The sequence below is a fragment of the Diceros bicornis genome, chromosome X, assembly GCF_020826845.1.
Source record: "Diceros bicornis minor isolate mBicDic1 chromosome X, mDicBic1.mat.cur, whole genome shotgun sequence".
In the NCBI taxonomy this organism is placed as follows: Eukaryota; Metazoa; Chordata; class Mammalia; order Perissodactyla; family Rhinocerotidae; genus Diceros; species Diceros bicornis.
In genome coordinates this window covers 5,788,967-5,861,055 of record NC_080781.1, presented here as the reverse complement: position 1 = coordinate 5,861,055, position 72,089 = coordinate 5,788,967, and the positions used below count along the sequence as shown (strand labels likewise).

The window sequence follows — 72,089 nt, the reverse complement described above, 5'->3', positions numbered from 1 at the left end:
GTTCTGCATAGCAAAGAGTTTCTTAAAAAATGCACCCAAGCATGTGCCTAAGCGCACTCTACAAATTCCTCATATTTGAATTTGACACAATAAAACTTGAGTATGACCAACTCAATTATACAATTCCTTGACATTCAAATATTTGGAGGTTTAATCCTTATTAGCCAGTTTTAGGTAGAAAATGATACCAATAATGTGTTTTAAAAACAGCAGAGTAATCTGAAAAAAGGATCATGGCATAGTTTAATAAAAGTTTCCATTTATGGTGCTAACCTATGTAACACTGAATATTTCTGTTCTAGAAATATAGGAACCCTTCAAATATTGTTTAAGGGTTTAACCATTACAGGGGAAAACCATGACACCCAGTGGCCAAAGACTTTCAATGCTGCATAAATTCCTCTGTGTCCCCTGTTCTGGAACACAGTCATAAATTTTATTTATGTATTTATGTATCTATTCATTGAATGAAATGCATAAAATTGAAATAGGCGACACATCCATGAATGATTTCGTATTTTCACGTGCACGCATGAAAATTATCCTTTTAATTTGAAAAATCGCAGATGCTAATGTCGTTCTAGTTTGTGCCGATATATGGTACCTGCATCCACATAACTATGTGAGTAAATCTCTTAAATCCGTATACCCATTTACAAAGGAATCTCCTGATCTCCATTCGCGATTAGAACTCATCCTAGGCCAGCCCACTTTTGAAAAAACCCTCAGAGAAAAGTGAAGGGAATTATTTCACTCAGTGAACCAATAACAGAGGTGGGCCTGAATTATATATTAAGCAGAGCATTACATGATAAAAAACGAAGCTTTTACCACGCGTGAATTTATTCATACATTTTTTCCTTCTCTTTCCTTGGCCAATCTCATTTAGTATTTTTCCTCCCTGATTTCATTACTTTTGTAAACGGGGGAAGGTATATAGTAGTGGTTAAGAAAAAGTTCCAGTCAGATGCCAATCTCTTCATGTAACCCATTCGTAACTTTGAGCAAGTTCCTTAAGCCCCGAAACTTTAGTGTCTTTATTTGAAATATGAGATTATACTTTATTTTTTTATTTGAAATATGGGAAAATAATTCCCATGTCTCCCCTCTGTTGCAAGGATTACCTAATACACGGATACATATCTATATATTCAGTTAGCACAGAGATCACAGTTTGGTTTTGATTCAGTATTTGTAGTTACTATTACTATTCAAATTAATTTCTATTTAGTGGATAGAATCTCTACCCATTGAATAAAATGAGGCGAACTTGGAAGAATCATTTTCCTCGTGTACTTTTTGTTTCTTTCCTCTCTTTCAATTTCAGTATGGTTTTCCAAAGGAGATGTAGCTGAAGTGGAGGCTCTCTTGGTGTCTTGAGAAAGTATATTCAAATATGTTTATTAACCTCATTCTTTAATTTACCTGAGCATGTTAATACTGAAGATGAACAATAGTCCCCAGAAAGCTGTCAGGCGATCTTCTAGGCCTGAAAAACTGCCTTTCATGACCCAGTCAACTTTAGTTTCAGAATTGTTCTCCGAGTTTCTTTATGGCCCAGGAGGCCATCAAGCAAATATAAATTATTTTCTTCTAGAACATTTTTATTTTGAGATCCATCAATTCTCTTCTTTGGTTTCTCCTTCGAGAGTTGAATGGGCAAAGCAGATCATGGTCCAATTATCGTATGCTTTCCTCCTGCACTGTTTTGTGACTGCTTTACAAAATGAGATGTTCACGACATCGAAGATGGAGATACTCCAAATTTTCCTGATTGAACTCTGTCTCTTCTTGGAGGGCATGCAAAACAGAATGGCCATATAAACTGCAAGTGAAGCCAAACCCTCATTGATGCTCAAAGAAATTAGACCAAATGGATTTCATGAAGGGTGGCAGCCAATGACTCTCGTATATTCCATGTAGAAGGGCTGATCCATATGGAACAACCCTTGAGTAGAAGTCATCTGTAACACCACATTGACTGCTCCTTCTCCACCAGAAGTTGCTTTAGGGGCTCTTGAAGCATACTTGGAGTTCAGGAATGTAAGTATTGCCTAAGAACTGGAAATAACTTCCACTTTCAAATTTCTGTCTATTGTGCAGCGCCACATTTAAATAGAACCAAGTATGGAGTTAGTATTCTGAAATATCAACTGCCTTTTCATATACAATGCACATTCAGTATCCATTTGGGAGAAATAAGCATTAGGTACTTTGTGAGAGAGCGCTGAAGTAAGAACAGTTAATTAAGTAGCCAAGGACAGATCAATCAAGAAGAGACTCTACAACGTATCATGATTCTTCATGAACAGCCTTAAAAACAGCTGGTTTGTGGCAGTTATGTTGTGATTTATAACAAGAAATATATATTTGGTCTTCATCCACAGTTCCTGGCACATCGCTCCTAAAACCCTTGTAATTTCCTATATAAGAACCATAGGGGCAGTTTTTCTTACTATATTTACAGATCTTTCTCTGTAATCATCTTTTTATGATGGAGTTATGTCCCAATAAATTCATCCTTAGTTGAAAATATTGTAAGTTGAAAATGCATTTAATACACCTAACCTACTGAACATCATAGCTCAGCCTAGCCTTTAAACGTGCTCAGAACACTTACATTAGCCTACAGTTGGGCCAAATCATCCAACATAAAGCCTACTTTATATAAAGTGTTGAATATCTCACATAATTGATTGAATACTGTACTTGTAACCATGGGACCAGGAACAGAATTTGCCAGCCCAAAATATGTCTCTTTGGCATGAGGGATATTTTGAGCTGATGATTACTAAAAAAAAGCAGACACAGGGAAAGCTCTGAAAACATAGTAGAAATTACCCTTTGTAAGGGAAATTTACATTTATAAGAGAAATCTCCAATTGTAAGGGTGCCTCCCTCTCTGTGCCAGGAAGGGGAGGAGGGCTTTAAATCTCTAGAAACTCTTATCAGTAGAGAAGGCAATGACTTAAATCTGTATAACAACTTTACCCTTGTTTACTGTACTTTTCCTGGTAACTTCTCATAACTGACCCCATCTTAACAACAGGATGTTAAAGCTATTTTTCAGGAGCAGCAAGCCAGCCAGGAGCACATGCAGAAGAGAAAATTTTGATCTGCCAATCGAAACTCATCCTGCCAGCGCTTCCGCATACCAGCCTGCCCTCCCTGATCCCTTAAACTTTACCCCATACGGTGGATCAGGGAGTCAGAGTCGAGAGCCTGTTCTCCTGTTTCCTCGCCAATTAATTGTGCAATCAAGCATTCTTTCAAAGACCGGTGAGCCACGGTGTTGGCTTCTGTGTGCACTAGGTGGCGAGCCTTTGCTCGGTAACATACCGAAAGTGAAAAACAGAATGGTTGTATGGGTACAGAATGGTTGTAAGCATATGGGTCGTTTACCCTTGTGATCGTGTGGCTGACCGGGAGCTGTGGCTTGCTGCCACTGCCCTGCATCATGAGAGAGGATCATACTTCACATTGCTAGCCCAGGAAAGGATCACAATTCAAAATTCGAAGTATGATTTCTACTGAATGTGCACCACTTTTGCACCACTGTCAAGTCAAAAAATCGTTAAGTTGAACCGTGGTAAGTTGGACCATATGTAGTTTTGTTCCCAGTTCCTGAGATAGCTCCAGAGCCATAAAGCAGAAATGCGTGTCTTTTGTTATTCATAACAAGTCGCTTTCAACAACACCTGAGTTGATGTTGATGAGGTGACTTTTGGAAAGCTCTGAAGGATGGAAATTGGTTGCCAGAGGAACCAATGATGTAATCAGAGGACTGGAACTTTTAGTCCCACCCCCTGACTTCCAGGGAGGGGAGAAGGGCTAGAGATGGACTTGAACACTAATGGCCAATGATTTAATCAATCATGCCTACGTAGTAAAGCCTCCATAAAAATCCTTGAATTATGGGTTTGGAAGCCTCTGAGTGGTGAACACTAGCTGGCACTGGGAGAGCATGGAAGCTCCGAGACCCTTCCCACATACCTAGTCCTATGTATCTATTCTATCTGCTGTTTCTGAGTTATATGCTTTTACAATAAGTAAGTAATTTAGTAAGTAAACTGTTTTCCTGAGTTCTGGAGCTGCTCTAGCAAATTAATCAAAACCGAGGAGGGGGTCATAGGAACCTCTGATTTATAGCCAGATGGTCAGAAGCACAGGTGATACCTGGACTTGTGACTGACATCTGAAAGGGGGGTGGTGGATAGTCTTGTAAGACTGAGCCCTTAACCTGTGGGATCTGACCTTATCTCCAGGTAGATAGTGTCAGAATTGAGTTGAATTGTGGGACATTCAGCTGGTGTTGCAGAATTGCCTGGTGTGGGGAAACCCACATACATTTAGAGTACAGAGTATCCTGCGAGTAGTAAGAGTACAGAAAAATGGAAGAGTGGAAAATTTCCTTTACAGTGGAAAATTCATTTTTGTGATTTTTTATTTCATAATTTATATAATATGTAAATATATAATTATATACATATAAAGTACACAAATATATACTTATACAATTTATTTTATAAATTAACTCATGTCATAGTTCATTTTTATATTTTTTATTTTCACCACAGTAAATATTTTAGCAATTTTTTCCTAATCAAGACTATTAGTCTCTTTGTAATAAGTGAAAAAAAAGTTTATGAGGACAATATTATATTTGTTTGCATTTATAAAATGACTTATTATTTCACACAAGAAAGACTCTATTCCCCCGCATTAATTATAATTAAGTTTGATTATGTTTTCACTTTCACCTCTTCCTCTCCCTCAGTGACCGTAGCTTTCCCAGTCCATACCATCTTTGGATAGTCTAGTGACAAGGTCAGCTGGGTACGTCCACAACTGTTTGAGTGGTCAACAGATTCATTTTTTGTGTTCTACAGAAATCTCTGTCACGCTGTCTCCCATCATAATTTAACGCTGGTATAATTATTGCAGAGATTTCTCAGTGTCTCTCTAGGGGAAATTTCTCTTAGCTATTGGCTTTTAGGTATTTCATGATTCTGCTACTTAAATTCTGCTATTTAAAGGGGTCTTATATTCCAATCACACGCTGAGAACATGCCTGTTTAATCCTGTTTCTATGGTGATTGATCTGTCTACACTACACTGTACTAGGCTGGAGGAGTTTTAAGGTTGAATCTTGCTTTTTAGGGTGCAGGAAGCTACTAAATGTGTAAGGAAGATAAAATGCTACCTTAAAAAGTTTATCCAAATGTACCAAAAAATATTTACTATATCTAGTAAATGGATCATATTCTTTGGGTCATAAGTTCCTTTGAAAATGAAAGCTATGCACTCTCTTAATAAATAATAGTAATACATATAGGTACTCACGTGCACACATATGCCTGCACACGTGCGCGTGCGTACACATACGTACGAAGCATCCTCCACTCAGAGATGCATCATCAGTTGAAGAAATCCAGCTTTATGTGGCCAATCTATGGGTCACATCATCAAACTTAGCCCCCAGAGTTTCGGCCCCTCAGTAGTTCTGTGCCCATTTTGTGTGGTCTTTATGTTTTTCTGGAGAAGTGTCAGGTTATTCATTCACTTTAAATGTCTATATATTTCAAAAAATATTTATGTTAACATTTCTAGAATATCCACTCAAAGAATAAAATCAGACTTTGTAAATTCTAACCCAATAAAGGAGAAAATGGAAAAGGAACACTCAATCAAACTAAAATAAACAAACAAAAAACATTAGAGGACCAAAACAAGATACAAAGAAATGATACAAAAAGAAAGTACAATATAAGGTGATAGAAATGAATCAGTAAATACAATCAATATAAAGAGATTCAACTCTATAGTTAAAAGACAAAGACATAAAAGGTTGGAAAGGAAAAAGATGGAAAACTAAACACCAAATATATGTAACCCAAGGAAAAGAGGCTTAGTTGTACCAATATCAGAAGAATTAAAGGTTAAAGCAAAAGTCATTCCTACAAGTAAAATAGTCATCCATGTTGGAAAATATGTTCTCAGGTAGATATAACAATTCAAATTCTATAGACATCTAATCTAATGGGCTCAATAGATGTAGAAGATAACAAAAGTAGAAATGAATAAATCCACCTTCATATTGGGAGAATTCACACACTTCACACAATCTGCGAGAATGCTCTATGATTGGCATAAAGACCAAAAATAATACGAATACAAAAGATTTTAATAGTAATTAATGAACTCAGTACAATGGACATACATAGAACACTATGCCAAATAACTGGTAAACACACATTCTTTTCACTAGTTCCAGAAAAATTTCTAAAACTTGGTCACACACTTGAGATAAAGTATGTCTTGCCAAATTTCAAAGAATCTGAAATTTTCTGAATGTAATACAAAAAACTTTTTAAAAATCTAAAGAAAACTTTACAATGCCCTGCATATTTAAAAATTTAAAAAGACACACACTTCTAGGCTCCCCCCGAATCAAAAGAAAAATCATAACGAAACTAAAATGATATCTAGAAGATCTTGATAATAAAAATATTGCTTATCTTACTTTGACTAAACACATATTTAAAAGGAAATTTATACCATTAATTGTAATATTACTATGCTTGGATCTTATCTGGACTTTAAGTCAAGGAAATAAACTTATGTATATATATATACAAGTTTCTCTCTCTCTAGATACATAGCCATTTAAAGACTGCCTGAATATTTATTTAAGGAATTATTTTTATTTTTAAATGCAATAATGATATTTTACTTGTAATCTAAAATTTATATATACAATTATACGATGTCTGAGATTTGCTTCAAAATCATCTACTCTAGGAAATGCCTAGAAATTGTGATGAAATCAAATTGGCTGTGAATTGATTACTGTAGAAGCTTGGAATTGGAACCTAGGAGCTTAATTTATCGTCTCCCTTGAATCCTTCCCCTCCATGAATCCAGTCCCCAATCCCCTACACCAACACCATACACTGAGATAAATACTTTTGTCAGCTTCTTATAGATCCTTTGAAATTACTTCATGAATTTACAAGAAATAACAGATGCATATTTGTATTTCCCCTTATTTACATAATAAATAGCATAACATACACATGGGTTTACAACTTACTTTTTCTCACTTAACACCATATCTTGGAAAATTTTCCTTATCCTCACATTGTAGGGGCATTCCCATCATCTGGGCATACCATATTTAATTTAACCCTTCTTCCACTGAAGGATATTTGGGTTGCTGGGAATCCTATGCTATTAATATGTCAGATATAAATAAAATTGCACATATGCCATATCACACACATGCAAGTGTATCCGTAAGAGAAATTCTCAAAAATGGAATAGCTGGGTCAAGTATTGCTGTCAAAGAATCAATATATTTTTAATATTGACAGATAATGCCAAATATTTCTCCTCAGGGGTTGTACCAATTTATACTTGGACCAGGAATGTGCACGAGTCATTTGCAATATTTTAATACCTTAATGCCTTTGCTAGACTTCCTCTGTTCAGAAGTCATGTGTCATCTAACCACACGTTATCCTCTAGGGATTGATTTACATGTTACCTGACAAAGGAATCCCTCCCCCAATATTGTCTCCTGGCCCGGGCTAGGGGGCCACTCAGGCGCCGCTGTGGAGTCCAGGATGTGTGTTTTTCCTCACACTTCCCACATCGCATTGCCGTTGTGGGGGTTCCTCATTGTCCAGTCCCAGAATAGGAGTTCTGTCTTATTGGCTTTCTCTCACCTGTACTTTACACCATGCCTAGGCCATAGGAGGCTATCAGAGTCTTTGATACACGAAGAGTTCAAGCATAACTGAGGTCTCTAAGGATCATATCATGTATAAATCAGTTTTAAAATACCAAAAAACTGGCAAGCAAGAAATAAAAAACATATACTAAGTATAGCACAGTTGAATTCAGAAAAAAATAAGAAGAACATGGTTAAAAATGATCCAAAAAAACCAACTTTCAAATTTTGGATGCAATAGGAATGGTATTAATTTCTTTCTTGGGTTTTAGTGCCTGTGGAAACTTCATTATAACCAATCAGGCTTTTATAGTAATTTTGTTAAAAAAAAAAAAACAACAACATATAATGTAAAATGGACACACTAACCAAGGGGAAACATATATATATATATATATATATATATATATATATATATATATATATATATATATATATAGTATAAATAAATATATACATGTTTTCACATAAGAACATGGACAATTTTCCACCATTTTGGAGCAGTTACATGGAGCTGCTTTGTTAAAGCACATTTTAATTAATGTTCCTGAGAAGAGAATTTCTCCTAAATTCAGCCACTGCCTCATTAGTTGATTCTTCCATTAATCCATTCATTCACTCAATATCTCAGCAAAAATTTACAGTGGTTTTCTTCTTAGTAAAAGACAATGCTAGTGCTATAACATATTTGCCTTTTATCAATAAATTATATAATTGCACTTAAAATCTTTCCTATTAGCTTTAATTTTAAGAAATAGAAGGGATGGGGTTGGCTCGGTGGCGTAGTGGTTAAGTTCGCACATTCTGCTTCGGCAGCCCTGGGTTCGCTGGTTTAGATCCTGGGTGCGCACCTACTCATCGCTCATCAAGCCATGCTGAGGCGGCATCCCACACAGAAGAACTAAGAAAAGGACCTACAACTAGGATATACAACTATGTACTGGGGCTTTGGGGAGAAAAAAAGGAAAAAAAAAGAGAAGCTAGGCCTGGTCATGTCATTCGAGCCCTGGATAGAAGGCTATTCTGTCACAGGAGCCACATTCCCTTAAAAGAAAAGAAAGAAATGGAAGGGAATAGAAAATAGTTTACCTTTACCATATATTGTATATATACATATGCACATATTTATACTATATCATTAAAATTTACACATGGTATATTATTAAATTGTGTTTATGGATTTAGTAAAAAGGGAATTATATATATTGAGAACACTTTCTTGTACTAAAAAATTTCTGGAAACCACGAATGTGACCTGTCTACATGTGTTTCTGTGTTTGGCAAAACAGTATTAATGCCCAAAGGGGAATGACCAGGGAGAGACTTGGCCAGATTGCTGTGGCTGGGAAAGCAAGAGATTCTATCAAATTCCATTCCAAAAGCTTTTCAACGAATAACTTGAAACCACTCTGAGTCACCTAGATTTTGCTTCCTGGACCTTTGTGGCAGCTGATGAGGCTTAGACATAAGCACGTTTATCTAGACTGAAAGAGAAATTGACTACGGCACCCATTCAAAACATTGTGCAGAATAAACAGCTGAGAGAAACGATTTACCAGAACATTCTTAACTGTAAATTGCAAATGACATGTACTAAAACATAGGGCTGCAACAGGAAAGTATTGTAAAATGAGTCACGTGAAGTTGTATACCCAACTAAATCTTTGACTGATACATTTTCTAAGTTCAAATTGCTGGATACCAACCATCTATGTGATCAGGAACACCTATAATAGCGAATAGTTCGTGTCAACACAGCTTCAAATGCTTGATTTCTCAAATGATCCAAGGCGCCTACTTATTAGCTATATGGCAGGGGCAATGATGGACATGAAGCTCTCCTATGCTTAGGGGAGATGATAAAATTCATTTATTGCAATGCAAGAATTACAACATGCAATAAATGTTCTAAAATAAGTAATAAGATCTGAGGTAACATGTTGCTTATTATGTATTAGTAATGAATCCAAATGCAATATTAACATTCTAAAGTGAACGTATATCTTTCTTAAATTAATTTTATCATAAGCATCTCCTTTTCTGTTTACACATAAAACCTTACAAGTTCAAATAATGAAAAATCATGGTTTCAATTTGCCCACAGGAATAGACATATTTTGAATTAAAGAGAACCTTTTTCTTTTAATATAGATTAATATTAATATGTGGATAAATGTTTTCAAATCAACTCACAGAAAACAAGCCCAGCTGATCTAAAATTAGTAAGAGAGGTTTTAGAGTAGGGAGTCAGCAAACTATAGCCCACTGACCAAACCCAGCTACCTTTTTTAATAAATAATTTTTTCTGGAACACAGCCACACCCATTCGACTATATATTGACTATGGCCATTTTCAGTCTAAAACCGCAGAGTTGACTGGTTGAGATGGAGACGATATTACTGGCAAAGCCAATAATATCTACAATCTGGCCCTGCATAGAAAAAGTTTGCTGACCTCTGCTTTGGAGCTGTGCATCTCAAACTTGGACTTGTATCAGAATCCCTGGAGATTTGGAGATTGCTGGGCCCCACTAGTAGAGGTTCTGATTCAGTAGGTTTGGTCTGGGGCCTAAGAACTTGTACTTCTAACCACTTCCCAAGTAACGCCGATGCTGCTGGTCTAAAGACCACACTTTGAGACCCCCTAGTGAAGACAAAAACATTATTCGCCTTAGCTATCTCCATTTCCTCTGCTTAAATAGTGATACGATAAAATGGCTAAATATATGTTGCTGAATTAGTAACTTCCATTGCACCTTTAATCCAAGCATTATCCACCACGACTTATTCTTATCAATAGCTCTGATGCAGAGGCAATCATTACCCACCTCCCTCACTTGACTGATGAACAGCGTCTGTCATAACAGAGGCTGAAAGTCTTCTCCTGAAATAGACCCACAAGTCAATAGTAGCAGATGACGGAAAGCCCAGTTTCTTCAGTAATCACTGGGGTCTCCAGGTCACATGGTGTTTTTATAGAAATTCTAGAATCGCATGATGGAAAAAAGGAACCAGAGGTCAGCTTGTCAGTTGACTTGTCTCTAAGCCCCCGGCAGACGTAGAATTTCCCAGCTTCTCTAAGGTCTTCTGTTCCATTCTCTGACTACAGAGAATCAGAAGAAGGCAATTTCCATGCACTTTCAAAGTTGGGCTCTCAGCAAAATCTAGGTGCCATTTGCTTACAATTCCAAGAGAATTCAATAAGGGTAAAATGACCTTGAAAAATAAACTAATTCAGCAGTAAAGTGGTGATTCTGTTTTCTGTGATTATATTCCATTATTTGGAAAAGGATTTTCAATGCCAGTGTTATCAAGATTATCTATCATATTAGTAGTAAGGAGTTAAGTTTTTAAATATAGGATCTTGAATCAATCATATCACGTAATAGCTTTGCAAACTGTGACAAAATAGAAGGTATTTTCTTGAATGTCGCTACCAAGTCAAAATACATGCTCAATTTGAATTCCAGAGCCATCCAAATTAGTTACTTTAGGATCCTTTCAAAACTCTTGACATAAATGTCGCTTAAAAGAGAAGCACATTGGTTAGTATCTTTAAAAAGAAGACAAGGAAAAAACAGTGGTTCTAAGGTCAGATTCACAGTTAGCTAAAATAAACTATTGCAAATACAACGAAGGATTAAAAATATCATATGACATGTGAATGCTGAAGCCATCACTTAATGAAAGTTTCAGATTTTATCACATTCTACATGCAAAATGGTACTAAGAAAGTTACAAAAGAAAATAACCTCTATTCAATTATAATCATTTTGCTTTAGCAACTACATCTCGTCCTTATAAAACATGCCCTTTTCCTGATGCTTGGCATCTCCCACAATGGAGAATTCAGTACAGATGAGAAAGAACATGAAGACCCTCCGAATTTCAATGGTGTTCAAAGGCATAATCAAGAATCCAACAGATAATGAATACACTGACCTTCAAATGCAATACACCAATTTTCAGAAATCCACAATTATTGTTTACTTGTTAGCCAAAATAAATCCAATACCATGTACGAAGTCATACACTATATCTTAAAAGGAATATGTAGATTTATATTCCTCTTTGATGGCAATCTGTAATCAAACTGATTCAAAAAAAGTAACTTATTTTGATATGGTGCTATATTAAGTAAATTTCTTGTCTTTTTAACACTGTTAAAATCTGTGAATGCTGCATTGATAACAGTTCCAGTATCTCAGTGGTATTATTTCTCCTCTCTGGTCACCAGCCCCTGACATCTCATCCTTCTCTAATCTTCCATTTGTTCATCAGTTCATGGTCCTCTTTGTGATGTTCAGACCATCGTTCCTTTTTCCATCTTCCTGCCTTTTTTAACCTTTTCCTTTACAGAAGCAATAAAGCATTATGACTTTGTTGTTTTGACAATCCATTCTGTGGATATCCCCAAACATCGACTGCTCCAAATATTCCCTTCAACCCTTGTCATCATCGGGATGCCTTTGAATCAGATATCTTAATACCAAGTATTCCTCTCTCTGGCCACTAGCAGTCCTACTCTTCTAGCTCATGCCCTCATGCAACATCTTCCATCCTCGGCCCCTTCACCTCTTTATCTTCTCACTTATACCATCCAGCTGTCTCCTATCTCTTCAGGTACCCAGCCAATGCCTTTAACTCCTGTGGTCCAGTGTTTTACACACATCCTCCCATCAAAAGTCCAATCCTGAATTGACCCATGTGCCAAACATGGGCGTATGTGTTCTGTATTTGTTACTTGTTTAATGATAGCAGCTCTTGGGGATATGTACTATCTTCATTTTACAGATGAGAAAACCGAGAAACAAAGTACCTGCCTAAAATTACATCAGAGGCTCAAATTGGGCAGCCTGGCCTCAGAGCCTTTACTTCTTCACTAGAGGTTCCATTTCTCTGCCTCAATAAAGAGCGATAACTCCTCTCTTCTAGTGAATCCATCAGTGGGGGTGCCCTGTAAGCCATGTTTCCAGAGCAGTGTGAGTGGCCAACATATCAAATTAAACCGACAAACAGAGAGAAAGATAGAAAATGTGGAGAAATAAAATACGGCGAGAGTAAATCCTTGTGGTATTTGATTCTTTGGTTCTAGTTTCCTGGAGACTTGCTACATCTTTATATTTCTTGTATTTTTCTGAGTCTTTGGATAGATGCCATTTTTTTAATGCCTAAACCTTAGATCCCATGACTGTTTCCCTCATTCTCAGCCAAATTATGTATTATTCTGTAAAGAGAGAAAATAGAAGTTTTCAGACTGGAACTTCTTAGTGTGAAATTGACCTTTTTACTTGTGAGAGGGGCAATCTTTTCCTCCTTATCTCTTATTGCAATTGCAAAGATGTTCTTCCTATTGTCTACCTGTGTTCTGGACCTCACTGACTACTGAATTCTCAGGATATTCACTAGATCCATTATCTATTCTCCTTCCAGAATTTTGTCCTCTCCTTCTAATGCTTCCTTTCTACCCACTTTTAAATACACTCATTTTAAAAATAAACAAAACGAAACCTCTCCTTCAACTTCCAGCTACTTCCCAAACTTTCCTCTGTATAGCTAGAGTTCTCTACATTTGCATTCTTCACTCTCTCACCTCTCACTAAATTTCACCTTTAAACTGAAAGAAATCACCTCTAAGCAAGAGAGAGAAAATGCTAAAGGGCATTTTTTTTTTTTTTTTGCAGGGAAAAATTCGCCCTGAGCTAACATCTGTTGCCAATTTTCCTCTTTTTAAATTTTTCCTCCCCAAAGCCCCAGTGCATGGCTGCATATCCTAGTTGTAAGTCCTTCTAGTTCTTCTACGTGAGCTGCTGCCACAGCATGGCAACTGACAGATGGGTGCTGTGGTTCCATGACCGGGATACGAACCCGGGCTGCCGCAGTGGTGAGAGCGCCGAACTTCAACCACTGGACCATCAGGGCTGCCTGATAAAGGGCATCTTTTTAAACATTAAGTAAACCTTTTATCATAGGATAGTTTTAAATTTACAGAAAAGTTGCAAGAATATTAGAGAGTTCTTGTCTACCCACCCGCAGTTCCCCCTGTTGTTAATATCTTACCTTAGTTTGGTACATTTGTTACAATGAATGAACCAATATTGATACATTACTATTATTAACTAAAGTCTATATTTTATTTGGATTTCCTTAGTTTTTCCTGAATGTCCACTTATTGCTCTAGGATCCCAACCAGGATATCACATTACATTTAGTGGTCATGTCTTCTTGATCTCCTTTAGACTGTGACAGTTTCTCAGACTTTCCCTGTTTTTGATGATCTTGACAGCTTTGAGGGACACTGGCCAGATATTTTCTAGAATGTCTTTCAATTTTGTTTTTTCCAATGTTTTTCTCATGATTGGATTGGGATTATGGGTGGTGGGGAGGAAGACCACAGAGGTAAAGCCCCTGTCTCATTACATTATATCAAGGTTACATGTTGTCAACATGACATATCCCAGTTGATGTTGACCTTGATCACTGGCTGATGAAGTGTTTATCAGGCTTCTCCACTATAAAATTACTAATCTTCTTTTACTTCTGAGGAACATTTTTAACAATAAGAGATTCAAATATTTAATTTTAGAGTATCTAAATAACCGGTGGATTTTGTTACACCTAAATGTGTGTGTGTGAGTTGTCCTTTGTAGAAGTGCACCTTGAGTTTGTATAGGGATGATGTGGCACAGTGACAGGGTGAGACACAGAGAAACCCAAGCACTACAAAGAATAGCAACTTCAAGACCAAGAGAATACAAGCATCTGGGATTGAACAAGTATCCTAGGCTGAATGTGGAACATGAATTCAAGCGAACAGAGAGAGTTATATTCTGTATTATTTGGGAAGCATGTTTAGTTACTGGAACATAAAGACTCTAAATACAAGAGTTCAAATAGGATAAACCTTTACTTCTCTCTCTTACAACAGCCCAGAGACGGGTGGATCGCCAAGGGCTGGAAGGTTAACTTTGCCATCCTCAACACATGGATCAACATCTCTCGGTTAAAGTCAACTGCTCCATTTGTCAACACTGTTAAGCCAATAGGAAGGAAAAAAGAATGGAAGACATCTGCCTTTCTTTCTCAAGGATGGGAGGCAGAAATTGTTCAGGTCACTACCATTCATATTCCACTGGCCTGAACTTAGTAGCCTGACCATGTACCAAGCTACAAAGTAGTGGGGACAACGTAGGGTCTAACTGAATGCCCACACGCTTGCTAAAACTTGGTTAGCTTTCTATGAAGAAAGTATCTAGAAGACAATGAAAACTGGAGAATAAATACTGGTCAAAATGTGCAGATCTTTAACTGAATATCTGGTGCCAGACTGTTTGTTATTTGTTAAAATAAGATGACATCTAGACCAAAGCTGCAACTTGAATTAGCATCTTGTTGAGTTTATGAACCTACATCATTCTCCAACTCCATCCATCCACTAGACATCTCAAACAAGTGAGTCAAATAGGGTTATGATAGACAAAAGTGCATCTGAAATTTTCAAATTTTGATGGTGGCTCTAATCTCTGCTATTCTCCCCAGGTATGAAATATTAATTCTGTTTCAGTATTTTAGTAGGGAAGCCAGTTCTATAGGCTTCCACTTGATTCTTCCTACCATAAAAATCTTCACTTCACGGACCATGGAGTCAAATGTGGGGTTTCTCCCAGTTGCCAACTGTTTGTGTTCCAACTGTGCACTGAGGTGTTGGGAAAATGAAGGTAGGGTGGGTTTCCAAATACGCTGGGCTCACTGTCCCCCAGATTCTATTTAGCTGACTCCTAGAATCTCCCACTCTGATTGGTGGGATGATATGCATTCTGGGACCCAGAGGTTAGAATCAGCTCAGAGAGAGTGTTTGTAAAAACTAAGATGCAGTGTATTCTCCTTTTACAGTTTTCAGACGCTCAAGGAAAGGACCACCAGCCCTTTGCGGGAAGGCCAGAAGAATCTGTAATTCACACCCGTGGCGTCATCTCAGATACCTGGTCTAGGTTGCATGGTCCCCCTTCATATAAAGGTCTTGGGATTGACTGAGAGACTATAGGGCAGCAGAATTTACCACCCCAAAATGTGTCTCTTTGGCTTGATTATTTGGGGCTGATTATTTTCAAGAACAAAAGACTCATGAAGAAACTTTGACTTTCTGCCTAAAAGAATTTAAGATAGAAGGCCTGTTCCAGGAAGGAGCTATCACCATATATAACTATAGGATAATATGAACCAGGTGTGGTAGACAAGAAGGAACCTAGCAAGGCCCACTTGATCAGAGTCCTCTCCATGTCCCATTGTCTCTAGATGGCCCAACAAACATTTGCTTACCAAACATCAACTCTTTTCATCTTCCTATAAATTGCCTCCCTTCCCTTTGAAGGTCCAGACCCCTGCCCCCCTCTCCTTAGTTCAGAATGACAAACATACCTCATTTTGCCTGACAGTCTTTGAAATTTTTCATACTTATGTGAATTCCTCACGCATATGTATTAAACTTTCTTTGATTTTCTCCTGTTAACCTGCCTTCTGTCATTATAATTATTCGACCAGCCATAAGAACCAGAAGGGGAAGGAAGGAATTTTCTCATCACCGCCAAGACTAAGACTAAGTCATGTCATGCTGACATGACTTCTGTTCACCAGTCCTAATTTGCTTCATGTGCACCGATCAAGTAGGATCATAGTAACATCCCTAAACTCCTCAACACAAAGAAAATGAAAAGAGAGTGAGATGCAGAATAAATAATGAGTGGACTTAATATGGGCCTGACACCAACTAGAAACACAGAAACTTAATAGATTTTGGCCTTAAACCATGCTTAAGGTTACACATTTTTACTTAACCATGTCAATTTTTCATAATATACTGAGCAAAATCAATCCTTTCATATCATCATGAAATTGATGACACACAGTTATGCCTGAGCCTGCTCCATTAAACATGAATATATAATACCTCTCTATGAACAAGATCTGCATTATCAATAATTCTGCATTCTCTGAGCATTTTGGAATGTTTTCTTGCAGAGATTACAGTTAAAATACATAAACTCAATCCATGTGTTTTATCATTTACCCATCTAAATGACAAATAGGGGAAAATATATAGGAAAACACATTCATAATTTTCTGACTTACGGAGAAAATGCAATTAACAATAACCATTTCAATATCCACAATTAACTTCTCAATTCTAAGACTGAAATAAATTTTCAAGTATAAGTTAGAACAGTCTTGAATTCCAAAGGAGTCTAAAATGAATATATGGATCTTGAAAATTTGCTGAATTTACTGAAACAAGGTTTTGGATATCTTGAAAAAGTTTCACCTTACTTTTTAGCCTAATTAGAAATAAACAACTTGATTTACTCTTCTCTGTGAAAAGAAATGGGAAGGGGTTTGTTCTGTTATGCAGGAAAAATTAACTTTTATTCAACAAACATCAAAATCATGTCTCCTTTATGCATGCAGGGCAAAATATTTAAATGTACTCTGTGCCTTTCACTACATAAGTGCCATGCTGACAGATTCAATTTAGTTTTAAGATCTACTCTGGCACTGACAGAATGCTAAGCATTTCCTTGCTATAGATCTGCACCATTTTAATTAAAAAATTTTTTTTCTTTCTAATAATGGTCTAACAAAATAGCTAGCCAAGTAAATGCCATTTAAGTGTTCAGGACTGATGGATTCCATTCCATAATTCTGGTTAACCAGGCACTAAAATGATGAGTGGAGAGACCAAGGAATTGGTGAGAGTTTGCTTGGAAGTGCTGATGGCTTCTCAAGGGATAAACGAAAGGAGATGCACTCAGGAATAAGGAGTCTCCACACTTTGTACACAACCAGGGCATTGACAGATGAAGTCAACACGGGCTGATTTAAGGAACGGAGACAAAAACTTTCCTTATGACATCCGTGGAGTTCCTGCACCTACCTGTGCCTCTCCCAGTTATGGAATCAAAGGCTTCTCTTTACGTCTTCAGGTGACTGGAGTTGGGTTTCACTCACCTGAAACCAGAGGTTTCCTGATCAAAATACAGCTAACTCACCGAGTTTAATTAACCCCTTCTAGAGAACACGGTTTCCTTTTATGATTAAATGTTATCTATAAAAACAGACCTTGGGGAGACACTAAGAAATCTTTTTCTTCCTAGAGTGGTGTAATTAGAACAGAAATGATGGGAATGCTTTGCATGAATTTCATGTTGATTAAGATCAGGGAACTGACAGCACTGATACCTGCTGATATAAAACTCAGTAATGATTTTAATTACAACTCTTGAGGTTTTTACCTCTTCTGGAAATAAACATGAAAGTAACAAGTCAACATATATAATCTTCCTGTTTAAATCTTAATTACGAAAAGTACCTGAGTATAGTATTTTAGAAACATGAAGACTCATAGGCTTCTTTCAACTCCTTGGCTTGCCTTATTTTGACATCAAATTGCATGTAATTCTTCCTGCAAGTGTCTGCATGGGACTCATAGATAATTGAATTTAGTAATGCTAAATTTCCTTTTTAATTGAGTTTATCACTAAGTTTGAATCCACAGCCCTGAGATAGCATCAAAAGTAGCAAGAAAATTCACTGACTGTTATTTCCATCTGAATAAAGGCTCCTCAGGCAGCAGGGCGTCAGTGCAGCCTGGCCTCATTCTGCAGTATTGATAAGCCAGTCCACTCTGCCTATAGTTTTTCCTTATTTGATACTCTCAACATTAATACTTTTCTTTCTCCTCTCCTCCCCAAACCTATTTATTAGATATATTCTATATAACTTTGTTTTTCTTTCATTTTAATGATTCTGTCAGAGTCTGCATTTTAAATTGTTCCATTTGTAATAGGGCTGTAAACCGAAAATCGAAGCTTTTCTTTGTAAAGTTTTGCAAAGTTATATATACCAATCAAACCACACATGCTCACAGTTTCTATTTGGAGTTTCATCAATTATCACCCATCCTCAGGCTTAGAGGAATAATTATCCTGCACCCACTTTGATATAATGCTCTGAGCAAGGATCTCACAAATGCTTCCAGAATTCCAAGGTCAAACAGATGAGTAGTTAGATCTGGTGCATTCTATTCGCCTTCACCAGGACACTTGATGAATGATCCCCGCTGGAAAAGGAGTTGACTGGTATTGCTAGCAGAATGTGGGAGCTACAGCCAGTGGCTTTTCTCAACCACAGTATTTGCTGTCCTCCACTGTCTTAGTACCTACATCCAACCTAAAACAGCCTTTGTCCTTTACTAGGTATGGTAGGCAGAAGACAAGGAATGCAGGTGGCCTCCATGAGCAGGAGAAGACAAGGACAGATTCTCCCCTACAGCCTCCGGAAGGAATGCAGCCCTGCCGGCCCTTTGATTTTAGCCCTGTAAGATCTCTTAGGACTTCCGACCACCAGAACTATAAGATAATAAATGAGTGTTCTTCTGAGTCACGAAGTTTGTGGTAATTTGTTACAACAGCAGTAGAAAACTTATACGTGGGCATCCTACACTGCACAGCAATAGAGCTGAGCATGTGGCTTTTCAAAGCAAGTCCTTTGTGATTTTAATTAGTTAATTAATGTAATTAATTATGCTTTAAGTTTTCACTAAAAATTAAATTTCACTGAAGGAGATGGCAGGCACAACTTGAGAAAAGATATATGACTTTCATTAATGTAAACACTATAATGCAGATTTCATAATCAGACCCACAAGTTTGTGAACCCAACTTCTCCACCTCCAGTTCCAGTCTTCAAGTGTGAGAACTGATAACCATCTCTGTTTTTATTTCTTTGAGTAATTACCTGTATACCACCAAATGATACCTTTCTACTGCTATTTTTCGATTTGTCACCTCTATATAATGATCTTCTGTTATGATACATGTAATCTACTTACATTACAATATCTTCCCCTTATCCCATCATTTTTTATAATTGTATCAGTATACAGACATTCTCTATTGGTTACTGTTATGGATTGAATCGTGTACCTCCAAAATTCATATGTTGGAGTCTTAACCCCTATTACCTGAGAAAGTCACCTTATTTGAAGACTGGGTCTTTACAGAAGTAATCAAGTTAAAATGAGGTCCTTAAGGTGGGCTCTAATTCAACATGACTGCTGTCTTTAAAAAAAGAAGAAATGTGGACACCAGACAGACACGTATAAAGGAAGACGATGTGAAGGGATTCAGGGCCAATGCCGCGTGAAGATGAAAACAGAGATCGGGGTAAGCCAAGGAATGCCGAAGACTGCAGCAAACCACCAGAAGCTAGGTGAGACCCATGGAGCAGATTCCTTCTCGCAGCCCTCAGAAGGAACCATCCCTGCCAACACCTTGATCTTAGACTTCTAGCCTTGAGAACTGTAAGACAATACATCTGTTTTGTCTAAGCCACCCCACTTTGTGGCACTGTTAAAGCAGCCCTAGAAAACTTACACAGTTACCTTTATAACCTGAAACAATATACATTGCAAAACCAATTTTCTTGCTTTGTTGTATCAGAGGAAAAAGGACACAGGTGTCTGGGAAGAGAAGAGGACTTTGGACTTATCCATTGTTTTATCTATTAGGCTGGAACATGGAAGGGATGTCATTTGCCCAAAACAGACACCTATGAAGACTCTCATCTTGCCCCATAGGGCCTCACCCACTTCATTCATTTGGGAGGAAAGACAGTAAAACCCAAGCCAAGAGCAGGGAGAGAGGAGGAAAGACTGAGAGTACAGTGCCCTTTCTGCTCCCCACCAACCTTCCCCCTCCGCCACGATCTCCCTTCCCTTACCAAACCTTTTTAGGATGGGAATGATTCACAGGTGAGGACATTCGCAGGTCCCCATTTCCATATAATACAAATAGACCAGTGGTTCTCAACTGGGGGGGTTTTTGTCCCCCAAAGACACATGGCAATATCCAGACATGTTTTTGGTTGTCACAGGTGGAAGGGCGCTACTGGTATCCAGTGGGTGGAGATCAGGAATGCTGCTAAACATCCTACAGTGCACAGGACAGCCCCCTACAGCAAAGAATCATCTGGCCCATAATGTCCTTAGTGCCAAGGTTAAGAAATTCTGCATTAGAGGAGGGGGTGGACTCTCAATGGAGAGAACATTCCAAGAGAGGCTGCCTGTATCCTTGCCTGTAATCCATTCTTATCAGCAGCTCCATCTCGGGGGAGGAGTGAGGGAGCTGGCAAAGAGAAGGGAAACGCGCAACGGGGCATCCCTGGAGAGGCTAGCATATAGCTCTGTTTTGACTCTTGTCATGCTATTCTGAATGTTTTGACACCCCTGACAATTTTGAGGGTGCTCCCTTAGGCAGCACACGTTATGTTTGTACCCCTAGTTTCTAGCACAGATCTCAGCACAAAGCATACACTTAACCAACATTTCCTAAATTAACGGAAAGTGTTTCCATTCCTAACACCAAGTACTAGAATAAATAGTAGTGCCATTTTTTACAGTTAAACATATAGTATCTACATAGCTTTCTGTTACTGCCATTCCCACTTTTCTATTGGTTAGGAATGGTGGCACCTCTCTCTGAGTCTTCACTTATAAATCCCTTATACGACATTGATAAGTAAAATGAGCAGCCCTGTGAATTTCATCACTCTTTATAATTTCTTTATGGCCCTTCAGAAATGATTTTTATTTGAATAACAACGCAAATATATTATAATTTTAGAAAGAGCATCACCATGCTAAATATTTTATATGCATGATTTGTTAAGGCTCACAGGGTAACGACAATTCCTACCCCATTTTACACTTGTCTTCCAGTGCAGAGAAGTTAAGATACAGAGCCTTGGGGGGGGGTGGGCAGGGGTTGCTGAGGATTCCCACCCAAACAGTCTGCCACCAGACCTCATAATCTTAACCAACACTCTATATAATGCCTCCAACCTTGTGCATGAATGACTGCAGTTAGTTTTATGAGGTGGTTATTATTATCTCTGTTTCACAGCGAGGGCATTAAAATCCTGCATGGTTAAGTCAGTTGGCCCAGAACCCCCAAGCAAGAAATGGCAGAATCAGGATTCAGTTCTGTTTAACCACAGAGCCCATGGCCCCGACTTCAAGACTCTCCCCTCTCACCCTTTCTATCTACTGTCTTTGCACAGGTCTTTTTCCTCCTCTAGATGGCAATCTCCTGGAGGAAGAGCACGTGCCTTCTCCATTTCTTCTTTCCTCCCTCGCTCCTCCCATATTCTTCTTCTCCTCGGATTTTGCCCACTGACTTGTCATGCCTCCCTGCAAGAGTGGGCTTTCTGTCTTCCAGGAATCTTGGTGGCCATTATTTCGTCTTTGCCACCCTGCCTCTGCTTACGGCTCTTTCCTGCCTCCACTGCTTTGCTGCCCCTGTACCCCACCCTACCCGAGGACTAGTCCTGAGAGCTATGGCTCCAGAGTGAGCAGAAGGGTGAATGGAACCAGCTCCCTGGTGTTTTCTTTAAGTGCATCAACTTGCAAGAAGTACAACCACAAACGACTGTGGTTCAAAGGCATGAGATCTCTTTTTCCAATTTCTTTTGGAGAGATTGTGTTGCCACAGAATGCTATCATGTCAAATGAAGTGAAGTAGGATCACTGTTATTACTCTCTGATAATTGAGCAACGTTGCCCAAAGACACCCGGAAAAATCTTAAAAGATAGACCTATTATGTTCTAATCTGTTGCCTCACATGTTTTCACCCAGAGAAGGAGCAAAATTTATTTATAGAATTGAGCTGAATATTGTCTAAAACATATTTTCTGTCTCCTCCCCAATCAGGTTTTCAGAAAGGACAAAGTAACACCTTAGAAAAGGATCAGCAATAGCTGTTTGCAAACAGGAGATGCATCAGAAGAAATGGAGTGTTCTCTTTTTCAACATCTAAAATGCTAATACCTAAGATGCTAATACCTCAGAGAGCTCTCCTAAGCATTTGGTCTCAATCTATGATTTGCTTTGCCTGGCAGATTCTATTTGATGTTTTTTAGTCACCAGTGAAGCAGTACTTTAGACTTCAAACGCACTTCAGAATCAGTTGACTTGAGTCAGAAATCTTTTGCATTCACACAGCATGAGTCAGGGCACCTAAAGGAGTTTGCTGGAATATTTCTCAACCCCTTCCACTCAAGGAAAGTTTGTGCAACAACTTTCCTTACGAAACCCTTCAGAATTTTTGCTGAAGTTTTAAAAATGGCTTTTCAATATATCTCATTCGGCTTTCTATTAAGAATCCCCTCTTTACATTTGAAGAATAATTATTTTTTAACCTAGCCATAGTTGAGCCAAACTTCAACAACAACAACAAAACATTTCACCAAGTTATAGTTCACTCTCATTTAACCAAAATAAAAGTCAAGGAAATTGTTTTGTATTTTTAGAGACAATTATAGTTATTAAAATTCAATGGACTTTGGGATTCAGTCTTACTGTTCTGAATACAATATGAAAATTTATATTTTGACTGAGATTTAAAATTTCATCAGTCATTTTCAAGGACAAGTATTTGAGAATGCCAAACTTTCTATGAAATTATAAGTATTTATGAATAAAAATGTGATTATAGCTTGGTAGCCAATAACAGAGAAAGGACTCATTAAACTTTACATTCTGTGGGCTCTCCTGTTTAATCAGTAACTAATGGCCTGGCCTCATCCCTCTGCCAGGTTTAATTGGTTGGAATGGATTGAAATGGATTAGAAATAAAGTACAGTTCTGCTTGGAAACAGCTAGGTCTGCTTTGATGACACTTTCAGCTAGTATTAAAATTAATTTAAAAAAAATACTAGGGAAAGATGCCACAATCCCCCTTTTGCCACTTCCAATCAACCAGAAAACCAAATAAAGTATATATGTTTTTCAAAAGCAAAGCAAATTTTGTTTTTTAAAACAAGTTATTACCACTGAAAGGTTATATCTCCCTGCAGTGCCAGGCCCGCAGCGTTCTTTGTTTAACCATATGACTAAATAGCTAATTACAGAATTCTGCATGTTTACACCAACTGTAAAACAGAATTGGGAAATGTGGAAAATATTCTAACGTAAATTGTTTTGTTATAGCCTACAGCAGTAGTCAGTATTTACCAGTGACCATGTTCTTATTCTTGTGTTTACTTGGCTTATAACTTTACAAAAATCTATGAAATACACACAAAAAATTTCCAATACTAAACACAACTTTGTCGACCTCCAGTGTGGGCTTTCTGTCCCTTACAATACAACACACCTTCTATTTTTTTCCTTTTGACCATAAGTAATTTGAGAACATATCCACTTGGTCTTTAGAATATTCTGAAAAGAAGGAAGATGCAGTTCATAGGCTCAGCTAGGAGAACTGGAAATGATCAACATTTTTCTGGGACAGAGACTGTGTTATAAAATTGTGACATCTGTGTTGCCAGGGTAGTAGGTGGGGGTCAGAGGTTTCGAGGTACCTGTATTAGTGTGCTTGAGATGCTATAACAAAACATCATAGACCAGGCGGTTTACACAGCATACATTTATTTCTCACAGTTCTGGAAGCTGGGAAGTCCAAGGTGCAGGCAGATTTGGTTCCTGGTGAGACCCCTCTTCCAGGCTTGCAGATGGGCACTCTCTCACCGTGTCCTCATATAGCAGACTCTGTCTTCCTCTTATAAAGCCACTAATCCCAGCATAAGGGTCCCGCTCTCATGACCTCATCCAACCCCAACTACCTCCCAAAGGCCCCACCTCCAAATATCATCCCATTGGGAGTTGTGGCTTCAACATATGAGTTGGGGGGGAGGGGGTTGACACAAATCAGCCCATGGCAGCACCTTAGCCTCCCCAGTTCCCTTTGGAAATCAGGATCTCCTGAATGAGAGAAGGATGCCAATGTTGATTCAGAGCCTCTCAGAATTTTGGATAAGAACCCTCAGTAGCTGTGGTCCATCACCTTGGAGAGAAGAGTCCCAGCCATGGTGGTGGGGAAACAAAGCCGCCACTTTTAGGAGAAGTTCCTACAGTGGAGAAGAGTTGGAATCAAGGGTGCAGAATGGGCATCTAGACTTGGAAGATGGGAAAGCACAAAGGAAGAAAAACTTCCTGGGGTGATAACACACTTCGTGTTATAAAGAAAAGAACGGAGAAGAAAGGGGCTCCGGATGAGTTGACAGAGAGAGGATCATTCAGCAGGAGATGTAAAGCAGAATGAAACTCATGGCAGAAAAAAACAGGAATTCCGTAGAACAAGCAATGATAAAAGGAAAGAAATAGCAGGAACGAAAAAAGGGCATGCACACAGAGGCAAGAAATTAGAAGGATGTCGTTCTGAAAATGCAGGTTGGAAAACTAAATGGTTAAGGAGAGACAGCTGACAGAGAAGCAAGTCAGAGGGGGCAGTCAAGAACTAGGTGTCAGACTGGTGAGAAGGGAAGGGGACTGAATGGAAAAGTGGAATGAAAGGCGTTAGTTGCTGAGAAAATAGGATGAGGTTTCTAAAGAGTTTAGCATTCAAAAGAGTCAAGACCAGATTTAAATACTTGGGAAGTCATTTGTATTACCAATGATATTATCGACACCAGGAGATAGTGAGTTTCCTGAAGTCCAAAGAATCAAATCCCTGGTATTCTCTATGCATCACCTCTTGGGCTTATTGACTGGCCAGTGCCCATCTCAAAAACATTTTTAGTTTACTAAAAATTGCATATGCAATGCCAATTTTGTAGCATCATCTGACCCAACTCACTTTCATGCTGAAGGTCTTTCATTTCTCATTTACTCTTCTTTCTCCTTGACTGCCTCTTTCTTCTGGTTTAAGAGGCACTGCATGCTCATTATATGCAGTATCTCTCAAGAGCACCTTGGATTCTCAGAGAAAAGGAGCTAAATTAAGGTAACGAATATACACAGATATGCTTCTCAGATTCTGAAATGGAGCAAAAGCATCTTCCAGACCCACCCAGTTGGACCATTAAAGATCATGTTAAAGTCTTTCTATATCTATAAAATGTATAACCATCATAATAGAGGGATTCTATTGAGATAGGAAATTAAGTTGCTGTTTTATGATTTGAATAATAAGAAGCCTATTTGGCATAGCAGTGTGCATTATACTTCCTGCAGCATTCTCGCAAACATCATCTTGCCTGCCCGCTGGTTCATTGACAGATATTTCATGTTCCCCTCAAAGTCTTTGGAGGAATGTTTTCTGAACTGCCTTATGCACAATCCTTGATGTTTTCAATGTCTCACCCTTCTAATAATTCAAAAAAGAGGAAAATGGTTTCAAAATCTTTCAGATTAGAGTTTTACTGACGTTTTCCCCAGCATAGTCTACTTATGTCAAGTTCACCCTTCCCATGTAAATAATGAGATCTGCTATAGTCTAAAAGTTCAATGTTTAGAGAAGCACATTAATGATGCAGGTCTTGCAACCATGAATGGTTCTCCAGTGATCTGACACTATGAGCATCAATGTGTAGCAACGCTAGCAAACATAAAGGAACCTAAAACTGAAAGGACTCTGACCTATTTTATTTTAGAAATAACTGTGCCAGGAAGAATAATTTTATGTCCCTGTTCATTACTTTAAAAAAAAATTATTATCATTTCCTTAATCGTTAGAACTTTAGCTATATATAATTAAACATTTATCAGTTTGGGGGAAGAATAGAAAATTTGGGGTTTTGCATCCATCTCTCTGGATTTTAATAATTCTTTTACTATCAAGAGTTCTTACAGGGATAACATGAGTGAATTTGGTCAAGATACAATTGATAGCAATGTCCACTCTAACTTGAGACTTTTTTTTCCAAGATGCATAAGGTGTTCATGGAACCGATTTATTCTTAAAAGCCAGAACATCTACAAGAGACAATCAGAAGACTGAGGGGTGGGACAACACTCTGGAAATGGCATCTTGTTTACATACAGGTTAAGTTTGCTCTCGAATTGTCGAAATGCACAAGGTACACAATTATGATTCTTCATTATGGTAGTGGGAACGTGTTCATCACGGACCCCTATCATGACTTCCTTGATCTTTATCACGTTAAAACATGAAATATTTGTGCAACAGACAAGCAAGGAAAAGATGGTAAAGGATTCAGTTAGGAAACCAGTAGGTTGAAGGAAAACCTATTCTACTCACGAGTTATATATTAAGTTGTAATTTTCAGAAACCACGGGATGAAAATTTTCTTTCTAAATCAATCCCAATACTTTAACAATATAAGGTTTATTTTTTGAAAAAACTAAACTGTAACTGGGAAAAATAAGTATAATGGTGCAGAGCAATTTTTCTCTCAGATGAGTCTGGTAGGATGTTCAACAACATAAACATTTTACTTCAAACTTGGTCATTATGAATGTACAAACGGGGACATGCAGAGACTTCTAAGTAGAAAGGTATTGTTTTTAATGCACATTTCTATATATGTGTATCACTTACACGATAAGCTCAGATACATCCCCTCTATGCTATTAGCAGGTATATCTGCTCAAAACAAATTCTGAGCATGTCAGTTTTCCAATCCAAAACGCCCCGTGCTTTCCCAGTTCATGAAGATTAAAAGCTGATTTCTTATTTCTTATCATTGCATTCAAAGTTGTTCCAAGTCAGACCTTAGTCATTGTTCCAACCTCCTAACTCACCACCTGTGCTGCACACTAGCCTCCTTCCTTCTAGCAACCCTTCCTGCTCACCGTATCCATAACTTCAATTACAGTATTTTCTCTCCCTCAAATGCCCTTCAGTGTCCTCCACCAGTATCCACTTCTCCTTCAAGGCTTAGCTCAAACATTATCTCTTTTATTAAGCCTTCCTCAATCCCTCCCTACAGTCACAATTAATTAGCTCTGCCTCTGTGTTCAACAGAATTATAAATTGGCTTCTATTATAACTCGCAGACTCTAACTCTACTGTATGTCACTGGTAGGAGCCTCAACTCAGCTGTGACCTCCAAGGATAGAAATCGTTAATTATCTGGTTATGGGTCTCATTCTCGTAGAACCAGAATCCATGAGAGCAGAGTGTGGAAGTGGTGGTGGGAAGCTGGTACATACCCCTGGAAGCAGAGGTCCAAGAAAGGGGCCCAGCAATGTTGCATATTACAGCTGGTTTGCCTTGATGGGATGCTGTTCTGATCACCTCCTGGTTACCCTGTTGGAGAAGGAGGGATCCTTCAGCCTAAACTGTACAGGATGGCTGAACCCACGACATCCAACACTGGACATGACATGGACAGCAGTGTATTAGTCATATATACATACATTCTAGGAGAGAAGAATGCCACCTGGCATGCAGGGCCACATGGGGCTGCACCTGGGAGCAGAGTAAACCGGCAAGGCCTATGGGAGGCAGGCTTTATAGTAACAAGAAGGTGAAGTTCCCTCTCGTTCCCATGGGAAGGTGTGATTGGCTGGTTTGAATAACTTTGCAGGCTTGCCAGGAGGTGAAACCTGTTAGGTTGAGTACCAGTGAGATGAAGCTGGTCCATCTGTTAGGAGAACTAGCCTGCAAGAAGCCTTTCCTACAGTGTGGGGGGCATATCTGGTGAGAGTGGGGGAACTCACAGTTAGAACTTTGGGGTCCTGCGAGGCTTAAAGATGTTAAGGCAGTACTTGAAATTTTAGGCACTACAATACAGAGTCTAGCAAATTCTTTTTTTCTCTTGTTCTAAAATTGTGTTCTGGTTTGAGGCAGATGGCCCTGTCTGGAACAATGCTTGTAGACATTGTTTAATGAAAGTTTTGGAATGGATCAAGATAACGGGGCAACTTTGAAAAGCCCCATCACTATGATATGTGCTATAGTGTTGTTTCGTTTGTTTTATTTTTCAGTAGTGATGATAATTTGGAGAGGATCCCATCATTTTTTCTTTTGCATTCTAGAAACCTGGAGGAAAACAGAAGTAAATGAAAAATAGGGGTCTCTGTGTCCAGTAGAGGCTTGCAATAGAGCAGGAAAGGTGAAACAATTATATAAATACTGCTAATAGAAAGAGGTCTCTGAGGAGTGAAGTAAAAGGCAGGCAGCATCAGAAGTTATCAGGTATAAATGGAGCAGAACAGACACAGGTGGCTCAAAGATGGACTGCAAGTGTGATCTCGAGCTCTTAGCACAGTGTGTCCTGTTTAAGCATGTTAAGCAATTCAAGGTCTTTATTGCCTGTAAGAAACCACAGCGCATTTCTCACACAGTGTTTCTTACATAGTAGTTCCATGTTGTTGTGTGGGATGCGTGTAGAACATAATCTCATAAAATGGTTTCCTTCTGCACTAGTTTTCTATGCTGCACCACAAATTTCCAGAATCTTAGTGTATTAAAATAACCCCTGTTTCCTAGATTGCTAATTCACTATGTTACCACAGGTTCACTGGGTCCTCTGGTCAGGGTCTCCCCAGGCTGAAACCCAGGTGTCGACAGGGCTGCATTCTCATCTAAGGCTTGACTAGGAAACAATCTATTTCCAAATTCATTCAGGTTATGAGAGAATTCAGTTGCTTGCAACTGTAGAACTGAAGCCTCCATTTCCCTGCTGACTGTCGGCCCCTAACAGCCATCCAAAGGTCTTTGCCACGTGGTCCGCGCCATGGGTATATAACATGGTGCTTTGCTTCTTCAAGGCCAGCAGGAGAGTTTCTTGCTTGCAATGTTTCCCTTCAGGAAAGTCCTGGACCCTCTTTAAAGGACCTGCCTGATTAGGTCAGGCCTACCCAGCATTACCTCCCTTCCATTAACAGAAGTCCACTGTCTAGGGACCTAAATTACATCTACCCAATCCCTTCACCTTCATTATATCCTTGATGTAGTCACAGGAGTGCCACTCATCATACCCACATGCAAGGGGCGGGGGTTATACAGGGTGTGACACCAGGGGGCAGGAATCCTGGGGACCAGTTTAGAATTCTGCCTACCACACCCTCCCCTTCTAACACTGAGCTCTGTTTGCAAAACAATACACAAACTCAAAAATCCGAGACCAGTAACAGATGCAGAAAGATCTCTCAAATTTTGCCCCCTCTAATAACAAAGGTCAACACAAATATCGTTCTGGGTGTCACTTTTCTCCAAATGCTCGTCATCTCTAACTTTTACGAAACACTGAAGAATAAACAAATTTTTTTCCTCGGCACTTTCAAATTTTGAAAGCCTTTCCCTGTCAATCTATAGCAGGTTCCAGGTCGGGTGTGCAAGGATGGGCACCCTACCAGATGGTTAATAAGAGATTCCTCAATTCCTGCCCTACGAAGGGGTATCATTATATCCATCCTCCTCCCTCTGTATTTATGGGGCTGGAGTTGTACCGTAAGAGAACATACTAAATGGCTAGAGGAAAAAAACAAAACAAAAACTAATAAACATGTTCTTAATATCCAAAGATAAATATCTCACATGGCACTAGGTTTCTGAATGAGTCAATGAGCTTAAAGCACATAGCGGGAAAATTACAACTAACTAGAACCAAATTTTTTAAGCAATGCTATGAGAAAAGACCCTGCAGTTTATAATAAAAGATTATGTTGCAATGCTGGAGAGTCAAATGGTAATCAGCAGAGGCCAAAGAGACAATAAATATGGACACTTGCAGTTTCAGGACACCTAGCCATGAGATTTGTTTTTCTCTTTTCTTTTTCTTCCTCCTCCTTTTCTTCCTCCTCTTCCTCTTCTTCTTCTTCTTGTGTAGAATTAAATTTTAGTCAATGTTTGGATAGAGTTTCATTTGGATGACCATGTGATTAATTGCTTAAACCAAACACGTCTGAGAGTGAAAGGGGGTGCTAAAAATAATTAATAAGTGCTAACTGATCCACAAAAGGGGACACCAGAACCGTCTCCAGCAAACTGGGAAGCAAGGTATCCTAGCTGGAATGCATACACCAAGATCATTGACTTGAAGCCTATCTTGACTTTTGAGCCAAGTGCTTCTATAGCAGGCCTCCTCACTGCAGATACAAAGTGAAATCTTCAATTTCTCTGAGTATTCAAAAGATCGATGCTCCAAAACGCATTCATGCATTCACTCATTCATTCATCATTCAACAGGTGATTATTGAAATGTGAGATTATTGAGACTAAGACTGCATAGTGACAATGTATCAGAAACAGGGTGGGTGAGGGTTAGGCGAGATCTGATTCTAAGCTCAGTACTTACACTCCTTTATAAGTCAGGAGACGCTTCACATGAATAAAAATCCTTGTCTTGCAGGATTGTCAAGAAATTAGAAGTTGCATACATAAAATCCTTAGCAACATTCTGGCATGTGGTAGCAGCTTAATAAATAGTAGCTACTGTTAGATACTGGCACACTTTCTCTGATTCTCAAGAAGGCTTATGGCAGCTATGACTTACTAAAGAAGATGGAAGGCAGCTCCAGCTCACAGGCAAAACCCCTCTACCCAAAGAATTTACCGTCTCTCTGGGGAGATTAGAAGAGTATGCTCAGGAAAGCAGCCTAGAGTAGGAGGGACGACTGGGATAAGCGTCTCCAAGAAAGTGCTCTGTATAACCTTGGAATGGAGAGGTAACTTCTAGCCGGTGCAGTGAAAGAAGCATTGCTTCATGGAGGAGGGAGCATTAGAGCAGTGCCATGAAGACGGGGTGCAAGAACCAGAGGTAGTGGGGAGGGGATTGTAACCAAAAAAACAGCATGCACCAATACTCTCAAGTGGGAAACTGCAAGAGGTTTATACAGAACAAGAGGTAACCTGATTGGCCGGGGATACCTGCTCATATAAGACCATAGCTGGAAAAGGGTACATAGGGCGATACTGCATCCTCAAAGACCAGCTGAGAGTGGAAGATTTTATCAGGGAGAGAAGGGGATTGAGATGCCTATGGCTCAAAGGACGTAGTGTATACAACTGAAGAATAAAGGGCACCATCACAATGTCTTGTGTTTGCAGGGTTTGTGCGTGCATGTGTGTGTCTTCACTTCATAGTCCTTCAACAGAGAGACGTAAAAGTTTTAGAATTCCATCAATATCAACATTTTCTGAAGACTTTGGAGATAAGCCATTTTATCATAGATTGATTCATCCTGAGACAATATAATGAGAGATGACAAATTCTATTGTTTGGGAGAAAAGCATAATATTCAATGTATAGCCTGCGTAAAAAGTGTTAAGGTTTCCCTGACTTAGTTGAGATTAATTATGTAGATGTTTTTTCTCAACTATGACCTTTCGACAATATGAACGCTGCTATTGAATCAAAGTAAATGTACTTAATTAACAGTGTGTGGAGAAGAGTGACAGGGTGACAGTATCAACCCCAGTGGGTGGGCAGGAATCCAGAACACCGGACCTAGAGCACTACTGGGCAGGTGACCCTCACCTTGCAGTCTGCACCTTCCTCACCCATGAAAGGGGGATAACAATACCTGTTCTGCCTTCCAGATAAAACATCAACCAGAAAACACAGGGAAAACCATCAAGCAAGATGCACCGTTAAATTAAAAGTGTTACTCTCTGAGATATAGCTGTCCTATTAATTGCTTTTTAATCTTCCTCTTTGCTAGTTAGGAATTGATGTTGAATAAGGTTACCTAAAACATGCTCGTCACATCCCATACTGCTTAAAACACACTTTAGGGAACATCTTTCCTATCACTTTATTTATCCAGATCTTTCTATGCCAAATATTCTGTAAACACATTTCCACATATCATAATGCCTAAATGATTCACACATGGATCTCTCAAAAGTCACATGTGAGAGTATTAAACTATAGTTGCCTTTTAGGGCAAACTTGATTTTTGCATTTCTATAATCATAGCTTTGTGTAAATCTAAGGAGTAATTTGGTGGTCTAGTGGTTACGATTTGGCGCTCTTACCACTGTGGCCCAGGTCCGTGTCCCAGTCAGGGAACCACACCACTCATCTGTGGGTTGTCATACTGAGGCGACTGTGTGTTGCTGTGATACTGAAAGCTATGCCACTGGGATTTCAAATACCAGCAGGGTCATTCATGGTAGCCAAGTGTCAGTGGAGCTTCCAGACTAAGACAGATGAGGAAGAAGGACCTGGCCACCCACTTCCAAAAAATCTGGCCATGAAAACCCTATGAATAGCAGTGGGGCATTGTCTGATAGATGCCAGAAAGTGAGAGGACTGGGCAGGGTTCCACTCTGCTGTCCACAGGGGCACTGAGCACTAACAACAACAAAAGGAATAACTGAGGTTTTCTTTTATTATTATTATCTTTATCATACAGATGCTGAGCAACTCTACGAATTAAAGCTGAACTAGTGTTTTTAAACAAGAAGTCAAATCCCACAATTTCATGCACATCCTAAGCAGTAGAGTTCCACAGCATAGTGGAAAAATACCCAATTTGTAGTCAAGGTTGAATTTCATTTCAGCTTTTGTATATAAATTATGCTTGTCGTTTCCATTAGGCATGGTTCTTACTCTAAATCATTACAAAACATCTTCAAGAACCTTGGGGCATTTCTTATGTTTCACTTCAGATATAGACACAATTCATCGAGCTGTTAGAAGGATCGATCAATAAAGCTTACAAAATGTTTCAGCATTTGAAAACACAAAAATGCCTTCATGCAAAAACTCCCAGGGAAACTATAGTAAATAAGGTGAATTTAATTCTTACTCATGTTCATTCCAGGCTCAGGGAACTTCCTTAAAGATAAGAAAATAATTTTAGAAATTACTTAAGCCGTAATAGTCTTAAAACCACCTTATTACCTAAAGTTCCCTTTAGTAATTTGCTGCCATTGCACCTTCCTATTCTTTGTCCTGACTTCATGGGGAGGGTGGGAGGTGAAGGGCATGCAAGCGATTATGGGCTGCGGATAAGAATAAAGCTCGATTTACTTACTATATCTGCCAGAGCCTGACGGGAGGACATTAGCACTCTAGGCATTCAAATAAAGGGAACTTACTTAAAATGGATTGTTTACAAAGGGGTCGGAGGCCCAGAAGAAGTTAAAAGGAGAAGGGAAGGTTGCCCAGAGATTAGTAACTGCAGGAAGATCCTACCACCCTCTGCTGAATGAGAAGAGGAGCCCATGACCCTGATGATGTGAAGTAAACTCTAACCCCAAACCCACACTCGGAAGGGATTATAGAAAATGTGGTTTCCAAGCTTAAAAGGGAAACGTTGACAACAGATCGTCTGGCGCACATTCGGAAATGATTTAAACCGCCTTTGTCTCAATTGCAAAATGACAATAGTAATCACAGTAGTAATAAATTCTCTTTCGGTGTGAATAATGGTACAGTTCTAATATTTTCTGTGATGTGATGTGCTTGACAATATGAAGTGAGGCACAACTTATACATCACAAAGAGGAAGAAGTTCTGGAAGACTTGATAAAGGAAGCTGTGGAGAAGTAACCACGGAAATTAAGGAGTCAACCTGCCTTTGATGATAAGAGTGTAGGGTGCAGGCCAGGGGCAAAGAAGTCATGCACAAATGGCTTCATTTGGTATCCTCTCAGGAACATTAAATCAATCAACAGCTGTTAACGCCGTCATTGTAGTCAGCTAACACCCAGCAGTGCTCTGTGCTGGCCTTCACCTGGGATCCCTAACATTTTGGCAGGGAGGGGAACATTCTATCTTGGTCTGCTTCCCAGAAGCCTAGGTATCACTCAAGAGATAGTGGCAATGGAATTTTGGAGGAGCATGGAGCAGTGACGTGGTGGGCATTTTGGCTGGTCAGAAGTCTTGATTTTTGCCTGTATACAACAGGATGGCATGTTGGCCATCTGTACACCCTCCCTGCCAAAAACTTCTAAAAATTTTGGCCAGGGCAATGGGGCAGAAAGAGGTGGTTGTTGTTAGGTTCCATCAAGTCGGCTCTGACTCCTGGCAACCCTATGAATGAGTGATGTCACAATGTCCTGTCCTCAACAGCCCTCCTGAGCTCCTGTAGACTCTTGCCTATGGCTTCCTTTATGGAGTCAACTCATCTCATACTTGGTCTTCCTCTTTTCCTGCTGCCTTCTACTTTTCCCAGCATTATTGTCTTTTCCAAAGCACCCTGGCTTCTCATGATGTGTCCAAAGTAGGACAGCCTCAGTTTATCATTTTTGCCTCCAGCAATAGTTCAGGCTTCATTTGCTCTAGGATCCACTTGTTTGTCTTTCTGGTAGTCCAGGGTATCTGTAGAGCTTTCCTCCAACACCATACGTAAAACAGCATCAATCTTTTGTCTTAGTATAACGATCAACGCGTAAGAATCTTATAGTAATATTCAATATCTTGATACTGTACTTTTTCTTTTCAAAGAAACCACCATGTTATTTAGATGATGCACAAACTGTTTAAAGTTTCTGAATGTCTTGAAGGGGAGAGCCTTTTCCTTAGGACTCTGAAGGCTGAGACGATGTTGTGCTGAGAATCACAAATGGATGCCCGATAGGTAGGATCCTTATAGATAGTTTGTGGACTGGCTCTGAATGGATGGAGGCATTGCGGCGGAATGCCTCACAACAGTGAATGTTCAAGATATGAAGTAGAAATGCATTAATGAAAAACACTTGGATCTTAGGTTCAATTTTAGCCATGGATGCCAGGTTAGAACTATTGACCTGGACATGTAGAATACGGATTCGTTTCACTGACTGAACTAGGCAGTGTGAAATGATTTCTGGTTTTCGACATGTCTGATAGCCTGACCAATTAGTATACAGCCCACTTGATAAAGAGCTCCAATTCTGGAAAATCTGGTGGAATCTAAAACCAAACCAATCAATAGAGACCTGTCTGTTTGAATCATTGTCAGTTGTGAGTTTGTATCCAAGTGAAGGATATGTTTGAAACTATGTGATTGTCCTAATGCTTTTGGATTTCTTTCTTTGTCAAACTTGGATTTTATTTTTCACCCTAAACTTAAAGCAGATCAAATTCAAATTGAACCAAATAAAGTGCATGCTAAAAGTCCTTAATTACACACACAATCTGGTTTCTGCTGCCTACCAACACACACATATACACACACAAACTATAACAGGGTGCATAAAAATAATTATATTTCTTAAGGAAAGGAACAGGATGTATAAGTGGTTTAACTGTATTCACCAAAAAATAAAGTTAATCAAATTTGGATGTAAAATATATTTAAGATTAGTAATGTATATATGGTATTTTTCTCCCCCGTGGTAAACTTAGCTAAATGATTCACACTTTCGTGAAATTATTCAAATGCATAAAATTGAGGCGAATTATAAAAATGAGGCTACTTATTTATTCAGCAAAAGTTTATCGATCATCCATTATTGGGGATTAACAAGACCTAATAAATTAACATCAGCTTTTTCTTACCTGACTTTGGAAACTATTGACTGATAGATAGAAAAGTCAGGCAATAGGAAATAAAAATATACAATTTGTGCCTGATAAAGGTTGGACTGAGGGGCCAGCCCGGTGGCACAAGCAGTTAAGTGTGCACGCTCCGCTTTCAGGGGCCCGGGGTTCGCAGGTTCAGATCCCGGGCACACAGTGACGCACCACTTGTCAAGCCATGCTGTGGCGGCGTCCCATATAAAGTGGAGGAAGATGGGCACGGATGTTAGCTCGGGGCCAATCTTCCTCAGCAAAAAAGAGGAGGATTGGCATTGGATGTTAGCTCAGGGCTGATCTTCCTCACAAAAAAAAATAAAAAAATAAAAGTTGGATTGAAAAGAAGAAAAATGAATTTCCTCCTAGTCAACCTCCCAAACTAGATCTCTACCTCCAGCCTCCTAGGAAGGGTGTGGCCCTGCGGAACGATGGTTGGGAGGGCACATCAGATTGTCTGCTCTCTAGAGGGGAGGCTGCCTCCAATATAGGATGGGAATGGAGGAAGGGAGAACGCTACCCAGACCCAATTCTTTATCCCAACCTACCAAGTGTACAGGTCACTCTTCTTCTCTGTGCCCCAGGGACTGTGTGGTGGGCGGTTCATCACGTGTGGATATGGCTGCTACCATCAGGGCAGAGACAATGAGGTGTCAGACGGAAAGCGGGAGATGGAGACCATCGGTCTGGTTTCAGTCTCACCGGGCTGCACAGAGCCCATCATCAATGCACCCAATTCCACTGGGAGTGATATCCACCAAGATTTTAATTTGGACATGAATGGTCTGCCACAACGTGTGCTGCGTGTGGCACACTGCATGAAATAGAGGAATCCACACACAAAAGAAATAGTATCACTCTCCTGTCTTTAATATCCTGAGCAACAAACACAAGAATCTTGTCATCATGTTCAAACTCTTGATAGTGTGCTCTTTCCCTCAGGGTGCAGCATTTGAGACAAGCATCTTGTAAAATCTGCAAATTAACAGAAGTGCCAAGCCAGTCACAACCCACTTTCCTGCCAACATAGTCACCACCTTTTCAATTCCTCTGAGCCCCATGCTTCTGGAACCAAAGGCTGCCTTCAGGAGAGTTGAATCTTTTGTCCCAGTAGCTGCTGCCACTGCCTCTTGCTATGGAAATGCTTACGCCTAAAAACCGACCTAGGACGGAGGTATTCCTCTTTATTCCCATGTCATTCACCCACGCAGAGGTGGATCTACCGTGAGGCTGATAAATCTGAGGCTCTGCCTTCACTTTTATAGTGGGGAGAATGAGGGACTCTGTGCACAAAATTCAAGGGAGGGCCAAAAAAGTAAATAATCAGGATAAATAATATTTTAATGCATTATTTTTTAAAAAACGAAATTAATGCAAAAAAATCCCACAATGCACAAAATATCAAAATTTTACATAAGGACAGGATTGGATCTTGGACTTGAGTGGCTCACTCTAATCCTGGCCCTGGGCCCCAATAATTTGTTCAGTTCATATGGCCATTTGTTATTGTAACATTTGAAAAAGTAAGATATTTTTTCTACAACTAGTTATGATCTCTATATGTCTTTACTCCCAACTTCTCTCCCGTATTACCCTTGACCTCACATAAGGCTGCATTCTCCAAGCGCATTTTGGGATCATGTTAAGAGATGGATGAGTTGGGGTAACAGTTAGTTTCAGTTTAGTGGAATTTTTTTTTAGGACATCACCAATTTTCTCTATAGTTAAGTTATTGCTAGCCAATCTATTAGCTTCCTTTACTGTCGTAATTAATCATAACAAATGTAGTGACATAAAGCAGCACAAATTTATTATCTGACAGTTCTGGATGTCAGAAGTCCAAAACGGGTTGCAGGGTTGCGTTCCTCCTGGAGCCTCTAGGGGAGAATCCATTTCTTTGCCTTTTCCAGTGTCTAGAGGCTTCCCACATTCCTTGTCTAGTGACCCCACATCATTCCAATATCTGTTTCCATCCTGACATCTCCTTCTCTGACTCTGACCCTCTGTCTCCCTCTTATAAGAACCCTTGTGATGACACTGGGCCCACATGGATAATCCAGGATCATCTCCCCATCTCGAGGTCCTTACTTAATCACATCTGCAAAGTCCCATTTGCCATGTAGGATAACATATTCACAGGCTCTGGGCATTAGGACAGGGGCATCTTTGGGGGCCATTATTCTGCCTACTGCAACATCCTAGTGTAGGACAGGAAATCTCTCACCACCTGCTGTGCTGATTCTCTCCGTGACACGACACAAACGTGCCAGATCAGCAGCCTTCTCTCTACGTGAAAATGTTCTATGGATCCCTCCACTGAAGGTATGTCTGAAGTGCAGGAGAAACAAGGTTTGAAATGGATAGAAACTAGTCTGTGGAAATCTTCCAATCTTACAGCACACACGCGAAAGACATTTGCTAGACATTTTCCTAAATTTGACACAATTCCAGAAATTTCAGTCATATCCCATGGGGTTCTGACACCTAGGCCATTTTATGAGCTTCAGTAATATTCAAATCCAAAGCCAACTTACTCCACATGTTGCTAGGAGACTCTTAATAGCCTGAAGACACAAATCCAAGAGATTTGCCCTCCACACTTTCTTCAGGTGACTGCAGTTAAGAATAACTTTAAATGCAACAGAATTGGCTCAACTAATTTCTTTTCCTTCTGGCCAATATCAGCTTGGTATTAACAGTTTTTAAAGCTGGAACTTCACATACTCATGCTCTCCCACATGCATGGAACTTAGGTGCAATTTAAAGTCCTGGCGTGAAACCGTGAAACCTTGGCCATAAAACACCATATTTTTTTTTTAAAAAAGGCAGATGATTGCCAATAATATCTGAAAATCCTGAATATGAAAATGAAAATAATATATTTTCCTAGAATCAAGACTTTTCCTCATATATGATGTTTTAGAAGTCTTCAAGCTGCCCTGTAGCTGTGAAGGTCTTTGTATGTCCAGCGCCTGTGTGATTCAAGGTCAAGCCACCTCTATCTGCACCCTAAGGCCCATATCTTTGCTGAGTCCCACACGAGTATGCTTAGCCAGTGTCCTTCCTGAGGCTGATTTTTGCTTAAGATAATCTATCACTACGAAAACATTTCCTTGTCTATTATCAATATGGCCCAAACTGGAGGGACACACCAAAGGGAAAATTTCAATTCTAGCAAAGCCACTTGGTAATCCCAAGGCCAGAAGCCTTGAGCCCAACCCCTGCTTGAAGCTTCAACCACTTTCTGTTGAGGAGTTCCCCATATCATTTCTATTTCTCAGGGTTTCCCAATAAAAGGCCAGAGTTTAGTATTTGCGCTTTCTCAGATCATTCCACTTTTTCTCTTGCAAAGTAGTCAGGCAGGTAGATGAGTAAATATCACCTTTATTACTGATAAAAGCTAGATTAGAAGATATGTATTTGATGTTTATCGACAATGGGCTAAAGCCAAATCCCGGAAGATTTCATTTTCCCACTCAATGAAGGACAGTGCTAAATGATCCCAGGCCCCCCCCCCCGTAACGTATGGGGATTGCGGTCACAGAGGACCAGACCAGAACACATGCTCTCACTGGGCGGGCTACCTCCCAGAAGGGAAGGGAAGGAGGGGAGAAGCAGAGTTATGTACCCCCAACTCCTTGTCCCAAAGTCGCAGTAGGCGCAGGAGGAGGGAGTGAGGGGCAGAGAGACCAGGAGTTTTGTGCTAATTATTCCTCGTGGACATGCAAAGAGAATAGAAAGGAAACTTCATTCTCCATTCAACGCCTCCTTTCTGCCTGGAATTATTCTAGGTAGTCACAAATGGATTGTATTTTTTACTGTTTACACATGTCAATTATTAAAATCTGTCTTAAAATGTCAAGATAGGATGGAAAATTTCCAAAATCAAAAAGCACAGTTAAAAATAAGCTTGTGCTCCCACTGTTATAAAATTTTGTCTAAAACAAACTAAATAACCCATAAATTCACATCATAGAGTCAATTGGGAACATACAAGAAAGAAGGCTAGCCAAACTGGCTGGACAGCCACCATAATGACCTTTGAAATAAGTATTACAGTCAATTCTTAAGAACTGTAGGCATAAAAAAGAAAAAATAAATATCAGACCAATATTAGAATTTAAAAGAAGAAAAGCAAGATCCTTTTTTATAGTATAAATAAGTTATTCTGCTTGGAAAAACTGAAGGGATGCATTTTTCTTTTAGAAAATATTTGTCTGTTTTTGGATAACGCCAGTTACCACAAAGTAATATGATGATGATAAATTCCTTTCATGATTCATCTTTAAAATTATTTGAAATTCACATTGGAAATCATATGTCCATGATTACTTTCTATTTCCAGAAGTGAAAAATCTGCAGCACCTCAATAGGAAAGATCTAACAGATCTGAAACTCATACAGGGCACTCATTCATAGAGAAATTATCCATTTTCCCCAAAGTAATCCAAGAACCTCAGTACAGTTCAGTGGGAACAGGGTATTTCTACATAGAAATTTTATGGATATGCTCCCCAATCCCGAACAAATTGTGCCTATGGCTTGACACATCAACTAAACCATTCATCAGAGCAAGACCTTTACACTCTGACCATCATTTTACAACTTCTACAATTTGGGTAGCCCTATTGCTGACTATTTGCAACTAACTCTTATATCTTCCATCCCGTCTCTGCTCTACTAATGGCTTCTGATTCTTTGGCTAAAAGTATTGGTTTGTTTCAACAAACTTTCAGCTGCCGTGGCAAGATATTTCAAATATAAACAAATCCAGCTACTTGCTATAAAGGTCAACAGCATTTGATGGGATCAGCAAGATTTTCCCAACTTTTTCCAACAACTAGTCCAGTATCATACATTAACTTTCCTTAAAATGCTTAGATTTCATAGTGTTGTTTATTGGGCATATCGTATGTTATATGTTACTCTATGAGAAGTTAGTAAAACAATCCCATATGGAAATCAGTACCACAAGCACAATGCTAGGCAACAACAAAAGTGGCATTGACTTATTATTTTGATAGCAGGCAGCAAGGAAACTCAAATTTTAGGATAGGAAGTTGATGACCTTGGACAAACCTTGAAAATATTTGGTAAATTTCTCACATGGAGAAAAGGTGGAGTATGTACTTGGGTTTTTTTTTGTTTGTTTTTTTTTGTTTTTTTGGTGAGGAAGATTGGCCCTTGGGCTAACATCCATTGCCAATCTTCCTTTTTGCTGAGGAAGATTAGCCCTGAGCTAACATTAGTGCCCATCTTCCTCTATTTCGTATGTGGGATGCTGCCACAGCATCAAGGCCTGCGGTGCATAGGTCTGTACCTGGGATCCGAAACTGCGAACCCTAGGCCCCTGAAGCGAGCGCACAAACTTAACTACGTCACCGGGCCGGCTCCTGGAATGTGTACTTTTTGCAGGATGTGAATGGAAAAAACCGGAAGGTTCTTGTGTTCACTGTCCCTAACTGCTTTTACTAAGGCATTACAGAAAAGGAGATTAACTTAGGCAATAATTGGCCAATTTGCAAGCAGAGATGTAAGGAAATAGGCAGGTCAGAAATTGGGGTCATTAAGGGAAATAAACTGTTTCTGTCCTCCACCTACAAGAGTTACAAATGTTGCTCAAAGTCTTTCTTAAAGGCCTTATTAAGCCATCTCAGGCAAATAAAGAGAACAAGCCCTAAGGCAATGATCTGATTCACGATGTCACCTAGTGTATTAGATGACCTCATGGTAGCCGAATTAAGATGAGAGAGAAAGCATTGGGTTAAACTAAGAAGTCAAATATGTAAGGCAGACTTGAGATCTTTTTCCAGAAAAGAATTTTGGGAATGACAATGGACGCATGAACCTACTGGGTAGTAAATAAATTGGAAACCTAGTTTCCAACTTATATTTTTAACAAAATTACAATCCTGTTCTGCAAAAGTATACCTAGGAAAGTTCTCATATGAATATCAGAAAGAAGAGCTTCTAAAGATCCCTAGTAACCTAAGCAGGGCATAATGTCCAACATCCATTTTATACGTAGCCAAGGAGAATAATGAGCAAGGATATGCCTCCCAGAGAGCCAAGCAGTTAAGCCATTGCCAGAAGCATGGCTATCGAGTAAGATTTCCTGATTGCTATGTATCTGTTAATTTGTCTGCTTCTCATTCTTTCCTTTTCTGAATGGAAGATGTTCATATGTACCCTGTTACTACCGCCCTGACATTTTATTTGTAAGAAGGCAGAGAACTTGGCTTTTAATTTTTAAATAAAAGATGCATGATGAGGAGCATCATATGCACCTGAAGGAAAAAACTACACTTCTCTCAAGACTATGTTTTGAGCTGGATGCTCTCACTGTGTGAGACTTTGGGTTGTCTCCCCTGAGAATGGAGTCCAGATGTTTCTATGTATGGAAAGTAAGCTATAAGCATATATTTAGGTGCATAGAAGACTGGACTTTGGCTGACTTCTTGATGTTTCCCTAATTTTTTCCTTCTTTTGTTCTATGGTTAAGGTCACTGTACACTTTATTCCTAGTCTCTAGGTACAGGTGTGGTCTGTACCTAGTTCTCAGAATTGGGATGTGAACTAAATCATTGCATAAAACTTCTGGGTCCATATGGGTGCTTGCACTGGACTCTCTCCATTTTCCTTCTTATTGGCTAAAATTTGTGACACCTAGAATGGCATTGGGAGCCATGTGATGACGGTGAGAGTCTCCTGCTCTACCTGGGGGCTTGAACGAACCTTGGAGCCAAATCTGCCTTCACACTCTGGACCCGTGAGAGAGAAATGCATGTCTGTCTTTTTCATTCACGGTGATATGCTATCTCTTTGTTATAGCTACTTAGTGTTTACCCTATTACAGTAATAGTCAGGAAACATGCTAAAAGAGCTAACAGTCTAGAAACTAGAAAATGTGGTCTTTATGAAGATATCTTGTTAATTTCTTGCTGGCTTTTGTCTCCTCTGTCCATTACTATCAGTGGAAAGAGCCCCAGATGGTTCCAGCCATTCTTGCCATCACTTCATAAGTATCACTGAGATAAGCCTTCTGCAACCTGAGTAAAATACAGATCTCTATTAAGAAAAAGTAAATTCACTCTGTTTCCAGCCCATTTAAGAGAAAGCCAGTTAAGAAGATGAAGCCTTGAGCTTTCCATAAACATTTGTTTCAATTGCCTCAAAAATTTTAGCTGAGGGAGAGCAGTTCTGTCTTCTTTCTAAGCTGACTTGCAACACTATTCGTCAATTAATCAATTTGAATATCTTTATTAAATACTTGTCATGTTGAAGCTCTTGGGCCAGGCCATGGGAATAACAACTGGCTTGAAAAGATTCCCTGTGCCAGGCCCTCTAAATATATTTATGAAAACAGAAGAGTACCAGTCATGGTGCTTGTCAATCCCTGATGCATTGCCACAGATGTTTGATAGAGGAGGCATCCTGTGAATATGGGCTACGTGGAAAAGGGGTAGCTTTGAGGGACAAAGAAAGTCTTTATATTATGGGAGGACTGTTTGTTTTCCACGTAGGGAAGATGGAGAAAGCAAATACATCCATTTATTCCTTAATTCACTCTCATCTATTTATTAAATATCTATCATGTGCCAGGAACTGTGCTGGGAATTGGACATACAGAGAGCTTGCCTTCTAGAGAGAAAAAGAAAAAAAATATTGGCAGACAAAATAATTATGTGCTATGAAAAAGGCCAAGGAGTTATAAATGGCAATGTCATGAGGGGAGACAAAAAGAAGTTAATTTAAATAGGTGTCCACAAGTTCTCTAAGGAAATGGGATTTCATCTGTGAACTGAAGGATAAAGAGACAGTAGCCATACGGCGATGTGAAAGGGTAGATGGAAGCATCTTCAGGTATCAGAAATGCTGCCTGCAAAGAGCGTTAAGAAGTAAAAGGCTCAGTGTACTTAGATATAAAAGAAAAGCATGGGGTTAATGAGTGGAGAATGAGGGAGAAGTTGGCATGAGACAAGACTGAAAAGGAAGGAAGGGGCTGCTTCATGCAGAGCATTGAGATCACATTAAAGAATCAGGAGGCAATGAATTTGCCTGAGATGACAGCTTTGGATATGAGAAGGCTGAAGTAGAAAAATCACATAGGTAGATTCACGTGGCAGGTAACATAAATTCTCATAATGGCCCCATTTTATAGGGCCTTGAAGGCTAAGGAATGCAAATACTACCTGTTACAATGGGGCCAATGGCAGTTTTGAGCAGAGTCACATCTAGTAAGATCAACTCAGTAGTAGCTTAATGTTGGGGGTTTGGAGGCAGAGCAAGACACAGGCTAGGATGCTATTGCCAAAGCTCAATGAAAAGATTAGGATATGGGTAATGAAAAAGAACAGAGTGATCACAACAAGATACACTGAGCAGTAAGACTCTTTGGGACTTGATGAATAACTGGCTAAGAGAGCTCAAGGAGAAAAAAGGTCGGAAATAATTCCAAAATTTTCTACATCAATCATTGGGAAATAAATGGTGACTTTCATAGTATTCAGAAAGAAATCAGCTTATAGCATGAAAAAGAATCATAACGAAGATGACTTTTTTTCTCTCATCTTAATTAAGGTTTATTGAAGTAAGCACAGCTTAAGCAAGACCCATCATGTGGATTCAGTACCTGGCCCTTGTCGGTTGTATAATCACCTTGGCATTCAGTTGCTCCCCTTGATTGTTTCAAGGTGATGAAAAAAGAAGAGAGATGGGCCAGTTACTTGAATGATATGTTTATCCCGGTGAACAACAAATGACCTCACCACATGCTCTTTGAATGAATTCTAGTAATCCACAGAGAAAAGCGTGCATCTACAGTGGGGGGGACGAAGCCACATGTACCCTTTCTTCTAGAAAACAGAAATCATCATTGCTGACATGGCCGTCACTATCATCATTTGTGAGAAAGGGTCAGCGGACACACGTGTCCAGAATATCCTGGAAAGGATGTCCACTGGAAGCATTCACTGCTCTCTGTCAGCACTCCATCCCTTGGCAGTACATCGCATTAGGCTTGTCTAACAAGCCCGGGCTCAGCACAAGGGAGCCCGCCCATTCTTTGGCAGCCGGAGTAGACAGTCTGCCTGCTACTGATAGTCAGGTGCCAAACCCGGCTGAAGGCTGAGACAACAAAAGCACTCAGCAATTTACCACATGGACATGAAATCTGACCTTTTGATAGCCCACCCCTGACTGGTGGCTAAGTTTCAGCTGCCACACCTCTCATGCTAAATTAAATACAACAGCAAGGGAAGGCTGCCTCGCCTATTGTTTCCCCACAAACCACTGGGCAAATAAAACACATGTGTGTGCCACAAGCGCAGGCCTCTGACTCAGGCAATCACACCTTTCTGTGAGTGTCTGACAAAAGGCAAGGAAGGAGAGCTAGGTGAAAATATTTTACGGGCTTCTGCAGACATTTTCACACTTGCTCGTTGCACAGATGGCCTCCAAAAGGAAGGTGATGCTAAGTGAAATAAGCCAGTCACAAAAGGACAAATATTGTATGACTGCACTCATGTGAGATAACCAGGGTAGTCAAATTCACAGAGACAGAAAGAAGAATGGTGGTTACCAGGGCTGAAGAGAGGAGAGAATGGGGAGCTGTTGTTCCATGGGGACAGAGTTTCAGTTTGGCAAGATGAAAAAGTTCTGGAGATGGATGGTGGTGACGGTTACACACAATGTAAATGTACTTAATGCCACTGAATGTACACTTAAAAATGGTTAAAGTGGCCAATTTTATGGTATGTATATGTTATCTCAGTTAAAAATATTTTTCTAAGTAAAAAAAAAATAATGACCAAGATATCTTCAGTGGGTGAAGGGATAAATAAACCGTGGTACATCTAGACAACGGAATATCATTCGGCACTAAAAAGAAATGAGCTATCAAGCCATGAAAAGACATGGAAGAACCTTAAATGCATATTACTAAGTGCAAGAAGCCAATCTGTAAAGGCTGCATACTGTATGATTCCAACTCTAGGACATTCTGGAAAAGGCAAAACTATAGAGACAGTAAAAACATAAGTGGTTGCCAAGGAATTGTGGAGAAGAGGAGGGAGGGATGAATACGCAAAGCACAGAGGAATTTTAGGGCAGTGAAACTACTTTGTACGATTCTACAATGATAAAAACATGTAATTATATATATTTGTTTAAATCCATAGAATGTACAACACCAAGGGTGAGCCACAATGTAAACTATGGAGTTTGGGTGATTATGACATGTCAACGTAGGTTCATCAATTGTAATAAATGTCTCACTCTGGTGGGGATGTTGATATTGGGGGAGGCTGTGCATGTGTCGGGGCAGTGGGTATATGGGAAATCTCTGTACCTTCTCCTCAATTTTGCTGTGAACCTAAAACTGCTCTGAAAAAATAGTCTTAATAAAGAAAAATAATAACAATGAAAAAAAAAAGTTCTCCTTGATTTCCAGCATTGACTTAAACTATCACTTTCATCAAGAAATTATCAACGTCATCTTCATGTTATGTAAATTATATGCAAACATAAACTGATTGTAAACTCCTTGATATTTAGCATTATACAACAATGAAACCAAACAAAATTTACACATTAAAGCAAACAAAACCAATAAAATCCAAATTATTGTTAATTTAATGTGATAGAAGCTGCTGAGTTGCTCAAACTTAATGGTCGCTTAGGACACAAAGGTGGAACTGGCCACCATGTGCAAGTATGCTGAACTTGGCATTCCCAACTGCAGAGTGATGCAGTCAACTGCAATGCCCCCATACTCACCACACATGCATGCTTCTCTCTTTCCGAAGAACAAAGTTCACCCACACAACCTATGTGGAGGTCATTTGGTATTCGCTGGGATAAACACATCATTTATATACCTAGCCCATCTCTCTTTTTTTCTCATTACTTGAGATAAGCAAAGAGTACTACTTGGTAAACACAGACAAAGGTTCTGAGACCTCATAACGAATCTTGCATAAAGTTAGCCATCTTGAGAATGCAGGGCATACTTCATTAATGTTTAGACTACCATCAAAAAGAAGACAAAAAGATAATAAGAAACAACATGGTAGAAAATCAGCCAAATACCAAAAATTTGTCTGTAGACCCTCATATTGATTTCAATAACGGACCAATATTGAACTATTTTCATATTTCTTCCGGGAATATGTTCAGGTGGGTTCAGAGACAAAGAAGTGGAAATAGTAGTTGACACAGGATTTAAATTCAGTTCTATTATTTAATCACAGTGTGATTGTGAGAAAAAATTTTAATTTCTCTAGCGTCTTTCCCTCTCTTGAAAAAAGGATCAGGTTGTGTCTAGGATCCATTGTATCTTTAAAACTCTATTTTTAATAAAATAGTTTTTTGGTACAACTACATATTAAGTATAATAAAATTTTAATTGTGGGTAAAATGATTTTTAAAAAACAGCTTTAGCAATATACACTAGAGCACTGTCAACTGTCTAAAATCAAATCATCGTGAAAGGGATATTGATATATATTGTGTAAAAATGGTTTAAATTTAGTCTTCTCACAGCTAACCATGAATATACTTTTTGTACTTTCTTAAGCAGAGCTCAAAACAAAGTTAACAGTACTCCCATTAGTGCAGTCTTGACCTTAATAAATCAGCTGTACTTCTCTTACACATTTCCTGCCAGTGCTAAAGGTCCTATAAAAATGATGTAAATTGATACACACCAGGGATCTGCAAACATTTTCAGTAAAGGGTGAGATAGTAAATATGTTTGTCTTTGCAGGCCGCATGGGCAGCTATTCAACTCTGCCATTGCTGCAAAAAGCAGCTATAGACAATATGTAAATAACTGACCTTGGATGTGTTCCAATAAAACTTTATTTACAAAAACGAGCAGTGGACTGAATTCGGCAAAGGGCTGCCATTTGCTCACCCCTGGTATATATGAAGGACCCAACACGATAATGTGAATGTCAGAAAGTGAAGAATAATTGTGATACTACTGTAGTTGTTTAGATATTGAAACGTTGTAACTTCAAAGCTTAAAGCATCAGACTTTAGCAGGACATTGTATACACTTTCATAAGTGTTTTAATGTATAGTATTGTGTATGAAAATTAACTTGATAACAGTGCAAATATAAGTTTATTTTTCTCATTTGGATTATGCCTATATTTTGTATGGTGAAAGCATACAAAAAATGTAAGTTAATTTTCTTTCAACATCTCCCTTGAGGTCAAGTTCAAGAGAAATTCAAAGAATAATTTGGTGTCAATGAACAGTTAAACTTTCAGAATATTTTCTTTTCTGTAACAAGCAATCTTAGAGGATAAAGATATGATAGCTTTTTTTGCAAGACAAATTCAGTATTTTTTAGAATTTTAATAGTAAAAGGTTCCTCTCCTTAGCAAGAGTATTACCTGCTTCAATGTAGGTTATTTCGTCTCAAAGGTTTTGCTCTACCTGGAAGTTACACGTCATCTTGATCCCACTGATAAAAACTTCGGACAGTTTAGAACAGGCATTGATGCAGAGAAAGTCCTTGCATAAAATGAAAAAAACAGGTTAGCATCACATACTAAAACACTGCTTACTGTCTTAAATTATTGTAAAAATGGACATTGATATATAAAGAATAAAATGTTTATGACATATCAAATTAAGACTTCATTTAAAATCCAAGACTAAGTCAGCAGGACAGTTGTGAATGGAATTAAATTACTGATGGGTTAAAAGTGTTTTTCAGTTAATGTTTTAATGAATATAATTTCAATTTTATGGTCAATCTAAAATCGCTTAACCAAGGCACATTGAAGAATAATATCTTAAAAATAAACTGATCAAGAAGGAAACAGTATATACCAGCACTCCAAATTCAGAAAGAATGGTAGAAAAAAATGTTCCTAACTGTTGATCTCGAAGGCAAATTAAATTTGGGTACAATAGTCAAACCCTTAATCAGGAAGCCTTTGGAAATGCAAGGGAAACGCCCCTGCTGAACACCACACACTATTCTAAATCTCCTTGCTAATATGTAATATGTGCCTATTCTCTTAGGGCTTTATGGAGATTTAGGCAGCCTGGAATAAGATGAGGAAAAAATTAAATCTTTACATTTTAGGATCATTGAGAAATTTAAACACATCTATTCAATTTATTAACCTACATTCTTCCTTCAGAGCTTCAGGTTTGGATTTAAATAATCTATTCATTTTTATGAAAATTCAACAATCCAAATAAATTTTATTTCTGGTATATGCTGACAAGATAGGAAATGATGGGGAAAGCACAAACTAACTCTGAAAGTGAAAAAAAATAGATGAAGTTATTAAACTGGGTGCTGTTTTGTAATATCCTAGGACCTCAGACATGACTACAATTTTCAAAAAGCACAGGTACCAAAGATGAATTTGAGATTCACACGGAGACACTAATGATTGTCAGAAAAAAAGCGAGGGAAATTAAAAAATCCCCAGAAGAAATATTTGCGGAATAGTAGGATTTCTGCATCATCAGTTCTTAAATGACAAAGAAGTTCCCTCCACCCTGCCAAAATCATAGGATGGTGTTTCTTAAAAAAACAAACAAACAAAGGAAAACTTCACATGTAAAGAAAAAGGGCACGCTTGAAGTTTGTGACAAATCAAACTTTTTGGGAACTGGAATAACTATGTTCTGGTGCAATATAAGTACAAATTATGCTTGTCACAGGCAGAGAACTGCTGTGAGTTTGGTATCAGTCATTCTCTTATTGTGTAGGGTACAGTCACATTCCCCTCCTACTTCTGACCCTGTTCTATGCTTTTATTTGTAGATCAACAATCTAGACTATTTCAACTGCTATGTTCAAGGTAACTTTGGTCTGTCTGTATGTCTCTCCTGGTTTCTCCACTGTATCTGATACTTTCTTGATTTTATCAAAGAGAGTGTACATAAATTAAGATTCCAAATAAGGCAACATAAGATCATTGATTTCAAAATAAAGCAATACCATAGCAAGGGATTCAGGGTCAGAAGATCTCGATTAAAATACCAAACACTACCAGTAGCTCAGCAGTTAGCAACTCTGATGTGGTTAGATTCTTCCTCTCCATCTCTCTCGTGTGTATTTATCTGATCCAACTCCCTGGAAGAAGTTTTATTTTGTACAATAAGACAAGATCCTGAAAGTCTTCAGCCAACAGTGAAGTCCTACATAGCGACTCTCAAGGGAATGTAACATAGAGGTGAACAGCGTGGGAGGCAAAAGGCCAAGTTCTAGGTCTACGCTGACATTTAACCAGCTGTGTGACCCCGAGGATGCCATGTAGCTAATGGCTAGAGCAATGTTGTAGAAACACTGTAGATTTGAAGACAGACGAGACTGCCTTCAACTCGCTGTTAAACATTTTTACCTTTTTCCTCAATGTCCAAATTTGTAAAGAGCAGATGATAAATGGAGCATCAGAGGGTTTCCATGGGAATAATTACATTAAGCTTCTAAAGCATGGGCCCCAGCCATTGGCACCAAGTAACTTCTCCGTGACCAAATGTTCCCTTCTAAGGTCCAGTCCGTGAAGACGCGCCTACCAATCTGTATGGGAGGGGCACACCTCAGCAGGTCTTGCATATATCAACTGGGTTTTGCTCATTACTTCCCCTTCTGAAGACGTCTCTCCACCCTCCTCTGAATTCACACAGTATTCATCCCTCAGGACTGAAGCTGAATTCCATCTTACAACTAGAGCCTTCGCTAAGTATCCCAACCTCGCCAACTTCCCCTCTGAATTCCTAGAGCAATTATTGACTGCCCTCAGTCCCTCATTAACCCCAGCCATGTTACCAATGTGTCACTTCTCTCAATGTTTTAAACTCTTATTTAAGTATTGACTTGTCAGCTCTTTATGTTTTATTTTATTCTATTTACCTCTAGTCCATACAGTCCCTCCCAGTCTTAGGCAAAGCAGGGCTCGATGAGTAATTTTTGATGTCATTTATTATGATTTTTCCATGTGTGCAGTTAAAATTATGATCTTAAGTTTGGAGCAGGCCCACAAAAAATAGATATAACTATAAAATATTTTTAACTTATTTTCTCAGCTTTTATTTTCAAAATACATTTGCATATGCTGTGTCATTTCATCCTTCTACCATGCCAGCAGTGAAAGGTATGTCATGTTAAGTCCATTTTTTAAGGTGGGGAAATTCACTCATCAAGAGGTGCTGATCTGACTTGATCAACATTTCACAGAAGGGTCACTGTTACCTCTGTTTGTTATCTATCTTTATTTTGATTAGGTAAACTTCTTGATCCAAAAATCACATTAAAGATAATATTTCTCATAATAAAAAATTCAAAATAACAGTTTAATAAAATAAATCTTAAACTAAGACTCTACAATTATATATACCTGGTATTTCAAGAGAAAAATTAAAACATTTAATTTGCATGTTCAGACAACTGTGAACCCTGACCTGTTTACTTGGAAGATTTTGTTGTATATATCCATAGACCTAACATTATATATTCACTGCACTCAAAAACTAGAGCTATATTCCTTTAACTGCAGCTGCAGCCAACCTGTGTGTGTGCGTGCGTGTGTGTGTGTGTTATTTTTCCACTGAGGACATTCAGACATTTGACAAAGTAGTGTTCTTTATATAATTACATTACTGAGTTTGACCACAGCAAAGCCCCTGCCCAAGAACTCTTCTGAAGCATTTTTCATCTTACTGAATCATGTATGTAGTTACTAGTTAAGCACAGGCAAAAAAAGATGCTGATGTTAAAAAAAATAAATAAAACTAACAGCTGCAAAAATAATGAATACAGCTTCTTGGCTATTGATCACAGTACCAACCCCATAGCTGTGCTAATGGTAACTGCAAGCTGATTTTTGTAGAAAAGATCTAACTCAAGGCACTGCGTGATGCAAAGATGGGAGATGAAATGAAATGCAAATCATTTGAAGAGTCACCTGGCCTGACCATGTTGGAATACAAATTTGACATGACTAACGGCAATGCAATATAAATGTTCTTAAAAGTAACATAAGCCTTTTGAGGGGGTCATTAATTTAGCAAATGCAGTAAAAACTCCCTATTTAGCATTTTAATATCTCTTGAGAGCAGAGTATAGCAAAATCATTCTCAAAACTTATCCAAATTAGTATTTTGATATATTACCATGTTAATAAGCATAATTCAACTGAGTTACAATAGAGGATGTGGACAGACTATAGCATTAAGTTGGAACAGCCCTTATTCATCAAAAATAACTCAAATTACTCATTTGAAAAAAGAAGATGGTTCTATTCCTTGTAAGTGATTAGAATACTGTATTTGACCAATTTTTCACTGGTAGATTAGCATACTTTTGCTTCAATACGAGAACAAATTCAAAACGCTCAAAGAGATTAAATTAACTAACACTTTTTTTCAACAAGGCAAGTACCTTTGGCATGTCCAATGTGAAGGCCTGAGTATAACACATTCAAAACACCTGATTAAGATGAGAAGGAAGAATTTAATATATTTTCAAGGAGAGTATCATATCCAAAGTGGTTTAAAATATAATAATAATTTTCTCTTAGGACTCATTTTCTCAAAAATAATGTTCATATTTAGAACCCATGGTTTACCTAATTGAACTGGATGAAATTAAACTCTTCCTATACCATTAGCACAGCCATGTATGGATTTAGTAGTTTTTTATGTGCTAGCCTGGGAATTTTTCTAGGCTTTATAACATAATTTATACATGTACTAAGTTCCAAACAATGACTTACAAATGGACTCTTGGAATTTTCCTAACATATAAATAAGCAATAAACACATTCTCATGACAACATACAATGTTGCTTAATATTTGCCGCATCTTTTATTGTCCTCTGAAATTTTAACTTCAGTAATAATACAACTTGCATAGCCATGTGGTATTAAGAGTAAGAACATGATTATCTTGGATGAAACTCTCATGAAACTGGGAAAGTTGGCCTAGCGTGTCTGAATCTTAAGGAGTTGTTTATAGGAAACAAGAAAAATGGCTTAAGAGGTGCTGCCACATATGTGATAGGAATATTGTAGAAGTGGAAAGTGACAAAGACGTGTACTTATCTTGAAGCGGCCACAAAAGACCTATTGAAATGAAAGTGTAGATCAGAAAGTACTTTGGAATCCCACTCCTCTCTGGTATTGAAATAGAGATGACTATATTATACCTGAGCACTCAGCCAGGTGTGGTGTGATCATCAGTGGTGGGATAGGTGATATGAGGTTGGTAGACGACTGGAATCTGAAACCTGCCCATTGGAGAAGGTGAGCTGCTCAAATCCCTGGACACTTACAAGCCCAATCCAACAAAGAGAAGACAGATTCACGGATAAGACAGAGCCAGCCAAAGTGCACAAGAAAAGTCAACGGAAGTATCCAGAAGGATGGTGGAATAGCATCAGGGTTAAAAGCATAGGCTTGGAATGGGTCAATCATGAAGACACATTCAGACTCTGCCACCTAACAGCTATGCAACCTATGCCAGGTTTTTATACTTCTGACTCTGAGTTTCTTTTCATGTAAAATGGGAATAATAATTTAAATCTGGTAAAGTTTCTGTAGAGGCTAAGGAAATAAGCTGTGCTAAGCATTTGGGGCACCATAGGGACTCATATTACTGCATCAAGTAATGTTACCTGATGGAGATGCACCCAGAGTCTCATGGATCAATATACCAGTGGAAACCAGAGAAGGAGGGGACGTACCAGGACAGGGGGCAGGAAAGAGGCATCACACAGTTCTGTAAGGAGACAGCAATGCCTCAAAGCATTAGGCTGGGATCCCCACCAGCATCAGCACCACTACCAAGGGTTGCCTCCACGATTACTCCAAGGAAACAAATTCAAAACCAACGGTGTGCGAGCTATACAAAAGCACCTTTCTGAGGGGCCCACTGGTCCTTCTTTTTCCAACCATTCCCAAGCCCTTACCACGGATACAGACATTAGAAGATGCTTACCAGTTTGCTCCTCTTCAAGTCAAGGTCTGGGAGATTTCCACATTCTGGGCGTTTAGGGTTCCAGGCAGGTTATCGTGGTCACAGATCACAGATCTGGTCACCAGAACCAGAAAAGGCAGGTGGCATGTCACAAGAGAGGGGCAAAATGGAATCTGGTTATTATATTGTTCGCACAAAACCAGGGTTAGACTAGTAGATGGGGACTTGATGCTAGGTACCACAATGGTCCTACAGACAGAAGGGGATTAAATTTAATAGACAGGATTAACTGGCCCAACCAAGGGAAACAGAATGACACAGAGACCAGGAAATTGGCTCCACCAAAATGCTAGATACCCAAGTGTACAGAACATATTACCAGTCATCTGGAAATGAACCTACTAGGGCCCGTCTGCATACCAAATGTTTATGCCCTTCAATACCACTAACATATTTGGCTCAATTTTATTTCTCAAAACTGCTATGAGGTGTAAAAATTGCTTCTGTTCTTTTTCAAGAGCTGTTCTGGCATCTGAAATTACATAGTGAAGGTAAATTTCTATTAACTAAGAAAGGGAAGCTCCAAAAGCTTTGGTGTTCCAAATACTAATTTAAATGCCTAATGCATAAATGTTTGCTGAGTTTTAACTCTCTGACACCGCCCCCCCCAACTGCTACTTACGTGATGGCCCTCCGCTATTCATAGCAGTCTCCCGACTCCTAACTGTAGCTAGTTTGAGATCTAAGCCATGAATCCAAATGATGCACACCCGTTTGGTCATTCAAGATGGTGGTCACTGGATGGAGACTTCCATGTGGATTCATTATTTAATCCTTAGCCAGCAGTTGCTTTTCTCCCAAAAAAGAGAAACTTTCTTTCACACTCACAAGAAATTCAAATGTATGGTGATATCGAAAAACTAGTTTGGACCCCGTTCTTTTCAGATAACCTGCTGCCATGTTTTCAGGTCTGCCTACATTGTTCGTGCTCCATGTGAGAAGTAGTGGGATTTATCTCACTTCTAAAAGGTGAGCATACACCAGACCCTGACACTTCTAGACCATGAGACTGGCCTTTTCCATCAAGTTGGAAGCGAGTTTCCTCATTTAAATAAACGCAGCTGTGGCAATTAGGCAGGACAAAATCTCATCCACATACTGTTTTGTCTAATGACTTCCCAAACGGTGCAGCGTTTATGAGTTTTAATTACCACACCACCCACAGTCACCCCACATTGATCTACATCATTCATTGGAGATCATCTATCTTTTTTGCTCAAAGTAATGAATATAGGAATGGCAGAACTGAGTCCACACTTTTATTTTTAAAGTATGATACACCCAGAAGAACGATGACTGCAGTAAGTAGCCACGACATGGGCAGTGCACTGTTTTATTTTGTTAGTGGATCAGGTTAATGCTGCTTCTTCTCTATATATGGTACACTGGGAAAGCATTAATCAACTTCAGGGCAGTTCAAAAAACCAGCAACAGAAAAGAAAAGTAAAGCCAACTTTCTGTAAGTATTTATCTGCATACCTATACATGCCTATATCTACAGAATTCCACATTGCTGCACATAAAGTTTCACTGAGTTAACGAGTGATCTTCTCATCAGTCAGGACTCAACAGCATGAAGTGTTTCCATTTCTTAATTATCCACATTCTGAGCACCTATATTAGCCATAAGATTGGCTAATGGCTGAAATTGCTGCACCAACTCAGTGGAGGTTTATTAATCAAAGAGAAGAAGTCATCGAAAGTCCGGGAGGGTGAATTTACACCAATGTAATGCAGGTCTAAATAAATAAATGATGGATTAAGTCCTCTACTCACAAGCAGTACCTGAAAACTCTCAACAATCACCCAATTACTGCTCTCAGCACCAGCTGAGTCCCTGCCTGGCAATCTACAAGCCATAATGCAGTTGCATTTTCTTTGGCTCCTATAGAAAATAAATCCCAAATCATTTAGGCCCACGTATTTGAATGGGTGACCTTTGTAAGACTTCCTCTGTTTCCAGCAGAACTATTTAATTGTTAGGTGTCCCTCACTCACACAGATACACAACTTGGATCAATTGGTGATAAGACATCTACCCATTGTTGACACCAACTGATTCTCCATCCAGCTGCTGGTATGAGTGGCTCCATGCCCATTTATTCTGAACCACTTACATCTGATAAACAGGCCAATGCTGTGGAACTCCACTGCTGCAAGCAAATCAATTAATCTGAGTTAATGTGTTGGTTTAGTGTCCTAGACTAAGCACTGAAGTTTAAGGGTATGGTAACCGTGTTTTTACTTGCGTTGGGGTACTATTGCACACTGCTGAGCCCTCCAGCTTTTGTAAACTAATTCACAACCCTCAAATACATCCAGAAAGTTCCCCAAAGAGGGAAACTGTAGGATGGTAACTATTTCTGTATAGGTTTAATCTTAATGTACTTCATCCCCAAAAAGAAGCAGAATCTATTTTGCTTGCAAATCTAAAGAATTAACAGAGAACACAAGTTGCGGTGCATTTCAGTTTTTAAAGGAGGGGCTAGTTGGAACATTGATATAATACTTATATTAATTCTCGGCACTGACCACTTGGCATAAAAAACAGATTACACATTGAAAGTTCTACTAAACATCATCTATAAAGTTTGGAGAAGTCATGGTTAACTAGGAATAAAAGGAACTATTTTGTTGTTGGATAACAATTGAACATAACCCACTAAATACTATATAAGGTTTCATTTTACCATTAGTGTTTATTGGGGTTTCTCAGCATCAGCAGTATTGATATCATGTACCAAATAATTCTTCGTTGCGAGGAACTGCCCTGCATGTTGTAGGATGTCTAGCAGCATTCCTGGCCTCTGTCCACTCAATGCCACAATCACTACCCCCCTCCAGTTGTGATTATCAAAAATGTCTGCTGACATTGCCGAATGTCTCTTGGAGGGCAAAATTGCAACCAGTTGAGGAGCTCTGGCCTATATTAATAAACAACCAACAGGAACCTCAAAGTTGGAAGTCTATCAATCAGATAATTAGCATTTCATGAATTTGTTCAATATTTACTGAGCATATTTCACGTTCCAGGCACTGTCCAAAAAGCTGATGCTATAACAGTGAACAAGACATCTCCCCTCAAAAGGCATACAGTTTACAGGGAAGGGGAAAGACAGACAGATGTTGCAAACCCAAGCTGCGCCTGAAGAAGGACCAGGTTGGCATCTGAAGGGTGAGGTTCTTCAGGATGATCCGGAGGAGCCACGGAGGGCTCTTTGACTGCAGATGCTATAACCTGACCTAAGCTGTGTTGTGGAAACTGTTGCTGGTCTCTGCTTGTACAGTGGGTTGGAAGAGAACAAGGCCGGGGCCCCAGCAGAGTTACCAGGCTGTAACTATATCCCAGAGAACAGGAAAGGGGATGGAGACAAGGGAAAACAGATCCTGAGAAATTGCTGTGGGACAATGAAGGATAATTGAGGGGTGTATGGTGGGGTGGGGGTCGTTGAGGGGGAAGAAAGAATCAAACAAGAATGGGTCTTCCTGTCCTGGCTTTGGTATGGCTAGATAGTGACCTTTGATAACCTTGGAGAAAAAAGTAGGGTCTGAATGGGGGACTGCCGATGTGAATATGATGATTATCTTAATGGTCAGCTTTTTCTGGTCAAAAAAACAAAACGAAGCAGTATTTTCAACATTTATAAAATTAATGTTTGAATCATTCAAATGACTTTGATATTCTAACAAGAAAAGTCTCTAAGAAGTTAAACAATTTTTGTAAATCAAATAAATTAAAATTACAAACCTATGAAATCTCAGGTTTGCAATCATTCCAATATTTTTTATGAACTTACAAAATGGTTTGACATCTCTCGTCTTAAACCCATTGCTCAGTTCTATATTTGACATTGGAATTACAGAGCTAATATGTTCAGCTTGTTATTGGGCACTGTTCTCTTAAAGGGTGCCCTGATTAACTCCCAAAATTAGCATAAAATGGGTCTGAATACTGTGGGTTCTTACAGTGTATCTATATACTTGGTGTTCAGCTTTCCCAGCTAAGGCACACCCACTGTAGGTGGGACTATGCTAACTCAGGCCATTTACTTCTCTTCCCAAGCACATCAGGGCATCTTCTCAGCAAACAGGTGTTTAACATGACACCTGGAGCACAGATTACAGAGCTGTTATTCTCCAAGAGTTCTTCTTAATCTCTCTTGTAGTTGGAGGTGGAGCGCATGTTCTCCACATTCTACAGTCTCACAATCTGCATCCTTTATCTGAGCGACAGCTTACCTAATCTCTTACTCTGATTGGAGATTACAACACTCCATTCTGGTTGCTTTACCAAGATAATTCAACTCAAGTATTTAGTGTTAAATTTTATTCTAGGTTCGTTACAGATTCTTCCTGTTAGAGGAATATTCCCTAAGATTCTAAGATCATCTAAGCAGCTGCTGACTGGATTCTGTGTCTCTCTCAAGGCTGGATTTTGATCTATTCCGCAACCCAAACATCAGGTGAAAGGCAAGCCCATAAAATAGTGAACTTCACTCTCCACAGGTTGAGAGTAAAGTGCTCAAGTAATTAAAAACTGCTACTGTTTGGAGATTATTGTACATAAATTTCTGAAATACAATTTTTGGTCAATATGTACATTTATTATTTAACAATACACCCAAATTGTACCATAAGTATAAACTTAATTTTTTTGGCAAATGTATACATATTTACATGGATTATTTAACAATATACCCAGTTACTATTGTAAGTATAAGGCTATTTCACTGTGCTTTTCAATACTATATTTCAGAAAAAAAGGAAAAATCCTACCTTTTAACAAATTTTTGTTTCCACAAATAAGCCATTTTCTAAATATATCATTTTGTGCAAAAATCTGGCCATACACCAGTGCCTTTATGAATATCATATGATTCTCAGGATTCTGTCTTAGATGAATAGGATAGAGTTGCTCCCCCAACTGAGATCAGGAAGAGAAAAAGAAGAGTAGATTAAAGATGGGGGAGATAATGGATGCAGTTTGGGTCATGTTGAGTTTAATCAAAATTGCATTGGATCCATAAATTATTCCTTACATCTCTGAAATATCCATTCCTTCCTTCCAGGGAAAGACAGTAGAATGAAGTCATATCATCAAATTACCCAATGCGAATTCTAATGATGCATGCCAAAAAATGTAAACACTGACCACCTCCCAAATTTACCAAGAGCTATACTACAAACATTCAAAAAGTGCTAGACCAGGGAGAAAAAACTAGTTCATTTGGAAAAGAACAGGACTGACATCTAATTATCTGTCCACTGCCATCTCTCCAAGAACATATTTCAGTCAGTAACTTCTTGAGAATTCTTAACAACACCCCTATATTTGGAAAGGAGTAAAGAAAAGGCAACCAGAGGAAAAGCAGTGAAAGGAAAGCAACAAGCAGGTAGGTGTGAGTGCTCTTCAGGAAGAGATGCCCCAAGGGCCACCTCCTGCTGGGTCCCAAGTTTCTTCTAAGACAGAGAAGACCCTCCTCTCAACTGGCCTGGAGAGAAAGAGGGGAGCACAAACCCATTTTAGAAGAAAATATAAAAGAAATGAAAAACTCCCCAAAAGGTTTGTGTTAGCTCTTTAGAAAAATTTTTTAAGAACATGATTCCAATTGTTAAAAAGAGCTTACCCCATCGGCCCTCCTGGTTCTCGGTCCTTCTTCCTGGGATTGGCCCCTGCACCACCATCTCTCCTGGGACTCCAGCATGCTGATGGCAGATCTTGGGACTTCTTAGCCTCCTCAGGCATGTGAGACAATTCCCTAGAGTAAATCTCTTAATATAGACATAGATACAGATAGATATAGATATGGATATATCTGCTCTGTTTCTCTGAACAACCCTGACTAAAACCTTTGATGCCTCCTCTTCATAAGATTTTCTGAAATGAAAGCTTCTATGGAGGCCAGATTGTCCCTTGGCAAAATGATCATATAGGAAATGTTTGTCCTCAGTTGTCCTGACATTCTTTTCCTTATCTGTGGTGGCATTCTCCTCGATCCTCCCTCCTCTAAACCCTCCATGTCAACCGAAACCTGTACTGGCGAGAGTACAGGACACACGCATGCCCGGGAATAGCACCACCTTTGATGTGCATAGCACAGTATAGTCTCGGGTTGTATCATCTCATTTAATTCTTAGGACCAGGCTTGGAAAGAAATGCCTCAGTTTCCAATGTGTTACTTCCACAAGGGTGTTTGAATTTTGACAGCTCCAAAACACAAACAGGATAAAACAACTATCTGCAACACAACACTAACGCTATTGTCCTTTAATTAAGGCTGGGTGCTCTATGTGTATTAGTTCCTTTCATCCCCACAGGAGCCTCTGAGGGAAGCACCGTTATACACAGTTCACAGACGAGCTAAGAGGTTAGAGAAGCTTCACATGTTGCTCAAGGTCACAGAGCAAATTAGTGGCAAAACCAAACTTTGAAGGTAGGTGTGAGTCCAATTCCATAACTACTATAGTAACGAAAACGAAAAGCGATGGAAGGCACTCGGAATTGTTGAATTTCAGACTCCAGGAAAGAAGGCGAGAGAGCTTTTTCAACAGAAGTATTCTCAACAACTTGGAATCACACACCATATATACAGGTGTGGATGATCACACAGAGACGTGTAAGGTTCGGGTAAAATTACAAGGCTGAGCTGAGTCTTCTCAAAGTGGACACTTTTTTGTTATTTTGAAGCACTGTCAATGTTCAACATGTTCTCTGAGTAGATATTGTCCCTGCAAATATTGTACATAATCTTCAGGACAGCTTCAATATTTACCAGAAAGCTATTCTCAAGTAAGGTCTTATTTTAGATGAACCTGAGAATGACTCCAAATGCAGATGAGGCAATTCCCTCCCTTTTCAGCAACACCTAGTGCTGAGATGTCAGGAGACACCTGTAAAACGGCAAGTAAAGGCAGCAGACATTTTTCAGTGTTGTGTTGGAATAAACTGCAGAAATTATAATCTTAGAATTCATATTCATTTCTATTTCCCAAAATTTCCCAGAGGCATGTCTGCAAGCATGTGTGTGTGCGCGCGTGCATGCGCACGCACGCACACACACAGAGGAATTATCTCCCACCCCCCAGGCCCCCAGTGAAGGCAACAAACCCAGTTCTCCGGTAAAATAAGACTATGCAATGCTGGGCAAGAGACAATTTTTAAAAGTTTCCCCAGTTTAGAAGTTCTTAGAGACACTAATGTACTGATGTGAATTTTGAGTCTTCCAGAATGAACTACAGTATGCAGTATTTCCCAAACTTACAGGACCCTCCCCCGACAAACATTACTTTGTACTGTGTTTCTCCATGTCGAGCCATTGCTTTGCAGTGGTATCGAATCAACTTCCTTTGTTTTTATTGACTAAATAATTTCATCTATGTAATAACAGGCAATGCTTCTAGGATTGCCAGATTTAGCAAATAAAAATATAGGACATCACATTAAATTTAAGATTCAGTAAACAGTGGGTAATTGTTTATGTTATCTCCCATGCTTAAATAAAAAACTTGTTCACCTGAAATTCAGATTTAACTGAGTGTCCTGCATTTTATCTGGCAACCCTAAACACATTAGAAGAAAGAGATGACAGAGCTATGGCATTTAGTGGGGATACTGGAAACTTACAGTATCTTGAGTTGGTGTAGGCAGACTGCCACAGAGCAACACCATTCTGAAAGTGAAACCACCTGTTCTTAGCCACTAACCTTCCATTCTACTCTATCCCTTATGTATATGCTACTTTAAAACCCATAATTTTGCCAGTTTTTTTTCCTTTTTATTTACTCCCTCACTGAGTTGTATCCTCACTTGATAAAGAATTAACCATAAAGGGAATTTACTGGCCAACAGTGAACTTCGTACTTAAAAAAGTTTTTTTCACTGTAAAAATTGTACCTCAGAGGGACAAGAACTAGCTGTAAAAGCCAAAAAAATTAGTCGTTGGATAGTCTCAGAAGTATATGATGGCTTTACACTTTAGTCATTATTAACATTTTCTCCGAGTTTTCTTTTTTTACGGTGACTAACAGATCGTTATTTTTCTTAAGTAATGAAAAGCTGGGAACCTTGCCAAAAGTTATCTTAACAGATGCTATTTTATCATTTCAATGAATTCCATCATTTTTCACATCTTGGTAATTATATTTCAGAGCTAAAACTCATGCTGAGTATGGCAGGCTGCTGCTACAAAAATAGACCGAGAAATAAATTAAGGAGCTAGCTCCACGGATCCTGGGGACTCGGGGGTGCGTGGCGCGCCTCACCTGTGGCTCGTTTCTTGGGAATGCACGGTTTCCCATTTTGTGCTTCATTTCAACTCACCGTTTCACGCTTGCCCCACACTGAGTTATCTGTGGGGAACCATTAAACTCGTGGTTTCCATTTGGGAAGATGAACTCATTGCAAATATTCTGGAGTTTGGAGAAAAAAAGAACTACAGGTTCGATCTCATTAGTTGCTCACTCTTGAATTAAACCATGATCACATTACCCAAGAACACCGATAGCACAAAAGGGCAGACATGTTTAAATGTTTGCTGAGAATGACAATACTTAATATTTGTCTAATCTTTCTTCAAACAAACTGAGACCTGAATCCAACCAGCCTGGATGTCTAATGATATCTTCAGTTACATTAATCTGTTTCACTGACATACCAGCAAATTCACAAAAGGAAAAATTTTGGCTTATCATAGTTCAGTGCTCATTAGGTCAAATGGATTACTGGTCCTGGTAGCAGGGTATTCATAAAACACGCAAACTCAGTCCCAAATTGGCCTTGACACTGAGAATAATGCTATTTATGCTAGTCAATCTTCTTTCAAGTGTGGAAAGAGGGACAATGAATGATGCATACATTCAGAGCTGCGCATAATTGTACTTTGGTGTAGAGCGAAAAGAACATCCATTCTCACACTACTCCCCCAGTTTGTCAGGACAGGAGGCGGCAGCCAGTTTTCATCCTGAGTTTCATTCATAACCAAGGGCGGTCACTCCTGTTCTGTGGCCCTGGGAGGCCAGTGTAGGTGAAGTCACCTTTGGTAGATGTTTGCTTTTCCAGTTCTTTCCACATCAAAGGTTGCTACTGCAGGGATACACCCACTGGCAGACTGCAAGGGATCCTTGTGTGTGAAGGAAATTAAAACTCTTTAAGGAAAAAATAATAGAAACAAATGTCCAACTGATGAATGCTGAATGGCCTACAGACACAGGAACAGTGGGAACCATTCAATCAGAAAGTTGACTAGGTATTCATTCACTTTCTTCATTTGTTCCGAAAATTACTAGGATGTTTTCATTAGCTATCCTTTCCAACTGGTTCAAAGAGCCAATTTAAGAGAATTCTCATCGGAGAAGACACTCCTGAATGTGCGTTATGTTAGATACTTATGACCTAAAAAATAGAATCCTCCTTCTTTCCTATATAAATATGTTTTTAAAAGTGAGGGGCAGAGGCAGAGTGTTTCCATTCTGAAAGCAGAGAATTTCTTCCAGAACAGGCAGTTAAAGAGAAAAAATCTACTATAATCTTTGAATTAGAAAAGGTTAAATATGAGAATGGGGTGGAGATCATAAGAACGGCTATTAACAAATCCTTTATGAAACTGGAGTGGAAGGAAGGAAATATAAGCATTTCTCTTCTTACAGAGATGAAAAGCCTGGTGAAGCTGTTATTTTTGCCAAAGTGGATGTTTTTTGATCCTTGAGAAGCAGAAAGAAGTTACTCATGCTAATAAATTAAAAATCTCTGACGTGTTTTTAATGATACCATTTCCTGAACACCTAGAATTTAAAAGGTTTTCTCTCCTCTCCCCTCCTTCCTTTTCATCAGTTTTTTCTTTTCTAAGTCTGAAGTCCAAAAGTTTAGAGCCTATTCTGAAAGACAGATGGTTATTTTGCATGAGTATTAATTTGGCTGCATTAAATAAATATTCATCTGCAAATCTGATGCTTTACATGGTTTGAAATAAAATACATATTATGGCAATGTTGAAAACTAAAATAACCAGGACTGTTTTGGCCTGAATATACTGTTTCCAAATTAGATTTTATGTGTAAAAATGAAAGATTAATTTAGCATCTACAAAAACTATATAAAATACACTCTATCAGTTATAGATATATACATAATGGTTCTATCTATCGTGACAGCTCTAAATATAAGATCAACAGGGAACTACGTATCACTCATCCTTTCCAGGAATAAATATTTCATTAAAAAGTTTATTTTAATGGTCCAATATTTGACTTATGTTTATTTCATCTCAAGCATTTAGTCCTCAGATTTAAAAATTTGGATCATACAAACATTTATAGTTCTGCAAATAATTTTACGAAGCTTATGTATATAAATACACGGATACTGTTTTATAACCCATAATCCCTGATTCTGTGGTAAAAGTATGCCGGGGGCTAATTGTTACAAAAAGTGCCACAGGAAGTCTGGAAGTGAGCCTGATGGGAGAGTAACTGTAGCATGCGGAACAGCTACAGTTTCATAATCTGCATAGCAGTTTGTATCCCATAACTTATGCTTCAGAATTTATACAACCACCACTTTCTCAATACTCATTTTTGAGATCATCGGGAAACCTGGAGACGGTCATATCTCAGCAATCTTTTAAAATAATAATACGGGGTGTGGAATCACCAATCACCCTAAAACAAAAATTGCTAATGGTAAGATACAATTTACATTACAAAGGTAAATGTAATATTTGTATTTTAGCCGTGACCCCCAACCACCTTAACCCAGGAGGACCATTTTGGGCAGCCCCCTGCAGCATGAGGTTTTCCTGGTACTGATAGTACCAGGTACCTGTGCCTGGGTACAGAAGGTTGCTCTGTGTGTCAATGATCAAGTTACTGCCTCTCAGCTCCAAATGCACCCTTCTTTACTCTGCCTAGTGAAACTCAGAGCTGGACCCTTTAAACATTCCTCCTTGGCAGCAGGCACAATGTCAAGCTTCGTCAGCAGAGTGTGTAGCAGGGAGCTGCAGGGGGAAGGGCCTTCCCCTCTGGGTTCTAGTGAGCCCCCTCCCTGTTTGCTCCTATGATGTGGTTTCCAGGGGTTCTGTGTGGGACACTCCGTGGTGATCACCCTCCAACAACTTCTGGTGGTCGGTCCCACCCCATGGATCTCTGCCCACTAGCTTCAATCAAAAACTTGGGCCAGCTCTCTCCTGGGACAACCCAGCAAACTTGTCCACCATCCCGTGAGCTGAAACCAGATCCTCTCCAATGAGCTCTGAATCCCATCTGTGGGGAGGAGAACCCCCCTCTAGGTTATTCCCTCCTGCCTTCAGTATTCTTTAGAGATCTATTCTTAGCAGCTAGCCTCCACTAGTCATTAATAATTCTTTATGTTTACTTTTCCCTTCTTCAAATTACTGATGTGGTCTCCTGTCTAGAGTTTGATGGATAACATTTCCAAAATCCCTTTCATTGCACCATACAAAGGCCCACCCTTTAAGAAAATATTTAAAAAAATCTTTTCCTAAATGGAACTCAAAAAGTACTAGAATTTTCTTAAAGAGTTCCTTTATGATAAACTCATCCCTTCACAAGATTCTCCCAAACAAATCCAACAATACAGAGGCTTCATGGGGAGAGGAAGAAGGTTACACCACACGCAAATTCCTTCTTTTGACATCTCAATATTGACATCTCGATACTGACCACTTTATTGCCCTCAATGCCTACGGTGACCTGTGTCAAGTTAGCCTTCTCCTTGAACACAGCTTCTCAAAAATCCTTATCATTTACCCACGTTTCGATTCTCATGTTCAGCTTGTATATCTTACTCAGTTAAACCAAAGTTAGGTTTGAGAGTGACCCCCTGTAGGTGCTGAGAGAACCTCAGTTTTGCTGCCATTGAAGCCTTCCTTCATTTTAATTTGCTTAAACGTCTTTTTTTTTTTTTTTTTAAAGATTTGTTTATTTATTTTCCCCTCAAAGCCCCAGTAGATAGTTGTATGTCATAGCTGCACATTCTTCTAGTTGCTGTATGTGGGACGCGGCCTCAGCATGGCCGGAGAAGCGGTGCGTCAGTGCGCGCCCGGGATCCGAACCCCGGGCCGCCAGCAGCGGAGCGCACGCACTTAACCGCTAAGCCACGGGGCCGGCCCTGCTTAAATGTCTTTATTTTAAATTATTGTGCTATTTTTTTTCAAGAATTGTATCCCTTATTTAAATTCTTCTGCATTCAAAAGACAGGTAATCTGCATCCTTACATCTCTAATGTATTTCCATAACTATCAAAATTTATTCCTTGGAGTTTCATACTATGATGTTTTTCCCCCTGTGGAGAGGTTTTTGTTTTTGAAAAATGGCCCATCTTTCCAAAAATCATAAACTACGTGCTAGTTTTATAGCCCACAAAAATAAATTAGGTGTCACCATGGGTCACCATGGGGCCACCTTCTCCTTGCTTTTCACCAAACAAGTTGTGCTGAATGACGACTATTTCCCAGGAACTGTGAGAGGCACAGCATTAGAACAGAAAGGTCTCTGTGCTCGGAGAGCTGCGCTGCCAATGGGAGAACTCCACAATGAATGAATAAACCAACTAATAAACTCCATCCACGAAGCAGTTCAGGCTGGGTCTGCATGTCTCAGCAGGGCTAGAATGTGCAGAGTCTTGCAGAAGTGCCAAAGAAAGGCATCAAAGGCTTTATGAAGAGAGAGGCTGTTGTCCAATGTATTTTTTTTTTAAAGATTGCTTTGTCTGCTTGTGGAAAATGAATTGCAGGAAAGCAGGAGAGAATCAGGGAAAGCTTAGGAGATTGTCACTCGGTCTAGGCAAGAGATGATGGAGGTTTGAACTAGATTCGATAGAGATGAGAAAAATGAATCTCCTGCAATACACTTGAGAGACCAAGCAGGGGGACCTGGGGGTTGAAGGAAAGGGATTAAAGGATGACTCAGAGGTTTGGCTTGAGAAACTGGGTGGACAGTGGTATCATTTATTAAGATCTGGAAAACTGAGGAAGGAGTAGACATTTTTAGGCAAGATTAAATGATCAGTTTGGGACACAAGTTTGGGAAATATCCAAGCAGAAATGTCAAAACCAAACCAAAAAAACCAACAGTTGGAAACAATTCTGCAGCACATAGGAAAGGTCTACACTAGCAACATACATTTAGGTGTTATTAACTTGTAATTGGTATTTAAAGTGAGGAGAATGAATGAGACAGCTTACAACAAGAGGGCAGAAATAAAGAGAAGCCCCCTCAGAAGCAGAGAAACTACATACAAAGCTGGAAGGAAGAAGCGTGGCTGCATTGCCAATTTCTTTTACTATATATATATATATATATATATTTTTTTTTTTTTTTTTAATGAGGAAGATCAGCCTTGAGCTAACATCTGTTGCCAATCCTCCTCTTTTTTTGCTGAGGAAGATTGGCCCTGGGCCAACATCCATGCCTATCTTCCTCTACTTTATATGGGACGCCGCCACAGCATGGCTTGATCAGCAGTGTGTCGGTGCGTGCCTGGGATCCGAACCGGCGAACCCCAGGCCGCTGCAGGGGAGCGTGCGCACTCAACCACTGCGCCACTGGCCCGGCCCCTCTTTTACATTTTGAATGTTACATTCAGTTCAATGGGGATTCCATTCATCCATTTCTCAGCTGCAGTTGTTATACACTCTGGCTGTCTTCTAGATTTGTCTAGGCACTTTGAAATATCTCCTATGCCTGGGTCCCCTACCCAGCTATGGTTCTTATTTGGTCTACCTAGGAGGTTCTAATGTTCATTCAGGGTGGGAAACCATTGTCAGCAGCTGTGGACTTAAGAAATCCTTGTTAGAGAAACACAATTGCTACCCAGCTAAAAGTATATAAATAGCTTTGCTCTTTTTCCAATATAAAAGAGTCATTAAAGCGCCCCCTCATCTCTCCGTCAAAATGCCAAAAAGTTTTAGTAACAGATGAATTTCATTTAACTATTCCATGTTCTGGTCTACAAAGATAAGATTTTTTTAAAAAAACTTTCTCAGAGTTAATAATGCTATGGGGACAGGGAAGATGCTACCAGAATCCAAATGAGGGACATTAGCCCCAACTGGAGGAGTTACGAAAGATTCCCTGAGGATAACGGTGCCTGAGCTACTTGAAGGATAGTGAGAATTATCCAGATGAAGAAGGCTGAGAAGGGGATTCCAGGCAGAGGTAACCACTTGGGAACATGCATGGAGACCTCCAACAGCATGGCAGATGAAGAGAACTATAACCTAGTTTTAGCTGCTTCATGACTGACAGGGAGAAAGGCAGGAAAGGGAACAGATCACTGAACACCACGCATGCACACCAGCAAGCTTGCACTTTACTCTTTAGGTGATGGGACCAATGGGAGAGTTTTAGAAGGGCAATGCCAAGACCTATTTCTGTTTAAGACAGATTACCAATCACGGGTAGGACATGGGTTTAAGGCAGTCGCAAGTACGTTCAATGACACCTCTTGCAGATGAGAAATGAGAAAGCAGTGCCAGAAGGGACATAAGGCAGATGCAGATCTGGGAAAGATTTAAGAGGTAAACGCACTGGAATAAACGACTGACTGGATATGGAGGACAGCAGAAGAAAGAATGACTGTGTTTTCTGGATTAGGCACAAAGAGGATCAGGTGCCTTCAAGTTAGGGAACAGGAGAATTCAGTTGGATGCCTGTAACGCCACCAGGTAACTGTGTCCATCAGAAAGCTGACATTTGCACTAGTTTCCCAGGGCTGCTGCAACAAACTCAGTGGCTTAAAACAGCACCGATTTATTATCTTACAGTTCTGGAGGTTAAGAGTCCGAAATGGGTTTCACCGGGCCAAAATCAAGATGTCAGCAAGGTTGCATTCCTTTCTGGAGGCTCTAGGGGAGAACCCATTCCCTTACCTTTTCCAGCTTCCAGAGGCTGCCCACATTCCTTGGCTCACGGCCTCTTCCCCCAACTTCAAATCCAAAATGGCCGGTCAAGTTCTTTCCTTATTGCATCACTCTTCCCTCCACTTCTGTCTCCCTCTTCCAATTTTAAGGATCCTCGCCATCACATTGGATCCACCTAGGTAATCTCCTTATTTTGTGGTCACCTGATGGGCAACCTTAATTCCATCTGCAACCTTAATTCCTCTTTGCCAGGTAAAGTAACCAATTCCCAGATTCCAGGAATTAGGATGGGGTATCTTTCGGGGGGGAGGGTCATTATTCTGCCTACTACAGTATCCTGGTCTGAAACACGGGGTAGCTGTAAGGGCAGGGACATCAAATTTGAAAGTCGACAGCATATAGTGCCTAACAAAAGCCATGAAAGAAACTGAGATTTCCCAGCAGAATGAGGAGAACTGGAACTGTTTGGGGATGACTGTTCAGGGTGTAGGAGGAAGAGGTATCCATGAAGAAAGTAAGAAAGAGCAGCTGGAGGAGAAAAGGGAAGGAAGAGAGTGTAGCAGGGCTAAGAAGTGGTGTGAGGGGAAAAGTGTGAGTAATGGTTTTAAGCTGGGTAAAAATCTGTACCTGAGAAATCGGTGACATACTGCAAATAGTGTACGATGGCCCCAGAGGCAATGGATCTTAATTTTGAATCATAGCTAAGACACATAAAACATTCCTGTCTCTTTTTCATATGTATACTGTCTAAAACATGTCATCCTTCCATGGCAAACATTATATACATCACTTCACACTTCTCATCAGGTCCGAATCCCGTACCCATAAATGGAGTGTCTGAATGAGGAGAGCTATTCTAAGGAAGAACTTTCCACGGGTTTATTATGCCTGGATGCAGTGACTTGAAACAAAAAAATCTCCTTCGTGGTTTCATTTAGATTAATGCTGTCCACTCCTGTGAAACGTCTGTATCTAAAGATGAATAACCAATCCTCCTTAACTCTAAAAAAAGTTTTGTCATGTAAGGAACATGTTAGTTGTAGTTTGAATTATCAACTCTTTGTGGGGTAATTTTTTTGTTATTGTTCTGTAAGTTTGCTTTTATTTTCCTTTCATTAGGCCATTAAAACATCCAGGTAATTTGATAATGCTCTTTTAATATGCAGTCTATACACAAATAATACAAAAAGAGAAAAAAAAAAGCAGAGTTGATTCAGGGCTCATGGAATGAAAAGCCACAGGTGAAAAAGACTAATGGGTTTAAATTAGGTATCAAAAGATGTGGTCAGAGAAACATATTTACTATGCTGAAAAACTCAAGAAAGAGTCAAGTTTTTTGTTAGATTTTTTTCACCATTTTTTAAAATAGGGTAATAGAAATATTAGACAAAAATATACAAATTATTTATATATTTGAATATATACAAATTATATACATACACATATGCACAGAAGGAGAAAGAGAGAGAGAGAAAAAGAGAGAGAGAGAAACTCTTCTTAAGCATATGCTTATTGTACGCGGAATGCTCAGCCGGCCTCCATGATGTTAAAGATCTGTGAATTCCCCTCCCCTTCAGTGTGGGCAGGAGCTGTGACCTGCTTCTAACCAAAAGAAGACCAAGGACTACGGAATCCATTGATTACACTATATGAGACTCCGTCTTAGCTGACTGAGTCTGCTTAGAGTCTTAAAAAGACACTCCTGCTGGCCTTGAAGCAGCAAGCTGCCATGTTGTGAACTGCAAATGGAGGGAGGCATGTGCCAGAGAACTGCGCGCAGCCTCGAGGCTACGAAAGTGGCCTTCAGCCAAGAGGCAGCGAAAAGCCAGGGCCCTCATTCATTCAGCCTCAAGGAAATGAGTTTTGCCAACAACGTAAGTGCTCTTGGAAGTAAATTCTTCTGCAGTCAAGCCTCCAGGTGAGAACATAGCCCAGTTGACACCTTGACTACAGCTCTGTAAGACCGTGAGCAGTAGACCCAGCTAAGCCATGTCTCAACACCTGAATCAAAGAAACTGTGAGATGATAAATGTGTGTTGTTTTGAGCCAGTACATCTGTGACAAGTTGTTATGCAATAAAGACAACTAATTAGAATTAAATTTTATTAGAACACTAATTTAGAATTAAATCCCCTTATATTTTTGTTATAAAGAAAAAAATCATGTTTGCTAAAAGTTATTTAAAATTAACTATTTTTTTTTCTCTGATTTGTTTGAATGGAAACCTGATAATTTAATGTTTTTTCTAAGTTAGAAGTCTAAGTTTGAAGATGGGAAACTGTGCGGAGTTTAAATGGCTGTCCTCAAATCCAGTCATGCAGTCTTCATAATTATATCTGGGAACCTAGAATCTCAGGGTAGTGACATATCCATTATCTTGAATTTCTGTAGTTTAGTTTCTTAGGCATAGAAGGCGATTATATGTTATTGTATTACTGAATTTTTGTTAATGGTATTCATAAAGGTGGATATAATCTAAGCCTTATATCTTCTTTCATATATAGTATATATATTGCTATAAGATTATTTTCATCCAACATCAATCATTTTCAAATTTTTATTCAATGATTTATTGACCATCTTACACAAATGCAGTTGCTAGGAAGACTCAGCAGGCATGAGATAAGAAGAAAGAAGGTACTCATGCCACGAAGTTACTTTATGTCTTAAGCGGTCATAATTCATTGGAAGATTCTTTTCTCATTCAGATATTGAATTCATTCTCCACTTCACCCTTCTCTTCTCAGATTCTACGTATGTATAGTATGTATAGTTTACATCTGTAAGACAGGACCTATCAAAATTGCTATGTCTCCAACTAAAAGTTGGCTAAGATAAGAAGTAGTTTATTATCTCTAGAGTAGAATTTGAAGGGTAACATAAGGTCCTCTATTAGTAAGATAGAGTGAGCGATAATATTTGACCCTGAAACTGAATGGCTCAAATACAATTGTGTATTATTAACAGTTGGTTAATCAATAACAAGGACCCATTGCGTATTCAAAACTGTGCTAAGACTTGTGGGAGTTTTACATATGCCTCTCCTTGGGTATACGTGGTTCAGAGAAGTGACCAATGTTTTTCTTCAGATAATGAAGGAATCAGTGAGAAGTAGAAAATGATTAGTCACCCTCAAGGCTATCCTGATCCAGGGACCCACCTATGTGATATGGTTTAGGGGTTCCTAAAAGAGCCCAGACCCCAGATTTCTCGTCATCACCC

General features: G+C 39.2%; 1 long non-coding RNA gene across 1 annotated transcript; it reads right to left on the bottom strand.

Annotated features, from left to right (window-relative positions):
• Nucleotides 1–16,858: 16,858 nt before the first annotated feature.
• LOC131400710 (uncharacterized) lies at nt 16,859–54,130 on the bottom strand. Its single transcript, XR_009217421.1, has 4 exons — nt 53,953–54,130; nt 48,383–48,503; nt 17,661–17,734; nt 16,859–17,098 (listed from the first exon to the last, which is right to left on the bottom strand). It is a non-coding gene; the product is annotated as an uncharacterized LOC131400710 (long non-coding RNA).
• Between the last annotated feature and the right edge of the window lie 17,959 nt (nt 54,131–72,089).